The sequence below is a fragment of the Tripterygium wilfordii genome, chromosome 21, assembly GCF_013401445.1.
Source record: "Tripterygium wilfordii isolate XIE 37 chromosome 21, ASM1340144v1, whole genome shotgun sequence".
Taxonomy (NCBI): Eukaryota; Viridiplantae; Streptophyta; class Magnoliopsida; order Celastrales; family Celastraceae; genus Tripterygium; species Tripterygium wilfordii.
Window position 1 is genome coordinate 1,321,153 of NC_052252.1, and position 66,429 is coordinate 1,387,581.

Sequence of the window (66,429 nt, forward strand, 5' to 3'; positions counted from 1 at the left end):
GTACACTTCAATATGTTACTTCACGCGGTTAAGTATTTGTCCGTTGCAGTGTGTATTGACTTCGTCTCCCAGATGGTAGAGAAACTACCAGCTTTGCATGACTAGCTTTGTCCTTTGCTAGAGAGATCTAAAAAAACATAGTGTCATTGTGTGACAGAGTAAATGTTAGTCTAATGTTACTATTTCAAAACAATAACATTATATTAATATTAGTATAATATTACCAACAATATGATTGTGTCATTACATGTGTGTATAATGCTAATATTTTCTATTCTTCAAAACAGTAACATTATTATGGAGGTTTACTTCTTCAAAACAGTAACGTTAGTAGTAATACCCTTGTCATATTTGGATAGGAGCTCTTAGTTTTAATCTGCAGATATGGTTTTGGAATGTTTTTTTTTTCTTTTTGAGTTTTTGCCTTTTGTGTCCACTGAATTTGACATTCCCAAGCTTAATTTGGAAATTCAGAAATTACGTACAATCCGAACCCTTACTGGCATTGCTCAAGCACCACGGAACTCAAGCACCACTTTAGAGCCCGTAAAATATGAGCCAACAAGAATATGTCTAGGGAGGATGGGGCCGAAGTATCCACGGAACTCACAGCAAAGACTCCACCCCCAACCAAAAACAAGTAACCCGAGATCTCCCATGACTTGAAAAAACAAAGTGATGAAACCAAAAACAAGTGACTGACCACAATTAGGTCCAAAGGTGACACTCATGTGGAAAACGAGTGCTTATGTGGAACAAAAGAAGTTTAGGTGGATTTATTTATCCAATATTTATCAAATGGGTACTAATATGACATTTTCTATTAAGTAATCGAATTCAATACACTAGAGGGATAGTTGAAATGGCACAAATCAAATGTAAGGCAACGTATATGTACGAGCAAAAAATGGCGCCTTTTTGACATTTTAAACTCGAAAAAGTTAACGGTAATGAAGCTATATATATACTATCTTATCTACTTTAGATTGATTAAATATTACATTATTGTTTTTTTGTTTTGTTAGTTGAAAATGAGAGTGTAAAAAAGAGAAACCTTAAAGTACCATTATAAAGTGTCCTTTGGATACTTAGAAGCTTGTAGTATCATATATATCACTAGATTTGATTATGCAATGAAAGTCAAAGTGAAGTACAAAATTTACTTTCTTCTCTCTTATTTTTTATTTTGTGATCATTTATAGTTAATTTCTTTATCAATTTCTTGATTGTCATAAACAGAAAAGGCTAAAACAAGGTTTTGTAAATTTGTAATTCTAAAAATCATTTTTTTTTAATATTAGATTCATTTTGTTTTATTAATTTATTTGATAGAACTGTATTTTATTTTATTTTCATGTAAAATTACATATTTGTAATTCAAAATTCAATTCACAAACAAGATAAATTTATTGTTACAATTAAGGATATCATAAAAGGTAGGTAGATACCATATACCAACAAGGGTTTGCTCGCTTCACAATCAGATGGGTTAGGCTTATATGTGTCCATAATTAGATTTCAGTTATAAATATATTTCTGTGTGGTATTTAAAAAAATAGATACTATATGGGTATTTAATTTTATGCAAAAAATATATAGGAAAAAGAATCCCTCTCCAAGAAACTAAAAAGGAAATAAATTTAATTAAAAAAGGAAAGGAAGTAAGGAGTTGGCACAGAGACAAACCGAAGGCGAAGTGGAGGGAGTGCAAAAAACATGATATACGCTCACATGGAGATGGAGGTACAGAGATAGAGTGATTTTGAGAAGTTGATGCCATCTGTTGCAGAATAAAGAGAAATTCGGGCTTCCCAAAGCTGCTTCTCTCTGTGGGTTTTGGTCATTTCTGAAACTGACGAGAGAGACCAGCCAAACAAAGCACGTTTTACTTGTGCTCTCTCTCAATTTTCTTCTCCAGAAAAAACCCCATTGATCCTCTTCCGCATCTGTATCGGAAATTCGAATTCTTGCTCCTGGTGAAATGGGTGTGGCTTGATCAACATGCATTACAATGGTGAGTTCTTCCTTTTTTAAAATTTGATTTTTTTATTTGAGAATTTGGACGAATGTGGGTTTTACAGGTTATTGACGTCGAGTTTTTTGTAATTGAATTTTGTTTGGTTTTGATCAGCTTAGAATTGGGTTTGGGGTTGTTTTGATTTCTCAGTTTCTGGTTATGGGTTAATTGAATTGTGGACATCATATGTCTATTCATGGTTTCTCTGTTTCTTTTTTGTGTCTTGTGGATTTATGCTGATTTTTTGATAAACGCAATAATGTATGTAATACAAGGCCATTGAGTTGTGGGGGTTGTGCAATTAGTGGTTATAATAGAGTTTTATATATATATATACATATATCTGGCACCAGCACAACTGCACAATGTGATGCATGGCTGAGTTTGAAAATTGTTGCTTTAATGAAGGCATCATTTGTTTCATAGGGAATTTATGCCTTAGATCGACTGTTTGAGACTATTTTGAATGGATACATGGGTATGACTGGTGACCTCATGTGTTTTCATAATTCTGACTTGGTAAACATTTCAGTGCAGTGTTTTACATGAACTGTGTTTTTAGATTCTGACGTTCAATGGCTGGCAAACAATCTTTTGAGGTCTTCTTAGAAACTTCCAGATTAAATGGTTGGATAATGGATAGTTTTCAAAAAGCAGGTGGTTTTGTTGTTGTACAGTAGATTAATAAATTTTTCGCTGCTGGGGGTAGTGTAATTGAACCTGAAGTTATTGTTAGACTTAGACTCAACAAGTATATTGAGAACACTAGAACAGATTTCAGTACACGATCAAAGAAACTACTAGATTGTATTCTCTGCAAGTCACAATACAGAGTAACAACAACAGCAAGTTCTATCTAGAACTTTTACAAAACGGAACATGATAAAACCCTAAAAGAAGACAAAGACAGAAATACCCTTATAATAAAAGACCAAAACATACATAGCAAAATAACGAAAAGACACATATGCAATTCATTCAACACTCCCCCTGAATTGCATCCTGGATACCATCCCTAACTTGCTCCTGAGAAAACAGAACCTATCCCTTGGAAGTGGCTTTGTGAAAATGTCAGCAAGTTGTTCTTCAGGATGCAAGGCCCAGTCACAAAAGTGGTCAGATGATGGAGGCCCGCACTTATCACCTTTCCATGGAGACTAGGGTAAACAAAGCCCAGCCCATGTGTGAGGGGGAGTGTTGGAGTCCCACATCGGCTGGGAATGGTCTTGGTGACTTGTTTAAATGAGGGCATCTCCCCACCCTCTATTAGACCTTTTAGGGGGTGGACAATGGGGGCCCAAAACTTAACAGTTATTACATTTCTTTTTGGGAAATAATACATGAAGATAGGTCATGCAGAGCTCGAATAACCTGACATGCACATATTGAGTGGCAGGGGTGAGGAAGCTCCAGAGTTATAACTTTCTTATGTGGAGCATTTTTTAGCATTGCTTGAATTTTCGTGGACCTGACCTACCTCTTGCATATTTATAATGAGATTGGCCAATCAGGACAGTGATGAAGCTAATGGAGTGTTACCTTTTATGCGGTTCTTTTATGCTAACATCAAACAGTTGGAAAAATGGAAAAAAAAGCCTGACATTAGCAGTGCAACTAGATCTCCTATATAAATGTAATGGAATTTCTTTGTTGTCATTTTATTCAATATAGTTCTGAATATCTACTTACTGATGTATTTGTTGAGTGTTGTATTTTCATATTTTTATAATTACCTTGGAAGAGTTGTCTTGCTAATTTGAGTTTTTGCTTGTTGTCCTCACATATTCCCTAATTTCTCGAATCCCATGATTATGATGATAAGGAAAACCTTTTTTTCTTTGTTTTTCTCTAATGGCAAATGAGAATTTACTGAAAGAAAAGATAAACCAAGAAGGTGTCAATTTATAGTTGGCATACAAGCCAAGGTACCAACAGTGTCCATCACTAATTTATCATTTATGATATTGAGTTCAATAACAAAATTGCAAGTGTATACCCTAGTTGTCAATGATATGTTGTCAATAAATTAGGGAATGAAATCCCTTATTTACAGCAATAAATCATGATGATATAAATATATAATGACAGCATATCATCAACACTAGTATCTGTCAACAAAAAGATCTGACCCTCTTTCCAAATAACCCGAAAAATCACCAAGGGGATGGTTGCTGGACTCCTCTTTTGCTATCTTTGCTGTGTTACTCCGAGCATGTAGCTCATCAACCACTGACCCAGCTTCCAACCAAGTAAGACCGATTGTTTGAAGGACGTTTTCCCCCAGAAAGGAAGCCCATTTGCAATAAGGAGTGGTTTGGCAATAGGTTCTTCCTTCTCATTGCCCAAGTTAAATCTATTCACAAGAGATTTCGTGCCTTTGATGGTTGTAACAAGTTAGGATTTTCTCCCAAGTTGCTACTTGCTTCCCAAGCAAACAATGCCACTATTGTTGGGGTTTCAATGAGGCTTTCCGAGGGAAAGGTTTCCTACGTTAAGTATCAAGAGACCTAGAAAGCATCTTGTAGTAGTCTTTTACTCTAAACTTTCTACCCCTCCATTTCAAAAGTCTTCTGTACTAATCAAGATGGGGCTTTTTTTCTTGTTCGTCAAGCTTTTGAGCAGCTTGCTTTCAAGTGCTGCTTAATCAAACAATGCCACTATTGTTGGAGTTTCAATGAAACTTTCTGAGGGAAAGTTTCCTACCTTGAGTATCAATAGACCTAGAAAGCATCTTGTAGTAGTCTTTTACTCTAAACTTCCTACCTCTCCATGTCAAAAAGCCTTTTGAGCAACTCGCTTTCAAGTGCTACCTAATCTCTCAAAACGCTCAAGAACTGAGAGCTGCCTGCCCGAGGATTCCCTCTTTTATATTGATTTTAAACATGATCTCATATATTTCTATTTACATGGTCAAAAGCTTTCTCATATCTACCTTGTTAAGAATGCTATTGACTTCCTCTTTTATGCTGGCCTACAATCCTACACTTAACTCTTTTGCATTTAAAGAGGTGGTAAAATTTTTCATGTCTCGAGGAATATGTGTTATGAAGAATTTACTGCTTCGCACAACATATTCAATTTTCTCTTTCTTATGACGGCATACACTCAAACATTTGCAACTAAAGACGAATCTAAAATTTGTGCTCCCTCAACGCATGAGTGTTGGGAAGGGCTTACAACTTTGTTCACCATCTACTTTCTTTCCTCTAAAGGCATCAAACAATTTTCTTCCATCAACGATTGTGTGTTAGGAAGGGCTTAAGATTTTGATAACTTTCTTCAATCTAGGAGCCAACACTATCGAGAAGAGCTTGTATACACTTCCCACCGAGCTAATAGTCTTGAAGATTCACGAATTTTTTGGATTTAAGGCAATTTTGGGAGTTCATTGAATTAAAAAATCTTCATTATCATGGAAACCACTGAAAACTTTGAGTGTGGCTTCTTTCCCAATATGCTTTAAGAAAGCCTCCTTTACAATCATCTAAAGCTGTTCTAATCTCCTCTTTTTCTATAAGATCTTCGAACCATTGAGCTTCGTGGTCCTCAATTTTGTCAAAATCATTAGCATCTTCCTTTGGCCTCCGATCATGAGGTTCTTCAAATAAGCCTTTGTAGAAATTGCAAATTCCTCTTTCTTTTTTAGCTCCATCTTCAATGTTTTTTTGCCCAACCTTGAATTTATTAATTTGTTGCTTTTTTTATTGAGTGTTCTAGATGGATGGTACCTTGCAATAAAGCGTTATGTCATGCTCGTGTACAATATAAGTTCTCAATATTGCAATTTAATTTTGTGGCATAACCGCATAAATCATTGCTTCTTGTTTTGAGATAAAAAAAAATAAGCGCAAAAGTCTCTCTCACTCTCCAATTGTGTGTGTCTCTTTCTCTTTATCGCATTCTCCCTAGAAAAAGAAAATTAAATAGTTCCGGTAATAACTAGCAGTTTTAGGAGTACACACCAAAAAGAGAGATTTCGATATGAAGAATGGACCAAAATGTTATTAGCTCCTTGTAGTGTAAGATAAGAGAAGCATAGCCTTTTTTTTTGTGGGGGTGGGCAGGGGAAAGGAAGTTTCTTCTTTCTATCATGCAAAAAGGGGGGAGAGAGAGAGAGAGAGTTAGGTGACTCATATCTTTTGGTTGAAGGAATATAAATTATTTTCCAACGTAGTATTGCACTAAAATTTCACTTTGCTGATATACCTATAAAAGAATGATATTTAATTTTTTCTTCGTAGTTTTTTTGTATTTATATAAAGTTGATTTACTCTTCTTTCTGATTTGAGAGAACAAAATACAGCGAAATTGAGACGTAGATGGTCTTAAACTTTTAACAAAACCTTGAAGACAGAATTGGCATTTACTTTATGCAAGTGGTATATTTTCTCTATCTAGACTTTAAGGGTGCAAACTGCACAAAAGTGAAGAGTTATTGGGTATTGCCATTTTGGCTCTTCATATCTGTATGATAAATGTAACTTACAAAATGCTGAGTAGTAGGTTTGCTTCTTTTGAATTCCTAAGTTTTGTTCTGTTGTAGATTTTATGTTAATTAATTACTGGATGGTGTGAGTTAATGCAGCTGTGGTAAAAATGTAAACTAGTGGCATCGCATTTAAATGACTGATATAATTCATGTTGCATCTTCCTAGTTCCTGTTTTTCTTTTTTTCTTTTGAAGTTCTCTATTGTAATTTTGGAATGCTTTAACTGAAAGTCTTGCAACAATGAAGTTTTTTATTCTTTTTTTTTTTCCCTTTCAGTTCATCGATTTGTGATGGCAAGTCTTTTTTTGTCCTTTTCAAATCACTGAAGAGATTTTATTCACATTCTGGTCGGCCTGCTGTGTGGTGGTAGTTTCTTGAAGCCAAGTGTTGAGACTGTTGATGTAGCAGGAGTACAAATGTCAGTCAACACATATGTTGAGGATTTACAAGATGATGCTTTTGGGGGATCGCATGATGAGCGCCATATTTTTGCGGAGGTTTTCTTTGGAAATGATGAAGGTGGCACGAGTAAGAGGTGTCTTGTTTCTGATGCGATTGATTTTGAATATGAGCAGAAAAAGAACATAGGGTCTTTGTTACGTTCCAACAGTGAATATTCAGTGGTAACTACTCATTCTTCCCCTAACAATTTGCTTGTGGAGAAATCTATTATCGTCGATAAAACTACTAGAATGCCTTTTGCATCAGGAATTTCTCGAGAAGTATTTCTGTTGGGAGATAGGGATGACCAAAAGTTGAATGGTAAGCCTATGAAATTTCCATCTGTGCAACCACAAGAACTTGTTAGTGGGATGTGTTGTCCATTCAAGGACTTGCTGTGCCAACCTGTCCCATTCTCCTTAGTTGATTCATCTTGTAAGGGCATCACATCTAGTAATTTGGTAAAGCAACATGATGCAGGTGGTGATGTGCATAATAAAGATGTTATGAAGATAATTTTTCCAAGTTTAGATGGGAATGATGGTAAGCAATTGACTGTAGGTCAAGCTGTTGCATCACCAGTTTCTCAGGAGAGCATTGCAAACAGGATTTTGATTGCAAGTCCGAAGGCTGGATGTCCTCCATGCCCCGTGGAAATGCCAAAGGGGTTTCCGCTACCAGCACTAGATTCATCTTGTGTTTCCTTGAAGACAGATTGTGGGAAGGATCCCCGCCCTCGTCTCCAGAACCATATTATGCACTTTCTCATGTCAGCTGGCTGGAGTGTTGAGAGGAGTAAAAGACCCAGCAGGAAATACATGGACACAATCTACCGATCACCTACAGGGAGATTATATCATGAATTCCCTAAAGCTTGGAGATTCTGTGGTCAGCTTCTATCAGGTGACGGCAACAGTTTGGTTAGGGAAGATAATGGTAAAAAATGGACTGACATCTCTCAATTCTTCTCCGATTTATTGGATACTTTGATGAATATCGAGAAAGAAAATAATCAGTCTGATCTTGCTGCTGCATTGGCTCATCAGTGGATGCTTTTGGACCCCTTTGTGTCTCTGGTCTACATTCAAAGAAATTCTCTGCAGCAATCTCTAGATAACTGTCCAAACAACAATGGGGATATTCAGGTTCATTCCCATGAGTTCACTGGTGGTGATTTGAGAAAAAGTTCTTGCAGAAATTCCAGAAAGATATCTGAAACGAAGAAAAGCATTGTGGACAATAGCAACTCCGTAGTTTCAGTTCCTAATAACACAGCTTCGCAAGACGTTGATGGGACTAGGCCACAGTGGAAAGAAGCGGAGTTTTTTCCCAACACCTGTGCAAAAGTTTGGGAAAATCATAAAATGTCATCTAATCTCAGCTTTAGCCAGCTGGATATTAAAAAGAAGGGCTCAAACTCTAAGAAGCTTCACCACAAGGATGATGATTATAAAAATGGACAAAAGAAGCCAAGAAGATGTCAAATTAAAGATGATGACCTGTTGGTCTCAGCCATAATAAAGAAGAAAGATTTCAGGTTGAGTGTTTCTAAATCTACCTCTAGAATGGCCTCCAAGTCAAGAGCTCGCAGAAAGATTAAGAGTCGAAAAGCTACTTGCTGGTTGTGTCCTGAAAATCTGGCTAATGGCAAGCGGTCAACCTTGAGGCCGAGAACAATTTTGTCATGGCTAATCGAAGGTGGGTTCATAACTCTGAATGAAGTGATTCAGTACCGGAACCCAAAGGATGATTCTGTAATTAAGGATGGCCTGGTTACCCGGGATGGAATCATCTGCAAATGTTGCAGCGAGGTATTTTCAGTTTCTGGCTTCAAGAGTCATGCAGGATTCAAGCAGAGTCCTCCGTGTTTGAATATATTCATGGAATGTGGTAAACCTTTCCCATTATGTTTGTTGCAAGCTTGGTCAGAGGAGTACAAGACAAGGAAAAATGGCACTTTAATACTGCAAGATGATGACAATGATCAAAATGATGATTTGTGCGGAATCTGCGGTTATGGGGGTGAGTTGATATGCTGTGATAACTGCCCCTCAGCTTATCATCAGGCTTGCTTGTTTACTCAGGTTTGTCTTTTCATTGATTCACATATTGTAAGCTTGTTTGGTTTTCTTGGTTCTCACTTTTTCGTCCTAAATTTCGTGCTATGCTTATACTAACCTTACAAAGACTATGCGATTCTTCATTTGTTAACTTCGTGCAAATATTGTGCATTAGTCTCACTTGGATGTGTCAGTAATATATATCTTTGTGAACTTATTTCGAGTTATGTACGGAATGATTGTCCTAGCAGTCCATTGGGGACAAATTTCTTTATTTGCCAAGAAGTCTTACAAGTTTTAAGCTATTGATCAAAATACCTTCTTTTTTTTTTTTGTATGAATAGTATTGATTAGTGTGTGGGAGGATTCGAACTGTGAACTAGATCAAAATACATTATAAGACTTTCTGAATTGCATTTTTATCCCCATATCTACCAATCTTTGAAAAAGGATAAACAATAGAAGTCAGGTTAAAATTTAAAATAAAAAAAGCAGGTTGAATGATTTGGCACTTCTCCTTATATAACCTCTATGGAAAATATGATAAAGAAGCGGTACAATTATAAGTTTCCTTGTCAGGAGTGCTCTTTTACAAGAAATAAGTATGGCACCGTTGTACCTAACTCGACCTTGATGCAGGTCAATGTGATTTGACGCTTACACACATATTTTCTATTAAATACAAATCCATCATGCATTTCAATTGCTGGTACATCAAAGGTGTATGCTTTTATTATGAGTCTTAAGGTTGCATAATACTACTGCGCACAGTCTGTACGGGCTTTGGGTTGTTGGAATTTGATATTCCTGGTTAAATTATTTTTCGTCTTTCAACTTCCTAAAATCCATTTAATTTTTTGGGTGAAGACCATAACAGGCACCTACAATTGATTATGTGGAAAGTTTTGTTACTGACCAGCTGCTCGTCTGCTCCCATGTAATATTTGCATTGTGCCTTTGACAGCTCTTTCATCTACTACTTTCTCTCCCCTTTAAAGGTGACAAATTTAACAAGTTCTTAATTTTCCATGTCTCCAGTCCTGACTGTTCTTTGTGTTATTGGAATTATCATTTATATTAAATGATGACAACATTTGTGGTTTGTTCTTTAAATAAATGTGCTTCTTGCCTTTATGAGGAATCCTTGCTGCTTGTGGTATATATAATGAAGCTTTAAAATATTGGTTACTTCCTTTAGCTTTTCAGCAAATAATTTTTAATGAAGGTTTAGAATTACTCAGTTCTTATGATACAAAGATGGAACTGATTTCTTTTCGAATGTTCGACTTCAAGAGATTCTTTCCTAAGATATGACGATGGATTTAGTATTATCTTTTAATGTTTTATTTCAGGACCTCCCTGAACACAGCTGGTACTGCGGTAACTGCACCTGCCAAATATGTGGCAATCTGATTAATGGTGCCGAGGCTTCATATGATGATGCATTGAAATGTTCGCAATGCGAGTGCAAATGTAATTCATACCCCCTATTTGTTGCTTGATTTGTTGGTTTGAAGCTAATATTGTCTTCATGGCCTTTGGATGCCTTACAATTTATCATGCAGGATATAGCAATGATTTGGATCTTAATTTCAAGTTAAAATGCCAAGCTGGCACCTCATATTTTTTTGTTGGAAAAAGTTAATCCTTTTTTCTGTTTATTTATCTTTTTTTAGTGGGAAATCTTCCCGCAGAATGTGTGGCAAGTATTTAGGTGCAATTTGCTGCATAAATGAGGCTAAAGTTACAAGTTTGACTTTGTTCTGTTTAGTGAGGAACTGTTTCTATTGTTATCCGTTTTATTCGTTTTCTAAAAGGGTAAGAAATGCAAACTAATGTCATTGTTTAATTGTTTGCCCATGATAGCACTGTGGGCAAGTTATGTACATATTAATTCATGGTATATTTTTTTCTTGTGATATGGTTGGTGTGTTTACATGATTCTAAAATGTTTATATACAGATCACAAGGCATGCCTGAAAGGCGAGAAAATGTATGGCCAAGCAGTTTCTCTTACGGGGTTTTGTGGTGGAAGTTGTCTAGAGGTACTTTCGATCAACCTTCCATGAAATTCTGTTGGATGCAAAAACAAAGATATCGAACCTTTGTAGGATCTGTTTCTTCTTCTTCTTTTATCCTCCCTTTTGTATTTTGTTATCTGGTTCACCGAGAGGTGATGCTTTTTTGTTACTTCGTGATTTTACTGCAGTTCCTTTTGCGCTCTTAATTGTTATGCTACTCTATCACTGATGATTTAATCCTTCCAATGCCAATGCTGGTTTAGATTGTAAAAAGAACTAGGAACTGAAACACATGTTTCTCCATTTTTTTCATATTAACATTGTTTTTTTGGGTTGGAAAAACTGTTTCTCCCCCTAGTTGTCAGATTATAAATTGTACATTTTTAATTTGACATTAATTTTCGTTACGTTTTGCTTGACCTGAAAGATGTGCGCACTTGCATTGGATAATGTTGATTCACTTGTTAAGTTTGTATACCTATTAGTGTTCTCAGTCATATTCTTGCATTGTTGGTAGCCATCTTGGAGAAATTGAGGCTCTTGCATAAGCCTTGGGATACATACGGTTCACATAGATGTGGTTTTTTTATTTGAAAAAAAGAATAGTTTTTTGCGAAAACTAGGAATAGCTATTGACTTACTTCACCTTTATAATTAACATGGCAACCTCATTTTATCAAATGAAAAAGAATTCTCTGTCTTCCATATACCGCTAGAACTTGGTATTAAAGGAATGGTTTTGAAACTGGTGATTTTAAAGTGGACTGCTGGTTCATGGTTTTGATAAATAATTTTTGGTTCACTACTTTGTCCAGGTTTACTCAGGTCTTCGATCTCGTAGTGGGATTATGAATCATATCAATGATGGTTTTTCCTGGACACTTCTAAGATGCATTCATGAAGACCAAAAGGTAAATACTATGCGCCATTTTGCTTTGAAGGCTGAATGCAACACAAAGTTGGCTGTTGCTCGTACTATCATGGAGGAATGTTTTCAGTCCATGGTAGATCCGCGAACAAGCATTAACATGATACCTCATCTTTTATACAACCGGGGGTAAATGCCTCGTCTTTCTTGTGAAATAATATTCCAGTAATACTTTGTCTATGTTTTATTACATCTACATTTAATATTATTCACCATGCCTGCCACATCACTCAACTTCCTATGCTGATGCTGAAAATTCTTCGTGGTTTCTCGTGACTACATTGTTTGTGATTTTGCTCTGATAATTCTTCACGGATATCCCACTATTTTGATTTTATGTATTATATTAATATGGGCAGTTCTGGTAGTGCAGTTCTTAAATTTTAACCAAAAATATATAGCATTTATATCAAAAGAAAGCGAAAGCATGATAAAACCTAGATATCTTTTGTTTATTGGCAAGCAATGTCCGTTTTACTAATGATTTCTTCCATGTTTGTCTTTGTGAGTGTGTTTACGTGCTTGCTTGTATATAGGAAAGTTTAAACATACTCTCTCTCAAACGAAAAACAATAAAACTGGATTCATATTCTATTCTAGAAAGTGTTGCTATATTTCTTTTGCACGGGCTTAGATATTCCACAGGATAAGGTGCCAAGTTTTTATTTCTTATTGTTTTTGCAGGAAGAGGTTAACAAAAGAGTTAGTTTTGTTTGTGTATAATGAAAAAAACTTATAATTTGGCTAGGATGGGGATTTTTGTTATTCCAGGTGAAAGCATAGATAAGAATGCTTTAATGTTAGTTAATTTGTTGATTTAACTGTAAGATTGGGTCTGCCAGCGTGTAAATTAAATTTTGTAAAGTTTTCGTTTAATAAGGATGGTATAGTGACACATCTTTGATGTATGACAAACTCGATGGTAATGTAATTAATCAGTCACTTTTTTGACCTGATCTTTAGGTCCGAATTTGCTCGACTGAACTTCAGTGGGTTCTACACAGCGGTATTAGAGAAAGACGATGTGTTGATGGCTGTGGCATCCATCAGGTAGTATCACCATTTAACTCATGCTCTTTTCATCATTGTCCATACCGTACTCTCGTATACAACTCACACTTCTCATTTGACATGTACTTGTGTTTCAGGGTGCATGGAACTACTCTTGCAGAGATGCCCCTCATCGCAACTTGCATTGACCATCGTCGTCAGGGAATGTGCCGTCGCCTCATGACTGTCATTGAGGAGGTATAAATTGGCAGTAAAATGATGCAATTGAATACGATTTGAGTCGGTTGTCTATCTCACATATCTAATTCTGCTGTCTTACATTTTGATGAGAATCATTTCTGTTCCTTAATCCCCACGACTTTTCAGTTGTTCTGATAGTAAGCCTCTTTTTCCCCCTTCTATGGTGGTTGCAGCTGCTGATATCACTCAGGGTGGAAAAGTTGGTGATATCTGCCATTCCAGATTTGGTGGAGACGTGGACGGAGGGCTTCGGGTTCAAACCTGTGAACGATGATGAAAAGAGGATTCTAAGCAAGATCAACTTGATGGTCTTTCCCGGGGCCGTATCGCTTGAGAAGACTCTGCATAAAAATGAAAGAGGAACAGCTTCAAGGGGAAGGCAAAGTCAGGAGGATGTCGTGGTTGGTGGAGTACAAAATGTGGTTAGTGTTGAGACAGATCTCTCTGTGGAGGGAGAGAAACAAAAGTGTAAGGTTGATAAGAGATAAAGAGATTATTTTTATTATATTTTGTAGAAAATGAATTTTGTCTGGAATATAAATATGAAAAAATCCAAGAGTAGTATAGAGAAATCGTCCATATAGATAATCCAGTTAAAACCCCATTGACCCTTGGATACAGCATTCCGATCACTGGGGCTTGGTGGACAAGACAATAAGTGATTTGAGGGCAGACGAATCATGGGACACCACGCGCTGCTGAGATGAGTTCTTGGGTTTCTTTAAGCTTCCTCTTCTTCACCGGAGAGTCATCTTCACCAGCACCACCCAGTGACCCTTTAGCCATTCATGTAAAAGTCACAATTTTGACGGTAACCCAAAAACCCCAGCAGTCAATGATGCCGGAAAAAAAGATGGAAAAGGATTAATTTCTTGAGTGTTAGAAGAACCTCAATTCTATGGAACTAGGGTTTTTGTTTGGTGTGATTTACGAATAAGACAGTAGAATTACTCTGTTTTCAGTTTTTGTGTTAATTTTATTATATAGTTTGTGATCGCAAAAGAGGCCGAGAGACGTTACGATGACATAAGATTACAGACAAGGAATCGACCTTCTTTGTATTAATTGTATCAGGCTGGAACAGTTCCAACAAAACGGCCATGGGCGTTGCTTGATAAGGATAGCGAGTAGTATTCTAAGGCCTTTTTTGTATTGTTGGGCTTGCTGTAATGGGCATCTATTGGGCCATATTTGGATTAGGCCCAACTGAACAAAGCCCTCAAAATTAATCTAATTTTTCTGTTCTTTCTTTGCAAGGCAAATAATTCATTAATCATACAAGACCAAATATAACAGCCACAAGATTAGAATACCAAGAGCAGAAATCTCAAATACAATCACCATCCTAGTTAAAATCTAATCTAAGCCCAACACACAACAACCAGGGAATGTAACTCACGAGAAGTGTGGCCCTTTAACCTGATAGCATGCCACCCCATATAGGGTTCAAAAATATCAATGGAAATTTTCTACACGTTAAACAACTCTCGTGTACAAAATTTCTAATCGCAAACATGTGGCGCTGATATTTTTCTAGAATTTCATTTTTCTTATAGTTCATATGTAGATTGGGATATATAAGCAACTTCTATGATGTTGTTCCATGATGTTGATGAATCATCAATATTCAAAGTGGTTGTTGGAAATATTAGGGAAGGGGTCAATGGCATATATATGTGCTCACTTGTTGGAATTTCATGGTTATGACAAATAAGGACAATTTGTTTGATCAAACAACACAATTTGCATTCAAAAGAAAAGGATTGCATTGATGGCACCATCCAATTTCGACATCAAACGTCCTAAAAAAGGAAGACATTTTACCCTTGAAAAATGAAAACTTTGGATCACTTGTCAATCTTATAGCACAAAAATTATTCAAATTAGGGCGAAAAAAAAGGTTCTACGATTATTGATACATTGCGTAGAAGCATGAATATTTCTATGAAGGTTCGAGTCTCGTCTCACGTAAATTCCTATGAAAAGTTGAAAGGAAAGATATGAAAAAGTTAATCATTGGTGTCAAACCGTGTGAACTCGGGAGATCCTGAGTTCAATTTTGACTAAGAGCAATACCCTTGTAGTCATACATACACTACCACGACACAGACGTCCCCGCCAGAAAAAACCCATATCATTGCTCAAAAAAGCTAAATTTGAACGAGAGATGGAGGACACCACAAGATCTGAGGGCAAAACCATCAGATATGTGAAGGAAAACATCAAATCTGAGTAGAAAACCATCAGATATATGAAAAGAAAAACAGCAAAGAAATGACAAAAGTGATTTGGTTATTTTATCGGGACGTATGTCTTACCCATAGAATTCCAAACTCGCCCAAACCGTTAAGGCAACCTATTTTTGGTGTTCGATTTTTAAAAAAAATTATAAATGTGTAATTTTTTTGAAAAAATAAATGTTTAAATATTTAGTATGACAAATCAAACAATATAGTTTTTTGGTTGAAATAAAAATTAATTTCCTCGTGATCGTGTACGACAATTCTAGATTGTTAGATATTAACTCAAAACATTTGTTGTTTCGATTGCGATGAATTCGATTTTTGTGTTGAACAAAAAAAATATCGTTGGATTCATTATACTAAGTACTACATATTGATAACTTTTCAAAAAAAATTGATGCAGGGGTCATATTGCACCTAAGTTCTCCCTCGGATCCTCTATAAATGGTGGCAATGCATGACAATATACTAGAGACTGCTAGAGAGGGCAGAAAGATATGGAGCCTCCTTTACTTGTCTTTTGTTGTTTGGATTTATACGGTCTTTTCTTGTCTAATTTAGTCTCAACTCTCAATGTCTTGGATCACCAGCCTGCAGAGAAGCTTGAAGAAGAAGGACAAGTCTCAAGGATAATAATATCAGCTTTTCACAGCCTTAATTGTTGCACTTTATGTCTAGTTACAAGAGAAAGGTAGATATATATTGTTATGGTCTCGAGTTGGATAAAGCCAAAGCATTATTCAAAAATCTTATCATTATTTTTACTCATAATTTAACCATTTATCTTGTTAAAAAAAAACTTTTTAATTACAAAGTAAAGACCATATATTTTTTAGAATTTATCAATTTTAATTTCACAATTTTATTATTTATTTTTTTAAAAGAAAATAATGCATTAATCATCAAATGTGATGTACAAATGTTATAAGTTTATAAACCACGAAAGAGTCACAAAATTACCTAGCACTAGTCTGATTGATTATCTGATCTCCGGATTTAGAGGACGTAAAGAATCTTACGTGAAGTCAAGAGTTCGATTCCAAATTGACAACTATTTCTAATTGGTTTGTGTTGGATCTCGATCCAAGTAATCTGTTGATCAAGTGCAACCCGGACCCTTGACCTGATGACAAATCTTTCTATATTGGGTTTAACAAGATAGATGGAAGGAGATCTAGCATATATATATATATATATCCGCCATTGAATGATACGGAATGATTTTTGGTGTCTAACCCATCAATTTTATCAATTCAAATTCATTTGTTTATTCATGTCGATATACCTAATATAAATCATTATTGCTCATTCTATGGACCATATTGAAAAGGATCAATCTAATTATATTATATATATATTCTAGGAAGTCAAGTAGAATGACATCAAGAAAATGAGTAAAATCTTAATATAATCTTTTTCCTATTGTCCCCCACAATAATAATCAGTTTCTGTTGGAAATCATGTTTTTAATTTAAATTTGTAAAGTTCCACTTGATGAAACAACTTTTATATATATATATAATAAAGTTCCATGAAAACAAAGTGTCATGAATTCACTTGTTCAAAACACATGAATATAGTGAACGAAAATTAACTACAAAGTGAGAGATCAATTTTATCTTGGGAGACTATTGTTCATACAACTACAAAGCAAATCCGTGCGCAACGAATTTAATCTTATGAAAGTAGCGTGCAACGCTAGACTTGATCATCGGTTTTAATTAGAATTTTATCTCTGCAAATAGATTTCGTTTTGCTTTCATTATTTCATCTTTCATTTTGTACGTATTAGATTATATGTTTACATATTGTATAGGGAATAAAACTTTATTATTGGTTTTTTATATATATGATTTGGTCACATAGCATTAAAGGGAAATATTCTCGAAAGGATTTAATAGTCTAAGAAAAAATAAAAAGGTTAATGTCAAAAACTTGTTCCTTTTAATATAAAAATGTCTTCTTGATTAGAAAGCACAAATAATAATGCATAGATTCTTATATCATATTTATAGATAGATTCAATACTCTCTTATAAATATTGATTATTGAAAATTCCAAAGTTTCACAATCAGAAAAAGATACGTATATATTTAAGGATATGATATAGAATATTTAGTGCTCAATTTAATTAAATTTTCTAATGAGAAATAATTGCAAGTTTTATATAATTTTCCTACAATGGCATATACTTATGAGAGATGTCATTGATTCACTTATTGATAGATTTAGACATTTATATTAAAAATAATAATGTGATATAATCTCATCTTTAGTCCCATCGTGGATTGTCTTTATTCCTAGGAAGAATAATTTTGAAAGCAAAGTTATTCGACTACATTTGAGTGTATGTGTGTGTATATATATATATATACACATATATGATTTGTACTCCAATAATTGCCATATATTAAACCCTTGTTGAATGTCATCTTCTAACAGACAACTTGTGTATAAACCCTACTCTCCAAGCTTGTGTAATTTTGAGAATAAATGGACTTTTTTTTAGTCATGGAAAAAACTGCATAGACATATAAATATAAAATATATATTATATATGTACATATTTCATGATGTTAATATTCGACCGCAACAAGTCTTTAATTTTAACCGAAAACAACCTCGTACAAGTTTGTCATTTTGGCATCCGATATATGTCGAAACAGGCTGTCAGGCCCGTGTGCATAAAAAGTTTTCACCAATGTGTCCCAATATACTTACATAATTTACATGCATGTGTGTATATATATAATAAGAATTCTCCTATGCACATTTAATTTACCCACTTAAAATACGCACATATGTTTGATTTAAAACGTGTGGAACCCAAAGTAGTGGGTCTCACTTATCATTTCATTTATCCACCCCTTAAAAAATGATACGTGCATAAATTAGGTGCATAGGATAATTTATATATATAGGTCATGACATATATAGTTAAAAAGTGTTTGGAAACCCTAGCCATAGTTGCACCTTTTTTTTTTGTGTGCATGGCTACATGATGAGCTTCAGTTGGCTCCAAGACTCTAGAGTGAGATTTACACACATATATATACCTACTCAATCTTAACGGTCATATATATACACTCCTAGTGAATCTTTTTACAATGTTGACGTACGACCAAACAAAACATAATTAATCCACCAATTATGAGACCATTTAATAATCATATATGTTTTGATTATCAAATTAAATTGGCCTCTCTACAATAAACTATGCTTAAAAACTTGACCTCAAATATTATGTGAAAAAGACAATCTTGTCTAGCATTATTTCTTGTCTTGTTGGATATCCGACCAAAGGTATTGTTTTGTTCATTAATTTTTTTTCTTTTTATTTTTTAAAAAAATATATATTTTGAGAAAGTTTTTGTCATCCTCAATAAAATAAAAGATTGCAATTTGGTTATTTAAATAGAGACGTAGATACATAAATCACCAATGACATTTTGTAGGACATGGTTTATTTTTTAAAAAACTCAAATAATTAATCCGTCACTTGATTATTGACTCTTCCAAATTATAGAGATTATGGGTTCAAGCTGAAGCAGGGGAGACGAGACTACTTCCTGAGATAAATAATTAATCTCGTCACTTGGGCATCCACGCACCCTTCCCAGACTCGCAACGCCCTATCTTTCTTTCCCAACGACGCTAAACGATGAGCGATCGAATCAGCTCCCTTTGTATAAACGATACTTTACAATCATTCAAGCTACATAAAAAATGTTTCATTTTTGACTTGAAACAAATGAATAATCTTCTAATTGAATATTTTAATAATAATGTCTTTACCAATTACCATGCCGCTAGGCCCTGATCACTTTCAGTGATTATCATTCATGACAATGAAAATGAAATCTCTCTGACGTAGGATTATTGTCACAATCATGTTGGATATATAAGATGGCAAGGTTGGAGCTTACCTTGAAACATATATAATAATTCATAATTAGAAGTATTTTAACCCACTAACACAACTCATCTAATAATCACCCATCTCCACTGTTTCATCCCAACTTTTGCCACTACAGAGGAGTCTGCGGTAGTTTATCCATGTTAGCTCATGAGAACCCCTAATTGTAGGGGTGCCCGAGATTTGCTGTAATAAAATTCATTGTGACTGGCTCCTTTCGGGTTCATATTAAAAAAAATAATCATAAATGTGTTTGGAAAAAAATCAAATTTATCGCGATTGAAACATTGAATGTTTTAATTTTATATCAAACGGTCTAAAATTATTGTCCTTTTAACGTTGAATTTGATTTTTATTTGAAACAAAAATATATATTATTGGATTCATTAGGCTGAATATTATACATTTATGATTTTTTCAAAAAATTATATTTTTAATCTCAAAACGCTACCTACTATATCAATCCCCCAACCACTTAATTGTTGGGCTCATAATATAATAATATTTGGAAAATATGTACTCATGAGTAATTAGTAATTACTAATGTGAGTAGTAACAAATTTACCAAAACAGGAAAATAAGACAAAGGTGACAGATTTGAACAACCCATCTGGTTGGCTAATCAAAGAATCTTGTTCTTTCCACTCTTGTAAGATTCAATGACAAATATCTTCCAACAAAAAGGGTTTAATATAATATTATTATTCTGTTTTTTTAAAAAATATCTTAATTCTTTTGACTACAAATCTAACCAAGTCAATGGGGAGAACTTGAATAGTTGAATGCATATCAAAAAAGGAAGCTTTTTTTTTATTTATTTATTTTTACAAATTTACAAAGGCAATAGGCCAATAAGATTACTTTGTCCTTTATTGTCTTTTCACCTAACATAATTTTTAAATACATAAACCTACAAACTGAATTGACTGATATCAATAAAAAAATCAAGAGGAGAAATGTGGTTCTTTAAACAAAATGATAGGTGTTGAAAAAACATTGGTCAATTATGATCTTATTATTCTCCAATTAAAAGGAGAAAACCCTTTAATAAGCACCAAAAACATTTGTGATTTGTTGCTCTAACCAGCTTAGAGTCAAGGTCAGCCCTTGCCAAAGCATTAAATTAGGGATTTGGACACCAGGCTAGCCTAGGGTATCACAATTTTTTATTATTTTTTAGACCTAATCGTTTAGTCAAGCGATTGAGCTCAAAATCAATCCAAAAGTCAGTCAAAAAAACCCTAACTAGTTCCCTCCTCTCTCCTCCCCTCTCCCAAGGCCCAACACTCATGGATACGACAAGTGAGTATCGTCTCATGAATTTTTTTTTTCCCTCTTGCAATAGAGCAACAGTTTACGGTGTTGCTTTGGACACCAAAGTGACTAAGGTCGGGGAGTAAATTTATATTTAGGGTTTTTTACTTTATATGAATTTGTTGTTTTACCCATAATACCTTATTTTGACATTAAAAAAAATTCCAATCATCTACAAACTAGAATATCACATGTTGCTCCCAATTTAACAATAATGATCATCATTACATATAAACTGAGCTAGAAAAAGGTGGGGGCAGGAGAATATGATAGGAGAGAAAGATGATGCTGTTTCTTTTAAGTGAAGCAATACAGAGACCAGAAGAAAGCTGGGCAAGGAAGTCACTCTCAAAAGGTGTGGTGGTGGCATATAAAGGTATCTATCTAATCTTACCCAGAGCATCCACACAACAGAACCCTTTCTTTATTTTACTTCTAGTAATAATAGGGATCTCGGTGCCTGAGTTATATGTATAAGATTTTATTTTATGTGCATCACGTGAGACATGTATAACTCATGAATTCATTTGAATTCTGTGCGTCTAACTCGGTAGTTGGAATAACTGATATCCCAAGTGTCGGGATCTTTATCATTTCCGAACTGCTTCTGCCTGGTGTAAAAAATGGAAAAGAACAAAATGGTAGAAGAGACATAGAGATGGTTAAAAATTCTGGTTTAATTTGAAAGCTTGAAAGTGCACTGTACTGGTTGATCGAGAATGGAACTTTTTTTTATTTATTTATATTTTTTTGTGTTGCAGACTTGTAGTACTTATTACAAAGAAGAGCAGCAGGATAGATAGTGATGAGATCACAGAGAACTTTAATCTCTCTTCTGACCCAAACACTGCCACCCTTATCAGTGCCACCATCAAAGCCCTCCCCATAAAAGAAAAGAAACCCCTGCTCTTTCCCCTACGACCCACCTCTTTCTCTCTATCTATCTATCTGGAAAGTATGAAATTGTGTCTTTCTCTTTAGTTGCTATCTGGGTTTTCTTTGGTTCATTGAAATTGTACCCCACCCTTTATTTACTCCTGTTGTTAATTTGGTTTCACTGCAAAACTAGTACATTAAAAGCCTCAATCACCAAAAGCTGAAAAAGGAGAGATGGGTTAGTCTGCGAATGAAATGAGAGGTGTTGTAGGCTTCTGGGTTTCTGAAATTTTCAGTTTTATAGGTTTTGGTGTTTGGGGATGATAGAGATGGAAATACTGAATGGCAGAGACTCTTGGGAGAGGCAGTATCAGGTTTCAGAATTGTGCAGTACTACCACCATTAAAAAAGCTGGAACAACAAAAGCAGAAAAAGCTTAAGAGCTTGAGTCTGGATCCTCAAAGGAATTGTGAATATCAAAATCCTGTCTTCTTCAATTCAAGAAATGTAGAAGAAGAAGAACAGGGTTTTCGTGTCTATCAACAACAAGAAGATCAAATTTTCTTTGCAGGATTAGACCAAGCTCTGCAACAAAGTCCCAAGAAGCGAAATTACTTCTCATCTTCTTCAATTTTTTCTTTCGAGCAAGGTAGCATCGAATATGCGACAAAAATGGAGACCCATCACCGCCCGCGCCACCAACAACCAGCTGCGACGTCAAGATTGGGGATGAGGAACGGAGGCGGCGAGATCGTGAAGGTCCAGGGAGGTCACATTGTTCGCTCCACGGGAAGAAAAGACCGTCACAGCAAGGTTTGTACCGCGAAAGGACCCAGAGACCGCCGTGTGCGGCTCTCGGCGCACACTGCCATCCAATTCTACGATGTGCAGGACCGCCTGGGTTACGACCGACCCAGTAAGGCCGTCGATTGGTTGATTAATAAGGCCAAGGCAGCCATTAACGAGCTCGCCGAGCTCCCGGCATGGAAACCGAGTTCTGCATCGACGACGACCACCACCAACACCGCTGCAACGTTGGCCAGAGCAAGTACTAATCAACAACAGCGAGACCCAACTTGCGATGAATTAGATTTTGAGTTTCCAATCGAAGAAATTGGTATTTGCTCGACTCGTAATGGTGGTGGTGTACGGACTATTCAGGTGAACGAGAATTCGAGTTTCCTTCCACCATCGTTGGACTCGGATTCTATTGCTTACACAATCAAATCCTTCTTTCCTTTGGATGCATCGGCAGAGACAACATCGTCTCCGATACAGCTTCAGAGTTACCCTCCGGATTTGCTTTCTAGAACCAGCAGCCACAGCCAAGACTTACGGCTTTCGCTTCAGTCGTTTCGGGAGCCAATGCTTTTACAAACCCAGCAAGAACAATATAAGAATAATCAGAACGAAGAGCAATTATTGTTCTCCGGAACGAACCATCATGAGAATCATCACCATCAGCATCATTTGGGATTTGATGGGTATTCTGCAGGATGGGCAGAGCACCATCAGAACCATTCAGCAGATATTGACAGGTTCCAGAGAATGGTGGCTTGGAATGCTAGTGGTGCAGATACTGGGAGTGTTGACGGTGGTGTGGGATTTCTCTACAACCCAGCAGCACCACCTACGGTAGCTCCACAACTTCCGTTGCTCGGACAAAACCAGTTTTTTTCTCAGAGGGGACCCCTTCAGTCCAGTTACACGCCTTTGATTCGTGCTTGGATAGACCCGGTGATTACTGACAATCATGAATTCACACCAACAATTCATCACCAATATGCCTTTTCTGGCTTTGGTGGATCCTTCTCCGGGTACCACATTCCGGCACAAATTCAGGGCGAAGAGGAACACGACGACATAGCCAACATGCCGTCCTCTGCTTCCTCTGAATCTCACCATTGATTAGGACTAATTTCCAAAATCTTTAACCTCTAACAGGTACCACAGAAAACCCACCTATCAAATATTCAAATTCCATTCTTTCTTATGTTTCTCTTTTTTACTAGTGAATTATTTGTTCTGTAGCCTTCTTTGAGGAACCTATAAATGTCCATGAGCGAATTGATTCAAATCGAGCTGTGGGGATCCATTGAAGACTAGTTTGAAGCATTGGAGGGAAGATTTTGGGCAGTTCAATCAGTGGCAATTACCGTGGAAGGAGAAATCTGATTGGATTTTCAGGTTATTCGATCCTCGGATATTTTGCTTCTTTCAGTTAATCATGTTCTAGCTTTGTTTCTGCATTTGAGCGGACTAGTGGAGCTCAACTTTGTTTGATTTCTGCGTTTATTTTGCCAACACTTGTTTGTGTTTCATGGATGCTTGTTTATGTTCCATTTGTACTTTCTAATTTGACGCACAAGTTGTTTGTGTTTATGTATTTTCCATATATTTCCCAAAATGTGTTTTTCTGTCATAGTTTTGAATTTTCCAACGTAAAAGTTCCTGTTTTGACAAATTTAGAAAATTTGAAGTATGATCTGTTTTGTTGCCTATTTCAGTCCTGTGTTTGTGTTCTTTATGTTGCTTTCTGTGGAGCAAATGATATAGCTACTTGAGGTATTTTCTGGGCTTGGAATTGTCAATTTCTTATAAGGATGATAGAGAGATTTCTGTTTTTGATTCCTTTCTTGTTCCTCGACTGATGGTGTTGTTCATGCCTCAACAATTTTCTTGATCCTGCAAATAGAATTGATAAGATATATCTGATCTTCTACATCTCTATCATTGCTCGAATTCTCCGGAACATCGGATGATGATAGTCGTTGTCGAATAGCTTCCCATCTTGTTGGGAATTGTGTTTCTACAATGTCATTTACTCTATACTTCAACTCTTTAACAGCCTCCTGACTGCAAAGAAATGAGACCTAGATTGTCATGGAAAGGAAGCCATTACTTGAAATTCTGATCCTTACTATCTTGAAGTAGAATATCTATGAAAACCCACTTACCTAAATTAGTAGATTCTGAATTTGAACACTATTTTAAGGCCCTATTAGGAGGTGGATTTGAATGATTACTCTTGAATGCCTAACATTCTTGCATTAAGAGCTGGTTGTAGAGATCACATTCTCTAATCAATAACTGAAGTTTTAGCAGGTGAGACCAAGTGGGGTACATCTGCAGGAGAAGGGAATGGGTAGGACACACTGAAGCTCAATTATGGAGAAATAGATTTGAGGTATACAACCAAAATGAGGTACTTGCTTGGGCTGTCTCTGTATGGTCCCCAACCATTAATAAAAATCTCTCCAAGTCTAGCTGGAAATTTAAGCTTGTGGTTGTTGGTGCTTTCACTGCTCTATACTTCTATATGAGTACAATAGGCCTCATAAGTAACAATGCTCAAGATTTTGGGTTAACGATCTTCGGAATTGGAAAACCCACGTTAAGTACCCTTTATTAGGCGCGTTTATCTGTGCTCGTGAGAAGATTATGTTGATTAGTGAAGGTGCATGATCCTTTTTGGCCATAACTGTGAAGAATTTTGTTAATATATAATAATAAAATCAGTCCATGTGAATTCTGTTGTCTTATTTTTACACACACCAAATCCAGATGTAGAAAATGGGAATACAAACTTATAGAAAAATGGGTTTTTTTTTAACAAATGCCAGAGCATTGCTTTTGTTGGGAAGCTGGTTTCTTCAGCTGTTTAAGCCAATTCTTTTTGCTTTTTGGGTTGCCTTTCCATTTGACAAAGTTGGTTTAACTGAGACTGCCTTATTCATCTCTTCCTGGTTTGAGACATTCTCCAACTTGCTTTCCTGCCTTGAGAGACCTTTTTTAGGGTTAATTGGCTGAGCATAAACCCGAATCTCCCAAGGTCGTGCTGCAATCCATCTCTCCTTCCAGCTCCAGCCCCAATTCTCCTTGCTCCCAAGACTGTAATAAGCCTGACCCAGGTATTGACTAGAATTGGCCCTCCACTGAAAATCACATTGACTTAACTCATTCAGTCACCTCTAACAGAAAACAATCCTAAAACATAGTGTACCTGATGAGAAAAGGCGTATGCTAGGGCACGCTCGCGTTTAACTGCTGCTTCCTCCCTCTGTTGAATCTTAGAAAGGATTTCATCCATGGTTTCAGAGCCACCACACCATTCCACCTGTAGTGAAAGTTATTGTTAGATGATGCAAGCATGCAATGCTAGTTTGGAAGTGCTTTCACTGTTTCTTGCTGCAGATACAAAAAGCATTCCACATTGTATCATGTGGTGAAGAAAATATCACGCCCAGCAATTTTGAAGTAATTTTCTTGCATGCTTTGTGGAGTTAATTCTCTTTTGTAAGCTTCCACCTGGTCTTACCTGTTGCTAGCGTGGAGCAAGAGTCGTAGGATTGAAACATTGGCCAAGATAACACAACTGGTTCAATGAGGGTGACACAACACAGATTGAGATCTATTTCTATAGGTACAGTCTCCATCGGCCAGGCGTCCGGTGGGGGCTGGAGTCAGGTTAAAATTGAAACTCATTGAGGTTCCTTTTTGTGGTCCTCAAGACAGCCCCTGTGAAGATCATTGTCTATGAGCTGTGTGTGTTGGCTTGCTCGTCCTGGTACTGACGTCTCAGCAATAATTACCTTAAGACTGCGCTTGGCAGGTGCGTTCATGGGTTTTGTTTATAAATCTCTCTGTTGGGTTATAGCAGACTAATGTGAGATTTTTAGTCTAGACAAAAACCCTACCCTACCCTATAACCCAATAAGAGAGTAACTAAGAGACTGCAGTGATGGTACCATATATAATAGAGGTTAGACAATGAAATCTAAAATCCCATAGTAGGTGTGGGGGCAGTCTCTGTACCTCCAGATCATGAATTTTAGCCTCCACTTTTAACTGATTTTCCATTCTCTTTTGCTTAATCCGGCTTTCGGTAACCATATTGTAACGACGAGCTCGAATCTGAGCCTGTACATTGCTCCATGAATGTATGTAGGTCATTGCAGTTGATGCTTGTTTTCTAACACTCTGGTTCTGAATCAACACATTGAATCTAACTGACCCTTTCAGATGTCGTAGCGCCTTTCGTGCCTGCAGAAAGCGTAAACAGAGTAGATGACAGTGATAATGCCAAGTTAGGTTGACGTTCAGTTTGTGAAAAATGTGATCAAAACATACCATGAATGACCGAATAGCAGTTTGAATCCGAGTTGCAGCAACTTCTGCAACTAACACTCCAGTAACACCATGATTTCTACCTGAACCACCACCACCGTTGGACGAACTGCTGGATCCTTTATCAATATGCTGATTCTTACTCGATCCATTTGGTTTTCCGGTACCTGGGTTTTCCTTTGGGTGTTTGGATCTATCGACCTTTCCTTTTCTCAGACTGATTATTGACCTGAACCAGTATCCTGAACCCATTTCTTTGTATGGAAAAGGGATATTTTTCTTTAGCATTCAAGAAAACCATGTGGTCTACAAAATTTAATAGGGTATAGAAGTGCAATGCAAGAAAAGCAATTGAGTGATGAGAAGAAAAAAACTTCAATCTCAAACCCACTTTGGTGACATTACAACTAAACTGAAGCTGGTGTTTGATCTTTCAGAAGTTCACTTGCCAACTGCATCACTCACAGAACCTCAAAAAAAAAAAAAAATAAAATAAAATAAATAAATCGTTGTGCATGGTTATTGGTTAAAGATAATGTTTAAGTGGGCTTATGCTTGGGCCAATGGGCCCATAATTGAAATTTATCTAATTCCTTTTATTTTGAAAAGAAATGTGAACTATTCATTATAGTTGAAAACATACATTAACAACTGCAACTACTGTTCACAACTTATTCACTCGAATGGCCACTGGTTTTTCCTTAGAAACTATTAAGACTTAGAATACCACATCGGTCGGTTGGGAATGTCCCAACTGAGTGGTTAAAAATAAAAGTTCACCCCTTCACAAACTAAGAAGACCTTTTCCTAAGCCAAGTGAATTGGGTTTTGACCCATTGAGTTAGGTTTCGGCCTATCGTAATTGGGATAAGGAGGAACAAAGCTGCGCGGGTCCAATGTATCCATGGAAGCCGGGTGACCCAAAATGAATAATATTGTTGACGTGTACGGGGGTGTGAATTTTTGATACGATCCGTTTCTTCCTGCTCAGGATGAAAATCGTTGTTCATCTTTAAAATCAGCCTAATCTCATCAGAAGTCTTGTCCTTAAGCATGTCTGCCACAGTCTGGCAAGTCAGATCAACCAAGTCCATGATGTCGAGATAGTTCGCAGCCAACATCATATCGAACAGCGTGGGCTGGTCCACTCTCACGAACTCCGCCTCCCAAGCCTTCAGATCATCGTCCTTGGAGGACGACTCCACGCGTTTCTTGCAATACTCGATTATCTTCGCCAAAATCACGCTCCTCACATTCGGAATAGGGATTCCACCCTCCACGCAATTGTCTTCAATCATGCGCTTCACCGTCTGTGACTGCAGCGCTACCACCTCCTCCACCTCGAATCGCTCTCCTTCACAGCTGATTAGAGTAATTTTTGTTGAAGACGCCATCGTAAAATCTATTGAATTCTATATAAAAACTAATAGCACTAGTATTTTATAGTTTTTGTTGGCCCAATGTGGGCCTCCTTTTCACTCAAATCACATTTAAGATTATATTTCCATGTTAATTCATTATTACTATAACAAGTCACCAACTCCTCACCAACAAAAAATCTCTAGAATCCATATAGATACTATACAATTATTGTCCATCAAAACATAAAGGAAGATCATAGTGATAAAGAAAAGTGATCCTTTCATGGATTTTATGTGACCTAATTAGCAATTACAGATTATTCTTCCTCGTGTCAAGACTATAAATACATTAATACTAAAATCCGCACCCTGGTGACCCAGAATATCTCTACTAAAACCTTCCCAAACTTAACTGAAATTTTACTCCATTCCTCCTTGATAATTCGCTTGAGTTTGCTTTTACTAAAATGATGAACCTCTGGTAGTGTCAATACTTAAATTTCACATTAGTCTTTGCATAATTTTAGTCGAATGATTTATAAGCAAAACCCAATTCCTCACACATCAACTATGTCAATGTCTTTTCTGGATTTTAAGTACCATTGGTTTAGATACACAAAGCTATGCAGGTCTGATATATCAATAGTGTGAATTAATAAATCCAAAGCAGAAGATATTGTCGGAGTGTTTGGGTTGGGAATTTCGACAGGTAAATATTACGGGCGAGATATAAGTTTGTTAATTATTCTATTTTACACTATTTACAAAAGTATTAATTCCCTTTCCTTATAACAGTCAAACATGGAGTCCCACACACTACCACACTCACAATCCATATCGGAATAGGGAGTTAGGAAAGTTGCACTATAAATACAACGATTCGGCGTTTAATTCTCTCACAATTTCAGAAGATTTGGTTTCAGAGAGCAATTCAGTATTTTATAAAAAGCGATGGCGTCTTCAAAGAAAATCACTCTGATCAGTTTCGAAGGAGATCGATTCGAGGTGGAGGAGACGGTGGTGCTGCAGTCGCAGACCGTGAAGCACATGATTGAAGACGATTGCACCGACGGCGGCGTTCCTACACCGAACGTGACGAGTAAGATTCTGACGAAGGTAATCGAGTTCTTGAAGAAGCACGCGGAGTCTTCCAAAGAGGAAGATCTCAATGCCTGGGATGCGGAGTTCATTAGAGTGGACCAATCCGTGCTGTTTGATTTGATTATGGCTGCGAATTATTTGAATATCAAGGGCTTACTTGATCTGACTTGCCGAACTGTGGCGGACATGATTAAGGGCAAGACTCCTGAAGAGATCAGGAAGAATCTTAACATCAGGAATGATTTTACTCCTGAAGAGGAAGAAGAGGTTCGTAGGGAGAACCAGTGGGCATTCGATTAATTGAGTTGTTTGGATTATAGTCGTTAAATAAATTGAATTGAATTGAATGAATGAATCATAATCGTGAATGAATTATGGTCGTTAAATAAGCAATGGCGTAATATTAAATATTTACATACTTATATGATTTTTTGAGGATTTTTTTTACTTGTTAATTGTTAATATCATTAATGAATTAGTTTTAATTTTTTTTTATTGAGAATAATATCATATAAGTTTGAATTGAATGAACTATGGTTGATAACCGATGCAACAAGGATGCAGGGAATAATATTAAATATTTACATCCTCACATGATTTTTTAAAAAAATTCACAAACTTTGTTTTTCACCAATAATATATCTCATGCGACAATTATATATATATTTTTAATATAATGCACTTAAGAAGAACATCAACCCATCATAACTAAACCAAATCTATGATTTTTGAATTGTCAATACAAGCGAGCGAGAGAAGAAGACATATCTAGGGTTCCTCAAGATCATTTGAGAAGTTCTAGTTCAACCGTGTTTTAAGTTCCTCAACCATTCTATTTCTGGGGACAGTAGATTCATCACTGGTCTTGATATTCTTCAACTTTACGACTCCATCTTTCAGCTCCTGCTCACCCACAAGAACCATATATGGAATCCCTGAGTCAACGGCACGCTTGATGTGGTTCATTATTCTTTTATTCACTATGTACTCTGCCTTCAACTTGGCATTCCAAATCTCATTAACCAGCTCTCTGGCAAAAATGCAGTAGTCTTCGCCGCCCAAAACACTCACTAGAACTTGAGTGTCAGTGGCTCGGATTGTCTGCAAAAATCATAAGAACACAATGCTATCAGTGCCTTGACACAATACAAAAGTTGCTCAACATTTTTTGCAGAACAGAAAGGAATATTATCAATGGCAAAATAAAACGACATTTTCTCCATAGGATGCTCCACGCCTAAATAGCAGGCTTCGCCATTCTTCCCTATCAAGGAGAGGGAGGGAGGCAGGGGTGGGGAACTTGGAGACTAAAATGGGAATGCCATCAAGCTGGGTCAAGGCTAGCAACTCATTATCTGGAGCAAGGGTCCCTGTAGCCAGCGACAGATAGGCCCGTCCTAAACCTCCAGATTTTACTAAAAAAGTACGAAGTTCAAACTCAATCAAGCTTAACAAGGCTTTTCAAAGAGAACTCCCGGTGCAAAGACTCAATGCACGTTATTGTTTAGTGTTAGCATGGCATTGCTATTCGAACGTATAGAAAACAAATCAAATGCTGCTATAACCTGGTTCTGTTCTTTCTGACGCTGCTCCATTATAACAAACACTCGTTCTATTCCGAGACTCAGTCCAACTGCTGGAATCTGTTTTGTTCCATACATTCCAATGAGATTGTCATAACGACCTCCAGCGACAATTGAACCAACCTGAAGACACAATTTATTTAAATAGCATTAGAATTAGGACAAACAAATTCATTTTGACAATGGAAACTACATGAACTATGACATACATTATCAACAAGTAACTGAGAGAACACAAGAGGGAAAGAGGTTTGGGTAAACTTTATTCATTATATATACTATCTCAGCTGTACTACATACTGAACAAGGCAAGGAACAGTGAAACAGGGCATGGCTCAAATTTCCAACCAGTTGCGCCTAGTTCACAGGATTTTCTTCTAGCATTCTAGCAACCAAATCTACAATTTGGTGATAGAAGGACAACGGTATTGTAATTATGATACCATTCTGTCCACGGAACAAGCTCAAGGTTACTAACATAAATGATCCAAATTACAAAAATGTTTTTTCCAACCGCTCAGGGCTACTGTTGAATCTTGGTGCAAAATTCAAGGTGGAAAATTCCCCAAGAATTTAACAAGCAGAAACTGTTTTTCACGTCTCTCATTTTTTAAATTTATGTACAATGTTTCTTAGTTAATTTTTTGGATTTTATACCAATGTTACATGGTGTAGCTTAAAAAAAGAAGAAGAAGAAAAAGGACCACATATTGGCAGCCTATATCTAAAATAGTCTCAAGAGGGTGAAAGACCACTTATCTAAAATGCTTATACACTGTCCTACAGGTGCACTGTGCACAAGCAGGAAAAGTACGTTCAAACAGAATCCAAGGGAGTAAATAAATGTTTACCTGTGTGGACCCTTTAAATACAGCTTCATATACGACTCCAGTATAATAATCTAGACCTCGGGCAAGACTCAGATCAAAAGTCACTTTGTCGATACACTTGCAGCTTTCTAGAGATTTAAACAAGCTTTCCAAGTCTTTCATTGCAGAAATAGAAGAGCTGTTTTCTAGAAATTTGCTTCCCTCCTCTCCAAGCTTTGACAGTAATTCCATGGGGGGTCCCCTGTACTTCACAAAGGTACCAATTTTGTCTGCTACCTCAACACTCAATCCTTTCTCCTCCACCTGGAGACATCGTAAAAATTATCATCAAAGAGAATAGAACGCATCATATTACAAGTAAACAAAAGCATTGGAAGTTGATCATTCTGAAAACTGAGTAAGATCAATCTCAGCAATAGTAGCAGGATGGCATTAGTTTTGAACTGGTAAGTTGCTCAAAAACTACCATAAAAATCAAGCTCAATGCGGCCACTAGTGCATCGCTGATTCTAGGGCATTATGTCAAAAAGGCCAGTCGGTTTGGGTTGTCGACACAAAGGTAAATTGAAGACAGAAAAATGCACAAATATGGCTTCGAATTACACTGCACAACTGAATTATTTTGTGTGCTGCACTCTGTAGATTAGGCCTGTGCAGATCACAGTTGATATGCATCATTCAAAATTTCTTGAGATAAAAATGATTTGTTCACAGTTCACTAGGAGAAAACTGTTCAACCAGTGTTTATTTACTGAAGGGATACATATGTCAAACTAACAGAATACTCCCATACAATGTGAACAACAATTGCATAATGCTCCTTACCATTTCTTTTTTGATCTGTTCAAATGGTTGCTTGTCAAGCTTGTCTACACTAGAACAGATAGTTCTAAATTTTTCAGGTGGAACTCCACATATTTCCAACATTGCGTCCAGCAACATTCGATGATTTAATTTTATCTGTCGACAAAATAAAGAAGAAGTCAGAAAAAAACAATTAACAATTTCAAAATCAATTCAAGCATGTCTTCAATAGCATTATACAATGGAGGATGCCAAATTAGATAGTGGGAATTGATGGCTCTCGGAGCAGTGAGCACGTGCATATTAGACTTCAAATATACAGTAAGAATTTTTGAGACACTAATTAGGTGAAGCATTATGACAAGTTAAGTACCTAATCAGAATGATCCACAACTCTGATATGTTTTTATTCTAGGAATACATTCCTTGAACCCTGTGCTTGGTTCAACAAAAAACTAATGATGCACACAAGTAGTTGCAGGAACCATTTTGGATGCACGTAATACTGTGATAGTATGATACCCATCAGTCTGCATCACTTTGACTCAATATCATGAACTTTTTTACACTAACATAATTAGAATTACCTCATAATCACCAATATCTAGTTCATCGAGCAGTTCCGTCAAGATTTTAATGACCTCGAAGTCTGGCCCCATTTTGTCATACTGGCCAGCAATGTCAAAGTCACATTGATAGAATTCACGGTATCTTCCTTTGGCTGGGTTATCCCTCCTGTACACTTTAGCAATTTGGTAGCGTTTAAATGATGTGATACCATTCATAGCCACATACCTGGCAAATGGAACAGTTAAGTCATATCGCAAAGAACATAGCTCTCCACCCTGTAATGAGTTGGAAACACTTAATATTAAAGTCTTTCAAAAAGAAAGAACAAAATCAGTATCATTCACAATAATGGAATACAATAAATGTATGAAGTAAGTTCGCACAAAAACCCAAAGTCAGATTCTGATCATCATTAATAACTTTTGCGTTCAAAAACTAATTTAATCAATGTTAAATACTTGTGCAGCAGGGGTTCACATGAATAAATGAAAATTCAAGGGTAAGAACCTTAAAAAAGAAAGGTCACCAGAAAATGACAACTCATATGCTAATAATAATATGACAACGATAACTGGAACACTATTTGAATCAAATAAACATGTATTTACCTGGTCAGCAAGATCATAGATCAACTTTGAATCTTCTCCATATTTCCCTGTAAGAGTCTCCCTCAATTCAAATACAGGAGTATCGAGGGCCACAGCACCGTGCCTCTTGAAAACGTCTGTAATAATTGAAAATGCTTTCTCTCGTATCACCATCTGTTCTTTTGAAAAATCTCGAGTGCCCTGATATTGAACAGAATATGCACAACGTAAGAATGCCAAATACTACATCCAAATAGAATAATAATAATAATAATAAGGCGATAAAGAAAATAAAGCAACCCAAATATTAACAAGAACTAAGCTACGAAGTGTACACAGTTCAGGAACTATGCAAATGCACACCACATACTTTAGTTTTGATGAGCAGTACTCCAATATTTAATCAAAGTTGAAGTGCCCATGTGACTCGAACGTGTCAGTTCTCGCAAATTAGTTGACAGAAGGTGCTTTATTGAAGTTTTATGGAACTTTAAGGGTATTAGATTTTAAATTCAAAGCAAAGGGATGTCTCTTTGGAGTTGCCCCAAAGTAAAACGGCGCCTTTGCATATTTGATATTTCCCATTCACTAATAACTTGTATCAACCTCAAAGGTAGAGATGATATATATTCACATCATAAACAGGGAAAAAAAAATGACCATAATCATGGAGGTTGTAGTTTCTTCCTCTGATATTTTTACTTTTTAAAAGAAAACTCTTCCTTTTTCCTTTGATTTGTTCCTGAATGATGTGGTCGAACTGTCGCAGACTTCTTGACGCAAGAAAGCACAACCTAATCTCATAAATTTGCACTTCAACCCTAAAAACAGGCATAAGCTAAAGAGTTTCAACATGAGTTAGATAATAGAAAAGACATATATCATTACCTTAGGTAGTTTCGGAAGCCTCCTAGTTTCGTTGCTTTCAACAATGTCTTTCACCATCTTCCACAATCCATCAAATTCTGGATCTTTCAGGTCAAAAATCAATAAAAGAACCTCAACCAATTTTTCCATTGACCCTGTATCATCACCATACACCCCTCCTCCACCATTCAACCTCTCATTAATCAAATCCACTATATCACGAGTCCCTTTCCCCAAAACCACCTTCTTTTTCTTCTGAGCCTTGATATCCACCTTCACATCCCCTCCATTTGCCTCAACACTAGCATTTGTACTGTTCAACTGACCACCTTCAAGTGCCACAAACGCTGTCACTGCCTCCCACACGATAATTTTCGAGACAATTCCCAATAACATATTCACTTCATGCACAAACCTCACATAATCCTTCTGGAAGATAAGGTCTAAAGGTAACCTGTAGCCATTGCTTAAACATTCCTCAGTTGGGCATCCCTTCTCAAACAAGTCCTGTAAACCCTTCCGTAAGCTAGCATCGCCAACAGAATCCAAATTCATTTTTGTACGAAGAAAACAATTCTCTCCCACAATGCGAAGGGCCAGCGCCAATGCCTCCACTGTCATCGCTACAACTTTCGCCACCCCATCAATTTTGATTTCTCCAGCTGAATTAAACTCCACCTTCGCTATCAAATGCACCGACTTCACCACTTCCCTCAATCTCCCATGAACATTAGGAATCTCCGCTATAGCCTCGCTCTTTACCTTCCCCACCCGCTTCGACCCGTTAAGAAGACCCTTCATACCCCTCGCAACCCCAGCCCCCTCCTTGTTCACGAATGCATCACCCGTATCAAACGCCGTCACGTCCGCTCTGGCTGCCTCACAAGACAGCGCTGCCACGGCGTCAACCATCGTAATCAACGCCGCCGATTTCTTGTCCAAAATCTCACACATCTCAAGCAAAGGAACCGACGATTTCCCCATCTCGTCTCCTTCGGCCATTGTCGGAGTTCAGAGTCAGAATGGCAGTGCAATAGTGGCTTTTTAGGGTTTTACCATGTGACGCTAATTATGTCGCGATATTAATATTTTTGATTTATATAAATATTAAAACAATAAATATATTTTAACATATTAACGGGTGGGTCCAATAGTCCGACCCGCACCCGGATTCGTTTACTATCTGTGAAGCGCTTTGAGGCTTTTTGAGCTGAGAACTGAAGAGAATTTGAAATTGGAACTTCACGACGAGCTCACACTCCTCTGCCCGACATTGCTAGAGATGGAAGGTGGAGTTGCGAGAGGCAAAGGTTCGTTGCCTCCGTCAAGTAAGCCGTCTAAGTTCTCCGTCTACCAGAACCCGGTGTTCTCCGCCGCTCTAACGACCAACAGCCTCCGCCCCTCTAAATCTACTCTTCTTTCTATCTTTTTCCTCTCTTCTGCTTCTGCCGTCGCTCTCGTCTCCATCTCTTCCAGGTATTAATTGCTCTCTGTATGTACGCTTATGTTGTTTCACTGTATGTATATTGACTCACTGTCAGATCAATTGGAGAGTGTAGGGTTTGTGATGGGATTTTGCTGTCTCGTTTGAAATTTTTTAATTGATTTTATGTAAGTCTTCGATTCTTAAGAACAACGGAGAAATGAAGTTCCAGGGATCATTATTTCAGAAACTTTTCAGGATTTCAAAAAATTTTGGAGCTTTTTTCTGCGGATATATAATTTGCTATGTACTATTGTTGCCTGACAATAATACTGATTTCTTTAGAGCTTCAGCTTCTCATATCTGTTTCAAATTATATGTTTGGCTACTGGGAGAATATCAGAATGTGGAAGAAACTGAAAAAAAAAATCGGGATTATTTTTCACTCCCACACTGTCATATGAAATTTATATGAGATACATGGAATATTAAGGATATTATATCCTACTGAGGTCCCAATACTTTTCAATCTCCTTATTTCACAAATTTTTTTTTATTTTTTATGTTTACATATTTTCTTGAAACAACCTTTCCACATATTATGTGAGGGTAAGATCTGTGTACATATTGCCTATCCCTGACCTTGCCCACTGCAGGAGCCTTGTGCATGCAATGGCGTCCCTGAGTTTAGAGGGGCCCTGGGCGACCTCTAGAAAAGGGCCCGTGTTTTCTTTTTTATTTATTTTAAAATCAAAAAATTTTCTTTTATTGATTTTTTAGTTGAAATATGTGGAGAATTGTTAGTTTTTAATTGGTTTTTTTGTGTTTGGATTAATATAAAATTAATAATTTTTTCAAAAATTTGGGGCCCTGGCGATTTGGGGCCCGGGCCGACCGCCAGTGTCACCCCACCCCAGGGCCGCCACTGTGTGCATGAGTGTTGTTTATTACCTAAAAAGCGAATTGAAGTGAAAATGGAAGTGTTTGGTGACTTCATAGTGCTTTAAGATGGCTATAAGTTTTGATGATGTGCATTGAAAGCCAGCAAACTTTGAGTGAAGAACCAACTGAATCAACTGTATTCTTCCTCCACACAATTTCTTTGCTAATGGAAATGTCATGTTTTAGTTTGTGCCCTAGTTACTTTTGGAGGTCTCTCACTGCATACAGATACTAGTTTCGTAAAGATTTACTCCTAAGCTAGTTTATTTTTGTGTAAAAAGAATGTCTCTTCAAAGATTTGTGTCTTTCTTTGCTCTTGGTTTCAGGATATTGCATGTAATATTAAGTTTTATTTAAGCAATTTTTCTTTTGTCTTTTGATTTGATGAAGGGAAAACAAAATAATCAACAAGTTGAGATTTCAAAGCTTTTCCAGAGAGGCAGCTTGTAAGTCATCTAGTGCAATTGGAATCTCTTTATTGTCTGAAAATGAAAATATGTTTATGTGGCTCTGGCCATTTATTAAATATTAATTATATGCTATTATGTCTTCAGATTTGTTTGCCAAGGCAATACAGATAACAGTGGGTTTAGTTTTTATTGGAGCTATGAGTGCCTTATTCAAAGCCATATCTTTGCGTAAGTCAGGAAATGTGGCTGGTGTTCCGGTTCTATCTCCCTCTAAAGAAAATAAGGATCAGCCTCACTTATCAAATCGTCAACTAGGGCTCTTGGGAATAAAGCCAAAGGTTGAACAAATTGTTACTGATTCTTCAAAGAAACCTCCGAAGTCCAAACCCTATTCAGCATCATCATCTCTGGACATCCTTTTTCCTCTACATCAGCCAATGATGGGTTCAAACATTAAGCCTAAAGTTGTCTCTGATGAATCTAACTCCAGCAGCGGGAAGAAGCTAAATTCGTACAGCACCCCATCCAAATCACAGGGCTCTCCTTCTTCTTTATATCTTGTCCCTGCAGCCAGCTCACCACTACGTTCTGTTCAAACTTCACCGGTGCTAGACTCAGTCAGTTCAACACCTTGGTCAAGTAAACGAGGATCTGCCAAAGACATAACAACCGAAGAACAGCTTGAACGATTCTTGGCTGAAGTGGATGAAAAAATAACTGAATCAGCAGGGAAACTATCAACTCCCCCTCCCACCATCAGTGGATTTGGAATGAAAAGTCCAAATACCTTTACTAGTTCTGTTAATACATCTGGAACCACCACAAAGAGTACACCCTTGAGAACTGTCAGGATGTCACCTGGTTCCCAGAAATTTAGCACTCCCCCAAAGAAAGGAGAAAGTGAACTTCCTCCATCAATGACCTTGGAGGAGGCTATTGAATTTTTCAAGCATTTGGGTATCTATCCTCAAATTGAATTGTGGCGTGACCGCCTCAGACAATGGTTTTCTTCAGTTTTGGTTAATCCTCTGCTTAACAAGATTGAAACCAGTCATATTCAGGTCTGGCATCTTTGTCACCCCTCTTATATGTTATGGCATTCTGCTTTCGGAATTTCATTAGTTTCAAAATCTTGGTACTTTTGGTTACAATAAATTTTAATATTTGAGAATTATTCTTCAACGTTAGCTTACCAATCTTGAATAATTTGAGAAAATATTATTCAAATGTTGGTAGTTTATGGAAGGACATGTGATTGACTTGATATAGGATTGAAGGAGCATATGTATTAAAATTAAGACAGGCTTATTAAAATATCAGATGTGTAACAGGAAAGCCCAAAGGCTATTTTTATTATATTCAGGGAAGATGTCTACCATCTCTCCGACATTGATGTTTTTTTCTTTCTTGAATTTAAAGTTCTTTGTATTGACGTCATGTCATCATCTTCATATGTACTTCTGCAAAAAATCTTATTTGTAATGCCAGATTAATTTTGCTACTCGTGATTATAGGTAATGCAAGCAGCTGCAAAACTTGGTATTTCGATCACAATAAGTCAAGTGGGGAGTGAAATATCCCCTGGAGGAACTGCTGCTACTGTATCTTCAACTGATAGAACTAAGGAATGGCAGCCAGCAGTTAATTTTGACGAAGATGGAGTTCTCCATCAATTACGTGCAACTCTCAGCCAGGCTCTTGATGCTTCCATGTGTACGTTATTCAGTAACCTAAATTATTTATGGACTGAGGTTTTTAAACAAATCATTTCCGAGGACTTAATATGGCTCATATGATCTCATGCAGCAAATTTTCAACTGCCTAATCCGCAACAGTCCCTGCAGCAAAATCCTATGACTCCTGTTATACGGCAGTGTGTGGATGCCATTACTGAACACCAGAGACTTCAGGCATTGATGAAAGGTGAGTTGATCAAAGGTCTACTACCTCAGAGCAGCGTTCGGGCAGATTATATGGTACAAAGGATCCGAGGTATTTAAAATCATGTTCTTCACCCTATGATTTTTAACACTTTTGCTTTTCCAATATCATCTGACTTGATTTTATGGCAGCCATTTAGTGCATGTAATTATACTCTCCTGTAAAAATTCTACAGATCTTGCTGAAGGAACCTGCTTGAAGAATTATGAATATATTGGAAGTGGGGACATGTATGACAAAAAGAACAAGAAGTGGACTGCTGAACTTCCTTCTGATTCTCACTTGCTCTTATATCTATTTTGTGCTTTTCTAGAGCACCCAAAGTGGATGCTACATGTAGATCCAACATCTTATACTGGAGCACAGTCTAGCAAAAACCCTTTGTTCTTAGGGATCCTTCCTCCAAAAGAGAGCTTTCCTGAGAAATATATCGCTGTCATATCCGGTGTTCCCTCAGTTCTTCATCCAGGGTCTTGCATAGTGGTTGTTGGAAGACAAAGCCCTCCAATCTTTGCCTTGTACTGGGATAAGAAGTTACAATTCTCTTTTCAGGTATGGAGCTCATGACAAAAGTGAAAATATATGCATAGTTTGCTAGGCCAGCATGGACAGAGAGAGTTGAATGAAAACTTCGTAGCTGAGGGACAAAGTTACTTACAGTTAAGTAATGTGATGTAGTCATCACATGAATGGACAACTTCTTATTCCATAAGTCGTAGGGGAAGTAAAACTGCTTAGATGTGGATATAAACTCCGTATAAACAGAAACAGTGATTGCTCTGAGAGAGAGCCCATAACTCTATGCCTTATGTACGTACATTGAAGGATAAATTTTTGTATCAGTTAGATTTGAAACCATATTTTGGACTGGGTTAACTTCTTTCTAAACAGTTGCTCATGTTATTTATCTGGCACTCTACTTGATGCATATTTTTTTTGCATGACTGTCTTAAAATCACTGTACTTCTTCCACAATGCTTTTCTGGACTTGTCAATACATACTTGCTAATCTTTGTGGAATATTTGAGAGTGCATAGATAATTTGATATGTAGTTTTTCAGTGGCTTAAGTATAATGTTGTCTTGCTCACATCGTATCCATCATCTGTCTTGATATCAGGGAAGAACAGCAATCTGGGACTCCATCTTGATTTTGTGCCACGAAATTAAGGTTCGATATGGAGGTGTAGTTCGGGGAATGCATCTTGGTTCTTCAGCCTTGAGCATTCTTCCAATTGTTGAATCAGAAACTGAAGACTGATGATGAGGGAGGCCATGCTACTCCGTTGCATCAGATTTCTTATAACTGCAGAAGTGACGGGTGTACCAGCTGAGACTTGTTTGATTTTAGAAGAGCTGCTCAAAATTTTATCCCGGGTTATTTGCTAACGAAGATCATTCTCCAAACATTTCTCGTCATAGTTCCCTGCTAATCAGTCCCAAAAAAAGAGGGTCCCCAATAATGACCTCCTTAATCCTTGGTTACTTGGCAACTCTCGCAGTGATCCCATGAATGAAATTCATATATGAAAGATCTGGTGAGACTCAATCTTTTTCTTGCTTGATATCTCCAGGAAGAGATTGTAAGTCGTTAGACTGATAATTGTTGTGTTAAGAGAGACCATATTTTGGTTATGACACTGTCGGATTGCGTTGTGGAAGGGAAATTTTGGCCCTTTGAAATGTAATCATCAATTGCTCACACGACCTTATTCTGAGACTCAATTTTAAATTTTAGATAAAGAATTAGGGCTGTTAAAAAAACTGTCAAAATTTCAATTTTGGCATATTTCTCTACTAAAAATTGGATCATTTAGTTGGTTACATTTATCTCAAAAAAATCGAGAAAAACTGACCAACTGCGAACACTTCTAAGAAGAAGGATGATGCCTTATGCTAAGAGGTTCCACTTAGCCTTCAAACATTCATGCCCATAATCTTCATTTGTTGCTACAATATTTAGAAATGAATGAAACCAGTAGATTTAATCCTCAAAAAGTAAATGAAATCAATAGATTCAATCCTCAAAAAGTAAAACAAGCATCGTACACACAATCTCAGGTTCAAAGTACATGGAATTCATAAATCCCCAATTCAACAAAAACAGAGGACACAAAAGAAAAGCAAACAGAGATGATCAAAAAACAATGGAAGTTTCAATATCTCCATTAGTTTTTTGTTTAGAACATAAGCATCAAAACCCAGATTTGCCAAAGCAATAAAGATCCCCAAAAATTTATGCTAGAGAGTAAAGATCACTGCTTCAAATTTCTCAGAAAGCCAATATACCACCAACCATAGTTTGCCACTATAGTTTGAGGATTTCAGGTTTTCTTGTTAGTATTTTCCATTTGATTATTACATTAAAGTTATTGTCTCCATTATTATTATTTTATTCGAAATTAATTTTGTTCAAGTATTTACTTTGGCAATAATACCAACGTATAAAATTCAGGGTGGAAACAGAAAATCAGTTTTTGGGTTCTCTTTAGAGAACAGAGGAGTCACTCCATTAGAGCTGAGAGAGAGGGAATGATTCTCAGTCTCCCATTTGTTCTCTGGTTTCAGGTCCCCTTGTGTTTCAACTTCTACTCCAGGGGTCAAAGGTATTTGGGTTTAGTTCATTGTGAGATTTGTTCTTCTTTGCTCTCCTGCTTAATCTTGTCTATGTTATAAGTGTTGTTTTATTGCATTTATGTAATCTGACTGAATTGTGACTCTTTAAGCTCGTACTGTTGTTTGGTTCTATGTATAGAGTGGATTTTTTTTGAACTTTGTTGTTTGCGCTAAGAAGAGCCTACCAAGTGTTCGATAATTTGGTTGTGTGAAATCACTGAAATTGCTTCTCTTGATTTACATCCAATTTGGTGCTCGAACTTTATTTATCTGTTTGCATGAATCACCATGAGTGCTGGGCGCCCTACATCATATATGGTTTTCATGCCCCTTGTTATATGATACAAAGATGCCTTTTCAAGCAATGAACTACTTGGGTTCTTGCTACAAATCTAGCTTAGAAAACCAATGAACTTATAGTGATGATATGATTTTTCTGATGTCACTACTGAGCATCTTATTACTTTATTAATGTCATTTTTTTCCCTTACAGTGAAATGTTCTAATATCTACTCGAAGGCCACTTCCTTGATTGCTTGGTCGGCCAGGGGACTACTACTATAATCTGTGTATGTACCAACCTAGTTAATCACTTTGTTTTGTTGACCTGTTTGTGGGCCTCAATGATTTTTCTAGCTTCACTACAAAATTTTCAGAAGCTTGAGTTTCCATAAGCATTGCACCTTGTTTCATTGACCTATTTGTGGACCTCTTGAACTGATGATCCCATTGAAGATATTGTTTACCAAATTCACAAATGAAATTATCTTTAAAATTGATGAAATAAATAACTGTTACTTACAAAATTTAGAAGCCTCAAAGGCAGATTACAGGCACTATTTGAATACAGGGTAAATCCTGGGAAGTTGGATTGGTTCTCTCTCATTTAGAAGCCTTAAGAATGTAACCATGCATTTACTTTATTTTAGAAAAGATAGTGATATACAACTGAAGAGAGAAACCTGTTGCTTACCTCAACTCAAGACAATTGCCATTTTACGCTAGGCGTTTACAGAATTCAGTTAAATGAAAATTTTCAGTAATAAATATTGAATTTGACATTATCTTTCCTTCTTGAGTTATTAACATTTTATATCGGATCCTCCGAATTATAGATCCGTTTCTCAAAATATTGCCAATTGAGTAAAATATGTAATGATAAATTCTCTTTATGGCCCTTCCAAGTTATACAAAATGTCATATCGGATATGAATCTTTGTATCATAAATTTGGCCTCTTCAATACTCTTTATTTTTCTTATATATAGATCTCTACATCTTGTGCAAAATTGATAGAAACTTGTTTTTTATCCTCAGATTAGTAAAATATTCACCAAAATGAGTTGTTCTGCGAACAACAAGCCAATAGCTGCTCATCGGAAGGTCCTTCTGAAACCAAGAACGGGGAATAGGGGCAGGAGGAGGAGGAGGAGGAGGAGGAAAAAAAAGAAGCATAAGGCAACAGGCTTGTCAGCTGTGTTTCTAGGTTTGTGAGGATTACTGCAGGTATACTTAGATTTTTCATTAGATCTATAATACTAAGGTACTATATGTAGGAATTTGGCTCAATTGATATGTGCTGTACAGACAGGGCCAAGGGGCTGTCCGGAAAGCAAGTTTTGAACGTGGAGTCAAAGAACCCTTACCAGATGCATCCGCTCGAGGAAGCCTTTAGCTGTCCGGATAGGCCTGGGAGTTGTCCGGACAGCAGGCGCGAATCTGCAGTTTCGGGACGGCTTGTATAAATTGATTTTGTAGGGTTTTTTCATAAACCCAATTGAGAGAAGCGCCGTTTTTTGGAGAGAAAAATCCCTAGATAGTGAGAGAGAGCTTGAATCATTGTATTTGGTGGGTATATCCACTTGTACTCTTCTCCAAACATAGTGAATTGGTCTATGGTGCCCGTGGATGTAGGCTTACGCCGAACCACGTAAATCTCTTGTCTCCTTTACGTTTATTGCTTGTTATTCTCTGCATTACTAGCTTGGGTTATTGTTTTAGTCAATCAGTGTGGGTGAGTCTCTCAACTTGTAAATCTTCTCCAACATAGTGAACTGGATCTCTGTTGCCCGTGGACGTAGGCTTTACTGCTCTAATTGCTGGTTTCGTTAGTTTGTTTGCAGGCAAGGTTTGTGAAGCTCTTCACTAAGGCCTTTGGTGTTGATGATTCTGATTCTGTTTAGTGATATTTGAATGGTTGTTGCTTACTGCTATGTTTGCTGCCTTCGAGTGGCTGCTTCACTACTCTGATTGCTGGTTCCTTTGGGTGCTTTACGATTCTTTTTAGTGAATGATCAAATGGTTTTCGCTTTATTGTTCTAGTTACTTGTTTCAAGCGGTGGTTGTACTCTTGCGATTTCTGGTTTCTTTCGTTTGTCCAGTGACAACATTGGTGGAGACCTTGATAAGATCTTTGATGTGGTTCTCATATGTATTTGCGCTCATGAAATGGAGCTGGTCAAGTGTGGATGTGGGTGTTCAGGTGCATGTGGGTGTTCAGGTGCGCAAGCCAAACAATTCAGTAGATGTGGAGAGAAAACAATTGAGTTGAATAAGAATGTTGTGTTTTTGAGACTGGTTGATGAGGATAAAACAACTTTTATGAGTTTTGTAAGGTTGTTTTTATTTGTGAACCTCTCAACAATGTGGAGAAAAACAATTGTTTAAAGTCTCCAAGTCTTGTTATTGCTCTCTCATTCTACTGATGCTGTTGTTTTCATTGAGAGTGGATTTTTATTAGCTCTGCCTTGTTCAACTGCATTGATGCATGGTTTGATGCTTGAAGGCAATCCAGCTTCAATAGAATCATATTATCCTCTGTTGGCTTTAAGACATTTGGTCCTTCTGCTTTGAGTATATTTGGTCCATGGTGCTCTTTGCTCCATTGAAAGTTTTCTAGGATTTGATCTCCATTTGTTTGAAGTTCTCAGCTCTGATACAACAAACCCATCACCGCCACCCACTGTTTTCTGATTACAGGGGAAAGGGAGACTCATATTCGAGACTTTTATGAGATATCACATATAAATACCATATAAAATACTTGAGATCCTCATCACCACCAACCACTGTACCGCGTACACTTCACAAACTTACACGGATTAGAAGGAAATAGTACATAAACAAGCATTAGAACCTACTGAGATGAAAATAATACAGTGCCCAAATAAAATGTACAAATCATTAAGTCTGTACAAGTTTTGATAAATACACAGCCAACAAGAAGATTGAACGATGGGATCGTCAACCATTGGTCGCATGTTTGCTAGAGTACATTTACAAAAGATATATTATATCATCAACTTTGTGATAAACAATAAGAAAGAACAATGACTGGATTGATCAGTCCAACACTCCATCTCCTTTATTGATTTCTCTACACATTCCCTCTAAACTATTCATTCTCTATACATTCTGCCCTTCTGTTACCAATGCTTCGGATTTGCAAATGGGGCAGACATTCTTCACAAGCAGCCACTTCTTCAAGCAAACTGCATGGTATTCATGTCCACAATCAAGAGTTCCGATCTTTTCTTGCCTCTTGTAATCATCCTGCAATTGAAAGAAACCCCAACACCAATATGGTTAGAAGCCGAGCACAAAAGATAATGTTTTTGACTGACATATAATGCAAGAATCGGGAGTGAACCCTTAAAAGTAATTGAAGTACCATCCATGTACACAGAAATCTTATGGTACCTGGCATATAATGCAAGAATCGGGTTCCTGATCCACACAAGCTGTCTCCTCCAGATTGACAGACGTAGAAGATATATAAGTTCTTGTCTTCAAATTATGCATGATGATTTCTTCTGATAACCCAGTGCTTACATTGCCAATCTGTTCTCCCAGTTCAAGAAGCTCCTGGAATTGGATTCCAGTCTCGTGTTATTATATACTGATTCGAAAAACTTTGCACAAATCTAGTTGTAAATAGAGTAAAATTCATCCTCAATTGCTCAGGGGCTCATTAAGTTGCCTACGTGTGGTGAATCTCTCTAGAGCCAAACCATATGGACTCGGAAGGTTCTGAGAATCTGAGTTCGATTCCCACTTGTGACCATGCGCTGGGCTTTAGCCCAACTTACCATGTCGTTAGGTAGGAAACTTTTGCGCTTGATTTTAGACTTATATCGGATGTCCTAAGGGAAAACTTGTATATTGTCGTTCTCGGTTACCGACAAAAAAAAAAATTGCCTATGGGTTCAAGATCAGATACCACTAGGAACCTCCCATTTATTAAATGTCAAATGCTTTTGACAGGCACTTCCGCTTAGCTAATCCATAACACTAATATCAAGCCTTTCATGGTAATGACGTCAAGTAGTAATGAGGGAATCTCAACTTTACCTCATAAGACATGTCCTCTATATCCAAGCGCATGTCTCTGTGATGGTCAGTGTAACTGCCTATTTCATAGATGTCAGAAAGCTCTAGCATTGCAACCCCCTAAACAAAGCAATTGAAAAATATAAGCCTGTATGCAAACGGGAGAAAGAGATACTTAATTATAAAAATTTTAAAAAAAAACCACAAACATAATAAAATTAGAAGAATTACTTCAGTTGGCAGAAATCTCAGGTAAGGAAGGTTGTGGCGCCTTGAAGAAGTCTCAGGTACACTTCCCTCTCGATGAGGCTGGTAGATCCGAATACCCGTTGGTGGAACAGGTGCCGGATGCCTAAAAGAATTCTCAATGTCATCCTGAGGAAGATTCATACTGCTGTGTGAGGCATAATTTTGCGGAACTCTAGCTGCAGCAACTTGAGGGTGAAAACTGACATTCTGGCCCCTCAACGGTTGAACTGGTGATGGAGACAGATGGTGAAAATTGTTTTGCATGAGATCAGCTGGAGAAGATTGCAAGAAACCTGTGGAACCAGAACTTCCATTGATGGCTGTGTCATGATAGTGCGGTAGACCCATCCTCCCAGTCTCCAAAGAACCTCCACTTGCATTACTCCCTGCAAAAACAAAGGCAAATTATCATCCCCCCATGCCAAACCAATCAGTATTAAACATAATTCCATACCACAATGCTGCAGTTTTAACAACTAATGTTTCCCCAAGGTAATAAAAAATCTTTAATTCAGGTATAACATATTAAAACCTAAAAAGAGAATTCCAAAGCTATGAGTAAAAAAGAGAATTCCAATTGAAAAGAAAAGATGATGAATAGGAAAAAGTTTTCATCAAATATCAACTGAGATAGAAGGAATATTCTGCAATGAGAACATACCTTGCATGTATGTCATAAAAGGGGGCTGGTTCCATCGTGACGCACCTAGATCGCCACAATTATTGGTCAAGCGTTGATCCAACCAGGGAGAGCTAGATGGCTGGAAGGGCTGGCCCACATAGTTGCCCTGCATATAATGATTATGGTTGTGTGCTAGAACAGGATCCAACCCAGTAGCACCTGATCTGTTTCTCACACTTCTATGAGATCCAACTTCCCTGATGGGCTGGATGCCATTTCCCCTGAATTGAGGATGGACAAAAGATGCAGCATCCATAGCAGCAACCCCCTCAGGATGTCTTGTATTCAGAGGGGCTAAAGAGGAACTAGAGCTTGCTGAGGCATTAATGTGTTGAAAATTCCCAGGAATTCTTTCAGCAGTCTTTCTCTTGTATGAGGCTCTAATATTATCCATAAAGTGGTTATTTCTTCCATACTCATCCATAGGGACTCCCAGAACTCCATAATTGCTGGCAGATGGCAACTGATCAGAGGACCCATGATGTAACGGAATAACAGGTGAATTATTCAAGGAAGGAATATAGAAGTTAGATGCCATTGCAACACCATTTGCAGCAGGATGATGGTGCCCAACACCATAATGGGGCATCTGATAGAACATAGGACTGGCATAACAATCAGTAAAATGATGGGAATCAGGATTAGCCATGTTCTGTGAAGCTGGTACCATCCTAGGCATATCAGGCTGTGGGAAGCCTGTGATGGTACCCAAGACAATGCCAGGCTCAGGAAGCGGATAACCATGGTTTTGTTGATCCATTTCTAGATCAAGCATCTGATTGGTGCATAGAATATTTCTTTGACCCATGTTGAAAATACTTTTTGTCCCAAAAGATGCCTGCTACTAAACAAAGATGCACAAAAATTAGCAAATAAACCATGAATGAACCATAATATAATCAAAGTCCAAAACTTAAAAGAGAGAATTTTTTCTTCGTAATTATCCATAAGGTTATTCACTTTGCATTTATCAAGAAAATTGTACAAAAAGCACATCTTCCTTAAACGTGGAAACAAATATAACACAGATTTATGCACAGATTCAACAAGCAAAAACAGCAAGCATTAAAACTCAATACATGTGGCCATACATTGAAAAGGAAACTATACGAAAAATCATTCTTGAACTATGAATATCACCATCACTCAACTTTGCATAGAATCGCATATAATCATAGTTGTCAAAATGTGTATTGGAACACGAATCAGTCTAAAATTTTCATGAATTGTATTGTATTGTGCATTGTAAGTGTTTTCAGAATAATATAGTATTAAACTAACATATACAAAGACACAATGACACAACCCTCTTAGAAAAATACAATCATTAAAAGAGCCATCATGAAGTAAATCTGTTTATTATCATAATCTATATTATTCATAATTGGCATAAACCATAACAGTTATTTCCTTTTCTAATTCAAAAACAACTAATTATTTCGCCTTCATTATTGTCCTGCAAAGCTAGTCGTGTTTTAATAACGAAACGGTCTTATGTCAGCCAAGTGTATTCGTTAATCTTCAAGAATTAAGATATACTCTTGAACCCAGCTATACTTTTAATTCATCTATTTATTCTGCAAACTAATGCTTCTTTTATTGAGGGTAACGGGTAGACCTGGTGTTGTACAGTCTTGGTATCTCCTCATCTGTTTCGGTTTCTTCCCTTTGAAAAATTGATTTCTCTAAGACCATGTTGAAAAATCAGACGATTCACAACTGGGCACGAATCGTATCAAACCTATGTGTACTTTTCTTTTCTTTCTTAAGATCTCATTTGTTTTAGACAACTACGAATATAATGACCAATGAAATGACCTGAAAATAAATGCTCGAAGCATTAGGCACATGGTCCGCATAATTAAACGAGAGAGAGAGAGAGAGAGAGAGAGAGAGAGAGAGAGAGAGAGAGATACTTCCATAAGTTCACTTTGAAGTCAACTTGAGGCTCTAACTAGGTATGACAATAATGCAGTATCCCAAAGAAATGCTCCCTTTACTTATTTTAATTTTTTAAAAGTAATAGGTAACGATATTTTACAGATGGCACTCTCAAACTCCCAAAACCAAGGCATAATTTGCACAAAAGTCTGACTCTTTTCGCCATCTAAGTTGTAGATCTCCATGTCATTTTGAAGGGTGAAAACGACGTGCATAGCTTCTTTCACAAGTACGCTAAGAAGACAAAAGGGCAGGATTGCAATCTTGCAGCAAGAGTAGGACCCAATCAGCACCTTTATATTCTGCATTATTGTCCAGTACATAGACAAAACATACTATACAAAGAATGAACACCGACGTGAAACCTAATTCAACCTGTAGAAGAAGCAACACGTTCTTATAATAATAGACTGGTTTGGAGAATTGGGAGAAAAACATTGAGATGCATACGTCTGATATGCCAAATTATGACTTTCCACCATGGCCAATGCAAATAAAATGGAAAGCATTCTCTTAGTAGTCAAAAACTCCCAGAACCAAGAATCTGGTGAAAAAATGTTACGCGTTCCCACTGAGAAATATTTTCGAAGAGCTTTTTTGGAAAGACCAGCCAGCTGAGCGTAAAATATATATGATGCCCAAACAACTTCAAATTCCAAACACGCAAACAAAACAACAAGAATCAAAAAGCGCATAATTCATGCATAATTCAAAAAGGACATTGCTAAATGCATCTTGGTCCATAATGTTATTAAATTCTCAATTCAGGGTTACAAAATTCATAATAGTAATAGTTTACAACAGATAAGTAAAAATATGATCGGACATGACTTAGACAACAATCTCGTACCTTATAATCATGAAAATTCTGAAAGCTTCCAAAGCCACAGAAGAAATCAGGATATCAGCAACGGGAAAAGAAAAACTAAATAGCAAACTCGACTCTATCTCCAGAATGAAAAATCCCTGCAAAAAACAACCTAAAAAAATTGTTAACAAACACTGAAATCAAATTCCAAACATACCCAAAGAAAATTGAATCGAATTACGATAAATAAATAATGCAATCGATGAAAACCCTAGAATTCAGGATTCTAACCGTAAAAGCATAAAAATAAAAGTTTTTTGCTGCAGACTTTCTATAATTCCTGAATTGAAAATAGGATTCATCGTAAATTAAGAAAAAAACACTTAAAGAAAAAAAGACAAACCTGATTGGAAATCGATCGCTGCCTGAAAACGAGAGATCAGAACAGAGCACAAGGGGAGAGAGAGAGAGAGAGAGAGAGTCAGTCCCGTTGGGGTTGGGTGTGTATAGGGACTCCGTTTATTATTTTTATTTGGATGTTATTTTTCTTTTTCTTTTAACCGCGGTCTCTTAACGGTTAAAAAAAAGAAGAGTCCAACCAACCGTAGACCAAATAGAAAATCATTTATCATAATCTAATCAGGCTCCGTTTTGGATTCTATGTGGGATAGTATAATATTATTATCCAATGTATAATTTAATCATTCTATCAGTTGATGTATAATATTTGTGGTAATATGTTTGGATTACCCTCAATTAAAGTGAGAGTGAGTGTATTTTTTTTTCATTTGACATATTATTTCTTATACTAAGCACTCCGTATAAAATAAAAACGAGTTGGAGGTGATTTAATATTATACGACCGGCACCTTATAAAAACCATTTTTATATAAAGTTATACTATTTCGAAGATTTTAAAAATCATCCAAACATCCGATAATTTCATTAAATGATAGTTTTATACTACACGGAGTCTTATCCTCTTCTCCAAATGGAGCCTTAATTTTTTTTTTTAACAAAGTCATTGTAGTGTAAACTCATACCGTCAGAGACCGCGTGCATGAAAAATTTTCACATCCCAATAAGAATCGAACTCAGAATTTTTCAAATCTATACGATTCACCCAACATATCAAGCAATTTAAATATGATATTTGCTTTAAAAATTAAAATGATTTTTCAATATGTTTGTATTTTCATAAAAATAGACAAGAAGGAATTAAGACCAAAATATTGTTTGTTTTTTTTTTCTTTTTTTACTTCCCACGTTAGTGAAATTGTGAGGTTGGGCAGTTGTCGTGTGAGGACATATGTGGTTGTCGTTTTGCATAAAGGAAGGGGAGGGGAGGAGGTTTGATAGTTCATACGATAAAATCCCCTTTAAAAAGCATATTCGTAATGATAGAGGGTCCCACTGGCTTTTGGCCGAAAAGAACTGGATTGATGTGGATCCCACATTTCCAGTACACGTCAGCTTCAATACCCACACGTGATTTTATACATATATGACGACATGCATAAATTTCTCTATGTGCGGATCTGACATTCAGTTTTAACTCAATTGTTGTTACCGTAATGTGAAAATTTTCTATGCATACAAACCTGACAATCTAAGTTAAACCCATATTATATGTCTTAAATAAAAATTTGTATGGTATATTATATTAATTAAATTAGAGGTACCTTCCTTGTACAACTAGTTTAATTAGCTTAGATGGTAGGTCTGTTCCAGATTCTTTGACTATCTAAATACCTCATGTGGTGGCTTTCATAACAAAGCAATGATCAAGACAGTCAATAACAGCTTCCTCTCCTAATTATTTAATTATAAGTGGTGCAAATATGGATAATTATCTTCTGATGAGTTTGGTCCAACAATTATTCCACACACCATACAAATTATTTTAATTTGATTTGATAATGGCCTTTATCTTACTCCCAAATACATGAATATGCATATAATGGACCTGTTTTTAGGTGTGTAAACAATCTGAACCGCTCGTGAGTTAGGGTTCAGCTTGAGCTCGACCTGTTTAATAAAAAAGCCGAGCTTGAGCTTCTGGAAGCTTGGCTCGTATGTTTCAGGATCTAATTATCTATATACAATACTTAAATGTGTAACATTTAGAAATTCTGTGGGCGTCGACGCGAACAGCAAATGACAATAACAAGACAAGGAAAACAGTAGTTCACATAAGCAGCATCAGAGACCATAGATTCTCCAATTAAGGGGAAAACCCAGTTCACCAAATTTCCATAAAATGAGAGAAGAGAGCAAATACCAATTCTCTGGCACGCTTAGCCCGGCGTCGAATCGAGCGAAAGAGAAATACATTGATAGCTCCCGTGAGGAGCAAACTGGTGGCGACCTGCAACGGAGAAGGGTCGTCTGTGGTGGCGAATAAGTTGGAAGAAGACGACGGTAGCTCTATTGGACGCTCTTCCGCCGTGGTGTTGGTGGAGTGTTGGAGCTCGGCGAGCCATGTGTCCAACATCATTTGTTTGCGCAATTGTGGAGCTTTAAAAGCAAAGCAATTTGGGGTTCTTCTGTTTCTCTTTGGGTCAGTTCTTGTGGTTATCTTTTTGTGTGTATTGAGAATAATATAACCACTTTGGTGATCCCTACTTGGTGAATCTCTGTGTGTCAAACCATATGGACTTGGGAGGTTTTGAGTTTATCAGGTGAAAAAGATCATATCGGATGTGCAAAGAGCAAGCTTGTATGCTATTGTTGTATGTGTATTGAGAAAATTTTTGTTTTGTATGCTTGTATTTCCTTTTATGTATAAATTGGATTATCAAAGTGTGACATATATGGTCTTTTTGTTAGGTTTAGCCTGCTTTGTAAATCTGATTCCTTCTACTTATCTGCATTGTATGTTTCAGATTACCTGCCTTAACAGTTCCATTACCTGCTTTGTTTTTCTACTTGTTAACCCATTACTCAATATTCTTTTATCAGTTCTGACACTCAATAAGCCAGCTACTGCTAATTTTGGCAGCATCAGGAGCCCAATCCTGCATCATAATTAGAACATGTTCGGTGCTTTGAATCGTTTAGAAAATGGTATCGACGAGGCAGCCAATTCATACCAAATCGAATATATGTAGCTGCGATGAAATGTATGGAAGCTCTAGAAATCTGAAGGCATGATGTGCAGGTGAAATGTGTAAGTATTCACTGCTGTAATACTTGCTAAAGCTGTTGATCCTAATACCTAATATATATATTCACAGTAGTAATACACTCTGCACTGTGTCTTCTGCAACTAAGGAGATCATAAGATCTGCAGATTTCTACGTGCACGTCTGCTTCTATATCTCTAGAAAGTGATTTCTGAACATGAACTGTTAAATTCTGGTCTTACCCTTGGTAGGAAACTACATACATTACTGATATTACCTAAAATGTTGTGTTTGATTGATGTTCAGTTTCCATATGCAGACCTTCCTCACTTACTTCACTTCCAAGATTTGCAGGTTCTCATTTAAACCAGTTCCTCAAACCATGATTTTTTTCTTCTTCAATTAATCTGCTAGATTCATTAATTTATAGTAGCTGATCTCGTCCATTCCAAAAACATCACTCTAATAAACTGAATCGAAAGAAATTTTTTTTCCTGTTTATCGATCCTTCCAGCGATCATAAATGACTTGTTTGGTTCCCAGGATTCGCGCCAAGCCTTGCGCGGTAAACTTAAGCTAATGCAACTTATTTCGTGCCAAACCTTGCGTGGTAATGTAACTTATTTCGCGCCAAGGTTTCGCTTCTATTTGTGGGAAACAGTTAACAAATAATGCTGAAGCACAAAGGAAGAGAGAAGGATTTCAATTGGCATAACTTGTTTCATTGTTCTTGATTTCATTAAACTCAACAGTCCCAGAAATAGAATCTCCGGAATTGCAAAAAAATGATCTGCTTTAAGCATGATAACCAGTTTGTATGAATGTCGGTTTCTGTATATAGATTATTAGGAAAACTGCAGTCTTAACGCACATGAGATGCCACAGCTCGAGCCCAGAACTTGATTTGTTTCTTCACATCATCTGCTGATTTCTTTGGAATGCAGTTTGGAATTGGTGGAGGTGCAGGACTTTGCACAAACCATGCCTCAGAAAGGTAAGGCCTCCTCACATTGTTGTTTTGGTGTAAATGCTCTTTCTTCTTTTCTTTCAAACCAGGAACTAAATTAACAACACCTGGTGTCAAGTCTTCTCCGTCAAAATTGAACCCTAATTCCTTGAATCCTTCCACTTCCTCGATTTCGAGCTCAATTAGGCTCTTCCTTGTCTTCTTTTGATTCATCAAAAATCTATTCCTCATTTCATTTGCACCATTTGTACCACTCTGTGTCATGACCTGCAAAACAAAATGTTAATAACACAATAGGACTAATGAAGCATAAAAGCTTGAAACTTGAGCATATATTCATTGAGTTTTATGGATTACCTTCATCGTATTTCGACGGGGCAGTGCTTGTTGAATTAAATTGCTCATTCTGTATTCACTTTCATCGTCGTCTTCTTCTTCTTCAATCACATCAGTCCTTCCAACGTTGTGTGGCAGAGAAGGTGTCCTTAACAAACTATGTCGCGAGGATTCGCTCCTTCTAGCCTCACCCTTTTTGGCTTGATCAATAACTCTTTCTTTGGTCTTCACTTGATTTGTTGTTGTTGCTTGAAGTGATGCTTGCCTTATCAACTTCCTTCCTTTCTTCTCTTTAACTCCTCCTCCTTCTTCTCTCCCAACATTAGGCGGTAACGATGGTGCGCGGATCAAACCCTTAGGAGGTTCTGCACCACCATCTGGACATTTTGAGGAATTAGGACAAGAAGAAGGATCAGAATAGCACCTCAACATGACCTTCTTTTCTCTTGTTCTATTGAACAAGTTCTCAAAGAACCAATTCTGTTCAATCAACTCATCTAGAACAGCTTCTTGAGCCTTACCATCAATAGGAGAACTATTAACCTCCATTGTACTTGTTTCAGCAGCAGAGCTGCTTCTAATTCCCATCCAACCCAAAAGAAGCTCAAAGACCCACAACATGGGTTTTGATGTACTGGAGGAAACTGGAATTGGGTTCTGATTAGGGTGGTGGAGCCATGGGAGACACAATGTCACCATGTGCCATTTTTAGCCCACAAAAACATTACATAATCTTTGATAAAATTATGCAGAAAATAAGTAAGAGGGAGGCTGATGAATGATGACGATGAGGGCAAGAAATTCATTCCTAACAACTAAGAAATATAGAGATTGTTGTCATGACAACACATTACCCATGTGAAGGTTCTTTTTGTTTATGCACAAATAGAAGGTATAAAAAGAATATTTATTTTTTCTCTCTCTTAATTATGTGACAGCTAATATTATACAAAATCTCTCTCTCTATATATATAGTTTAATTTTTTTAAAAAATTTTTTTTTGGTTAGTAGTTGTGATGGTTATAAGGTGATAGAGGTTTTGTCATTGGGTGGGTGCAGCCTGACATTTTGGTTTGTCACATTCAAAATTTAAGACCCTATCTTGCCAAATACATGTGACTTGATCCTCCTCATGTGTATATACATGTGTGTTTGTTTTTGTTTTGTTGTGTAAATTGGGGGGGTTAGATGTGATCTGGTAATCCAAATCAAATTAGTAGACTTTTTGTCAGAATTGGCAGTTGAGGCCTAATGCAATGATTAGTAGAGATTTGACTCAACTTTTTGTATTGATTTAAATCAATTTGGTTTTATCTCACATATGGAAAAAATTATTACATACATTCGAATGCATTGTTAACTCGCGATATCTTTGACGATCGGTTGTTTTTATGGGATTGGAGGAGGACCCGTGCATATGATCGATTGTTTTTATGGGATTGGAGGAGGACACGTGCATACCGATGCACCATTTTGGTGCATTCATTGTTTTTTGAAAAAGTCATAAATGTATAGTATTTAGTATAATCAATCCAACGATATTTTTTTTTCCCGAAACAAAATCAAATTTATCAAAAAAATTTCAAAGCCATGAGAGGGTTGTCAAATGTATCTACAGCGGATTGGAACCTTAGAGACAATATTGTCATGTGAGATTGTCAATGCCTTTTCACTTTGGACCTAAGTATTGTTATGTGAGACGGTAATTCGAAGAGCTTCTTAATTTCGTGTTAGAAGCTCAATTAGAAGTTCACCAAAGCTTGGAAAATGCAGTATGGAGATGGGAAATTAACAGCACAAGTAATCTCCCCTGCAATCTTGAACCTCCTTTTGCATGGAAATGGTGGCTAATTGGCATACTACTGCTGTTTCGTAGTCACAAACGGCCAAGAGGCCCGTGAGCCAAAAACGACCCAGTTCGTTGATAAAAGTCTACCAGTTGTACTGGCCCAGCCCAGTAACCCTTAACGGGCTGGCTGAGATTTTCAGCCGGGCCGCCCCACCCATTTGGCGGGGACTCGAAATGGCCCGATACATGTCATATTGTGGTTTGCTACAATAAATTCTTAACCACTGTCTTTAGGACACACGTTATGGATAATCTTTTACTCCAGTGAATTGACTTCACGCACCGAGGTTGTACACAAATGTCACTTTGCATGTCACCAACAGTTTTAAGCGAAGCCACGTAACAGAGTACTTATTATTGCACAGAAAGAACTCAAGAAAAAAAACTACTTAACCGTTCATCAACTGCCACATTTCACAATATCAAGGGTCCGATCAAACATTGTGGACGACAAAAAGGGTCAGTTCCTTGTTTGACGGTCGTGATTCAATCCCCATAACCGGACTCCAAACTGCAACTCAGCAGCAGCAGTGAAGAACTCCCCGGCCTGCTGTGGGGTCAGCAACCCAACGACGCTCTTAACTGTTCTGAGCCGTAGATCATCAGCCTTCTGAACTATACACGCCAGCCGTCCGATCATCTCATCGAGATCCCCGCACACACCAATGAACTCACTCACGCCGTCTTGCCACTCTAACATCTCCTCAGTCAATGCATTCTCCTTGTCCACTGTCTCGCATTGCAGTTCACTCACCCGCCTGTGACACTATCATAAAGAGTTAAGCGGCCAAAGTAAAATTACATAAACAGTCCAAGGATCCCGCCGACAGTTGGTTTTCCAAATATCTCAACTGTTAAGTTGTGCGTACAAGATTTCACGAACAAGATTTCACGTGTATCATGTGGAGTTCATGAATTTAATTGGATCATGTGCGTTCAACCTCTGAATTAGAATAACTCTGAATTAGAATAACTGAGATATCAAACTACTCGGATCTTCATCATTTTTTGATGGGAGCTAGAGAATGGTCTGAATTGACAAGGGGAAAGATCACCGGACGGTCCGATGACCAGAAATCATAAAGATTTAAGCTATCAAAGTAAACAATCATGATAGGGATCCATCCATCAATTTGTATTCCAGTTATCCTTACTATTAAGTTGGTGTATACATGATTTCATGTATAAATCATGTGAGATATGTGGAGTCTACAAGTTCAATTGGATCATGTACGTCCAACATTTAAAATAACTGAAATACCAACTGCTGAGATATTTAACATTTTCGTTAAACAAAAGTTGATGAGAGCTAGAGAGTCTGGCCTGAATTGAGAAGGGGAAAGATCACCAAGATCTCCGTTCTGGTGGCCGCGAAGAATATCAAGGATGTGGGACTCGAACATAATGCTGGACTCAGTGTAGATAAGGTGAAAAACGGTGGTGGGCCGCCACCCGGCGATCCAATGGAGCGAGCGCTCAAGGGAGGAGGCCCACGGGGCGGCCATGACCCCAAGCACATCACGTTGGGCTGCCACGGACTTGACGCGATAGTACTCGGCATAGTGGCTCATGACCTTGCGGACCAAGTTGCCAAGGTGGCCTTGATCATCTCCGGTGGTCGGGGGTTTAGGGGCGGAGTTGAGGTGGTGCACCAGGTGTTGCAATTGGTCCAACCATGAATCGTAGAACCTGTTGAAACTGTTCATTTTTGTGTTCAATATCGATCGTTGATGAATTTCAGTTATTTGGACACAAAATTAAAGCCCACACAAACTTTATAAAGAAAAAGAGAGGACAGAGGTGGTTCTTTATATGCATGGAGAGGTGGACAAGTGGAAGGCTACGTGGAGGGTGACAAATTGACAATTACATGAGTGTTTTTTTTTTTCCTTAAAATATATAATATGCATATATTTCAATTTATTTGTGTTATTTTAAAATATACTGTATGATAAAGGACCTGATTATCAGTGACGGATCCAAAAATTTTAATCATATAGACATAAATTATATGCATCTTCCCAAAAAATATAAATCGAAGCATAAATTCAATCAAAAATTAGTTTCTCATTTTCCCCAAATCGAAACCCTTAAGTACTTTGAAATCAAGTATTAGACTCTTAGTGTCTTATCGAAATGAAGGCGTGAAAGCGTGAAGAAAGAGTTGTGAAGGTGTCATCGCCCGAGCCAAGAGCTTCAATTCAGACCGCGTGAAGTGAAGTGAAGAGAAGAGAAGAATTACAGAACTTCTTGTGTTTTTGTGTGGAGTAGAAGGTCAAAACAGCTCTGGTATTGATTTGTTTGGGGCTTGGCCTAAGTAATTGGACTATTGTGTTTATGCCTAATTATTTAGGGTTTTTTTTTTATTGATTTGTTATGGTCTAAGATGAAAGACAGTGTATTTTGTACATTGGGGATCTTAAAATAAAAAACTAGGGTCTACTATTTTTTCCCTTTACTAGTTGCCCAATACAATTACATTTTTTTTTTTCATGATTTCATCAAAAGTACTAATAGTATAACCTTTATTCATTTCATTATTGTTGGTTAAACAGTATGTTTACTCCTAGAGATTTATGGAAAATTTTCTTCCATCCAATTCTTTATCATGTGGAGTGCAACTTTTGGTCGATCCATAGGAACCATATGACCAGCTTTGAAAACCTAATGTACAATCAAATTCACCCTAAAGTTAATACCAGTCAATTAACCGTCACGACTCATATATTATCAAGAGAGACTAACTAACAAACCTTGAGAAGAGAAAGAGGTCCATAATTCTTGACCTTTCCTACTTTTTTACCATCAACAAAATAATTACTCATTGGAGTTTTTGCAAAATTTTCTTTGCCATACCACTTCATTTCATGCACCCACCTTTTATTTCCTGCACGAAAATGGAAAATAACAAGACATGTGTATATATATATATATAATTTGCATCGGCAAATTATGGTTGTCGATATGGGTAATCGAGAATGATACTATACAACTCGGACCGTCAGAACCCCAGTATCACATGAAATTAGAATTCACCACACAAATAAAACTTTGTTCATCGAACTATAATATTTTGAAGTATGAAATCCTTACCAACCCAGTTACATATGAGATCTTGCTCTCCTACATAAATAAGGACCCTGATGCCATCCTTAAGTAGGTCAGGTATTCCTACATCAAGATTCTCGAACCAATCCCCCAACATGGCCATGAATACTGTGGGGTTGCAGGCAGCAAATTGAACCCCAACATGCAAAGCCTCCTTCACTAATTGATCCTTTAAGAGTTTCTCCACGCTTGTGAAGTCGTAGCAATATTTACCCACACAGGTCTTTGCAATATTAAAAAACTGCAAATAATAAGGGCATTAAGGTCAAAGTATTACAAATTTTCCCTAGAAACACATATATACATATAGTAAAATTCTCAGGTGCGGACGTCCTCCACTTCTTCATAATTCTTCGAATAATACAGACGTCCGTATAAGGGCATTACACATACATATATATATATATATGTTGTTGACTTTTTCAGAGATATATAGAATTAAACGGACGTTCGCACCTGAGAATTATCATATATGTGGGTATGCATATAGGATGACGATTATATATGTTTTGATTTCTTACATTTATATTGCCAGCGATTTCAAGAATCTTATGGACTACGCCCCCACAATTAATAATTATTTTGAAGCAATTACTCTTATCTCCAGACAACGAGCCTATTAGGAGCAAAAAAAAATATTAAATCCTACTTTATGATTAAACCTCAGCTTAATCTAGTTTAGAGGTCAAAAGTAAGTATACCCACCACATTTTTCTATTGATGATTTACATTTTTGAATCATTTCCCAAATTTTATGTTGTTCTTTTTTCTCAATTAAGGTCTTGTCCAAAGCATACTCTATGGTAGCTGGTAATTGAATGTCGAGATTTGTAAATCCATTACCGATAGCAAATCCCTGTCAAACTAGAGAGTTATACAACTAAGAAAGTACGAAAGCAACAATTCCAGACGGAGTGAAAATGGTACCTTTAGGTTTATATGAATTCCCTCGTTCGCTTTGTTTCCTTGGTGAATTCGGGAAGCAAGAGCAGGAATATAGTGTCCGCCATAAGATTCTCCGGTAATAAAGAACTCATTTTCCTTGAGCGTAGGATGTTCGTCAAAGAATTTCTATGATTACAAGGGAAAATGGAGTAATCAACCTTGAAATTCCTATGAATCAGTCAAGAATCTTGAAACAATATGTTTATTGCTTCTTCAATAAAAAATTTAAGTGTAAGAGGAGAAATAAACCTGCAAAAAGTTGTATAAATCATTGCTAACACCAGTTTCGTTATGACGAATATCCCTCACATCTGGACTAGAGCTAAAACCTGTTCCGGTAGGCTGATCAACAAATATAATATTTGATACCTGTCATATACAAAACAAAGGTTTTTGTCATTTTTTACGTCTATTGCATACATTATTTTCATTGAAGTTTGATTAGCATGAGAAAATCTAAAGAATTCAAACTCCAAAAGGTTAAACTTTATAAAGATATTCTTTAAATGATGCAATACTCAATGTTATGTTACAAAGCATTGTGAAAATTCATTGGTTTATAACATCATGAAAGCAATAGTATGTTTTTAACCGAGAAAAACTCAGTAGTAGATGTGTCCTTTGGACAGCCTACTAAGTCCAAACTCGTAGGATTAGTCACGCTCAAACCCATCCAACAGGTTAGTTGGACCGAGACCTAATGCAAACCACGTGAAAATTGTTGGGCCAGCTTAGAATCGAAATCCCGATCTCAGGTGAGATTCTTTACGACCTAAGTCTGGAGAGATAATCAATTAGACTATGGTTAAGTGATTAACAATGGTTAGATATCACGAAAACAATACCTTATTCCAACCAAAATGATTCCATTTAAGAGAGAGACCTTTTCCAACATGAAAAGGACCATTTCCATAAAACAATGACAAATCACTACTGCATCCAGGCCATCCACCCAACCATATTACAACTGGGTCATTTTTGTTTCCTCTTGATTCAAAGAAGAAGTAGAACATTCTGTGAAAGTCAATTAAAAAAGTAAAATTCCAGACAAATTGTTTGTAATTTGGGGAGGGGGAGGGGGGGTTGGAAAAAACATAAAGGTCACAAAATTACCTTGCACTTATAGAACTTTTAATCGGATAGGACCCAACATGGTTACCAAGGAATTCTATATAAGGACCTGAGCCAGCAGGAAGAGGAGACTTCTTCCCAACCCGCCTCGAATCATTAATATTAATGGATGAGCTTCCTTTGAAGATGTTAACATCATCTTTTCGATAAAAGTCGATCAATCTTTCGAGCCTTTCGGCTTGCTCTTCGCTGCTTAAGTCAGTCTCTGAAGAACCAAAATGGTGGTCAGGAAACCCTAATGATGAAGTGAAGAATAGATCAAGAAGAAAAAGATAGAGGAAGAGGAGAGAACAAATTGATGACATTGTTGTTAAGAGATTGTTTTTGCCAGCGCAATGTAAGTTTTGCATTTGTAGGTATTTACGAGGTTACAAAGACACAATGTTTTTGTCATATATGAATTGTATACGGAGTAGCCAAGACAGAAAATATCAAGAAATATCGTGACACATTTTTTATGCTATAAACATGTCATTCATAACAAGGAAGCTAAGAGAAGTCATTTTAGATTGTTTTCAATTTTCATAGTTGATTAATAAATCGGGAGCGCTACGTATCTCTAACAAATTCAGTCATAATTAAAATAAGGAAGCTAAGAGAAGTCATTTTTAATTGTTTTCGATTTTCATAGTTGATTAATAAATCGGGAGCGCTATGTATCTCTAACAAATTCAGTCATAACTAAAACAAGGAAGCTAAGAGAAGTCATTTTTAATTGTTTTCAATTTTCATAGTTGATTAATAAATCGGGAGCGCTATGTATCCCTAACAAATTCAGTCATAATCAGCCATAACATGTAATTAGACAATTAAATAACAAAAGTCAATGTAATTAGACAGCATAATAACGAAAATCAATGTAATTAGATAACGTAATACTGTTATGACCGGTTATGAACGAAAATGTTAAGGATATAAATCATTTTCGTTAATAAATTCATTCATACAAATTATCATCGTCATCTAAGCCTTTTATGCTCGGCATATATAAATATCTAAGAATTCTCCAGTAAGGACGACTTTATTGGACTTCTTCCGCTAATAATAACAAAAATAAAAAGAACATGACTTGTGAAAAAAAAAAAAAACCTACATTCCCACCAGGATTAAGGAAGCTCAACAGTGTTGTTATGATTACTAAACTATTACAATATCATAATGTGTCGATCATCACTAGGTCACCCAGTATCAATGGAAGGACAGGAATTTTTGAACACAAGTATCAAATCAATTTTCTGTAACAAGAAATGCAGGCTAATCAGTAATCACTCGTTGTTGTATGCGGATACCGGCTTCTGAAAGGAAATGGCCTTTTTCACCTCTAGATAATTGGCTCACATGTCAGATATCGTGTTAGAAAAAAAAAAAGGAACGAATCTGAATATGTAATGTGTTGTCATCTTCCTGATAACATATATAACTATACATCCTGCACAATTGTGCAGCCATCCATCTGCAAGTACGTTGACGAGCAAGGTCGTTCCGTTGGGTTGATTGTGAATGCTTATGCCACACTAATGAGGCCAACATATCTTTCAGCCAAAATGAAAACCAGATGACTTGAAAGAATTGCTCGACAGATTGGGCAGCTTGAGGGTTGCAATAACACCAGCTGCAAATGCACTGAAGGAAGCCAAAACAAAGGCCGGTATATTTCCTCCACCAAATAAAGCATCCCATGGACCCGCACCAAGGGACACAATCATCTAAAAAGTAACAAAACACATGGCATCAGCTTAATGTGAATTAATGACAAACATAAGAAATCACTTTGACAGTGCTGTTAAAGTCTGCCTTCAACCAAAGCAGCAGGAAGTATCAGAAATACTCTGTATACCTGAGGAACAACAATCGCAAGATTCAGAACACCAATAGCCAATCCTGCATGGAAATGCTAACAAATTTTCAAAATTATGTTTTTAATCTAGAAACCATGCATAGTCAAAAGAGTTGCTGGATATATAAATGCCACAGACCTTGGCCACCGCCTGAGTCAGCAGTCAATTCTGCTGTGACAGAAAAGGGGACACTATAAGTAATCTGCAAGACAAAAAATACATGACTGTGTATCTTGAAGGCGGAAGCAAATGTATTCAGATTATTAGAACCAAAAAGTATGATACATACAGCAAGAGGAAAACCGAGAAGAGCGAAAACAACCAAGGAAGCAATCTTGATTGCTTGATTCCCTTCAATTACATGTTCAATCTTCTCAGAATAATCATTCACAGAAATCAAACTAATGATTGCGGTTCCTGCCATACAAGCAAAAACTACAAAATTGCTCATCGCCCATACGAGTCTTGAACCAATCCGTTGACACATGGGCTCAATGAAAAAAGAGCTAATGCCAAGAACAACCTATTGCAGAGAGAGAGAGAAAATGAACCAAGAATCCAAATTAATGAAGTAATATCAACAATTTGAATCAAGAATGTCAGACATGTAGAGAAGAAAAAAAACTGATTCTTAATTTTCAATGAGCTCTTACTGAATTCAACAGCAAACCAAATGCACCTTCTCTAACTCCCTGATTGTACAAATCTTCTTGATAGCTATCCCCCTTTGGATCCCCATGATAAACTTCTCGTCCCATCCAATCAGTATCAAATAGAAAGAAGGGGAACCAGGACAACTGCCAGTAAAAAACATTGTAAAATTGAAGATTTGATTAGAATAATAAAGAGAAAAAAAGGATCACAGCTGCATTCAAAAAAAGAGAGAATCAGCGACAAAAAAAATGTCAATAAATGCTGTATCCTGTCAATCAACAAACGAACAAAGTCGCATTGAGAGAATCCATTAAAGGAAGAGAAATTGTGATGGATGATCGCTTACCCAAGTAAGAGCCATAACGATGAGCACCGAGTGCATTGCAGGTGGTAAGTGCCTTAAACTGGTCAAAAAATTTACCAATACGGCTCCAGGACCGTCGTTGAAACCTTCATTTTTGTTGGGCTCAGTTTTTGGATTTATGTGCTTTGAATTAATATCCTGTTCATTGCCATCATCACTATTGTTTCCATTCACATTGGCAACGACTTGGCCGTTGGGCTTTAATGTTGAGAGTTCATTTTCTTGTGGACCACCCAATAAAGGAGCAGAATCCAATAGACGATTAGGCTGATTTACAGTTAGCGGAACCTCCTCAGCGAAATATATAGTCACAAGTGTGCAGAGTGCAAGGAATACCTGGAGACATAAACAAAAGAATTTTCAGACTCAGTCAATCACACGAATTGTTGAGATGAAGAGGAGACTGGCTAACTTCAGAAACCACAAGAAATTACGCACTGAACAAATAAAAATCAAGACAGAAGAAACCACATGCGGTAAAAAGATGTTGAAGATCAGTTACAAAATCTTCCAGAGTATATTTACGAACCACATCAACCAGTATGGATAAATAATAAAAATAAAGTAAGAGAAAAAGACAAAGAAGTACAAGGCAACTTTATCCAAAACCTAAGCAAATATAATCACACAGGAAAATTAGATTTTCTTGGCTCAGCAGTAAGTAGCCATAAATGTTAATTTAAAGTATGTTCAGCACCCTAACAGTTCCGTACAATTATAAGTGCACCAAGTGACCAGTATCAAGGCTCAAGCTGTGCGATTGAGAGTTTCAATAAAATAAAACAGAGCTATGTCAAAGACTAGAAGAAGAAAAGCCAACCACAGCAAGAAGAAAGGCTGCTTTTAGATTTCCGCAAGCTTCACAGCAAGCTCCGCTCTTCAGGAAAGGAAACCATCTGCTCAGATATTAAAGGCTAGGTAAGCAACCATCCAAAACTTATGCAAGCCATATAATGAAATTTCAATTAAATAAACTGCATCATTGCAACAGTTAGCCATGCAAGATGCTAGGTTTCTTTAGGTTCAGATGGCTTCATATCAATTAAGCAGACATGATAAGCTACGCAGAGGTGGACACATGAACACCATAATGCTTCCCAAGTATGTAGAGACCATGCCACAGAAAGCCACAAGGGAAAAGCTCACCTGTGCCAATTTCCACTGGCACCAGCAGAAAATCCAAGGATGTTTCCAACAGCCATCCATGAGCAAAAAACAGCATTTGCAGAATTCCGTTGATCTGGGCCTGAGAAATCATCAAGTTTTGCTTTGACATGGACGTAATATTAAAATGCAGTCAACAGAAAGCATAAATATTTACATTTCACATCCAGGCGACCTTGATGAGAACATTAATGTACAACCTCGAACATGTGAAAGAGAGTTGCAATAAATTCACCTGAAAGATCAGCCAGAAGAGCACGAGCTGGTCCCTAAAGACAAAATGTGTTGAATTGTTTACTTAAACTTTTGTATGGTGGTTATATCGATCAATTCCACGTATCAACAAAGAAATAGAGCATGACGAGATTATTAAACAAGTTCACCTGCACTGTATTGTTTGCAAGATCAAGCATCCAAAACCCAATAACAAATACAAATGCAGCCCTTGTTCGGGTACCTTTGAATTTGCTGCAGTTACAAAGACAAATTGGTTAGCCTTAAACCTGTGCAAATGAAATCAAAACAAAACAACATAGGGCAAGAAGAAACCTGCAATGCTCTTTTGTATCCCCTAATATGTATCCAATGTCTGCAGAAAATCCGATAATTATCACCTAAATTACAGCATTTAGTTCAGCTGTTACATGCAAGCAATACAGCTATCAGCTCAACAGATAAGTACAATAATAAGTAATGCTTACAGCCACTGAGATCATTAGAGATCCTGCAAGAATAAATGGCCGCCTCCTTCCATATTTCGAAGTGCATTTGTCACTCCAGATACCAACACATGGTTGGACCTAATAAGTGAGTAGCATTTTGTATCAGAATAATGAAGAAAAAGCACATCAATTTTGAAACTTAACGACCACCAAACAAACAATAAAGATTCAGAATTTTGAAGAAAAAATATTCAACAAACAAAGAAGTTAAATCTTTGTCTTTCTAATGGAAAAAATAATGTTTTTTTAAGAGCAGCCAAGGAGGAGCAGAAAGAAGATTTACAAAGAATCTGGATCTTACAAACCTATGAGAAAACAAACAGAACAATACTGGACCAAAAATAAACTGTCCAAAACTCACCTCCTCAGGCATGCAAGGTGTGAGTCCCAAGAACATAAACATAAAAACAAATACACTTGTATGCAAGTGTGCATAGGTATAGGTATAGGTGTCGAATGCAACTTGCCTTTCAAGAAAACAAGTCTAAGAACATCTCTGTG

At 37.0% G+C, this 66,429-nt stretch overlaps 12 protein-coding genes and 2 long non-coding RNA genes across 24 annotated transcripts in view; 6 read left to right on the plus strand and 8 right to left on the minus strand.

Annotated features, from left to right (window-relative positions):
* Window positions 1–1,677: 1,677 nt before the first annotated feature.
* On the plus strand, window positions 1,678–13,764 carry LOC119989968 (increased DNA methylation 1-like). Of its 2 annotated transcripts, none has more exons than XM_038835752.1 (8): window positions 1,678–2,014; window positions 6,783–9,031; window positions 10,360–10,480; window positions 10,970–11,052; window positions 11,844–12,085; window positions 12,920–13,006; window positions 13,105–13,204; window positions 13,381–13,764. In XM_038835752.1, the coding sequence occupies exons 2-8, from the start codon at window positions 6,923–6,925 to the stop codon at window positions 13,693–13,695; spliced, it is 3,057 nt and encodes a 1,018-aa protein (XP_038691680.1). In that variant the 5' UTR covers window positions 1,678–2,014; window positions 6,783–6,922; the 3' UTR covers window positions 13,696–13,764. The 2 variants fall into 2 exon arrangements, with proteins under 2 accessions (XP_038691680.1, XP_038691681.1); XM_038835753.1 differs by having other exon boundaries at window positions 6,835–9,031.
* Window positions 13,765–21,480: 7,716 nt separating this feature from the next.
* On the plus strand, window positions 21,481–23,942 carry LOC119988669 (transcription factor TCP4). The gene is made up of 2 exons (XM_038833792.1): window positions 21,481–23,500; window positions 23,588–23,942. Exon 1 carries the CDS (start codon window positions 21,899–21,901, stop codon window positions 23,462–23,464), a length of 1,566 nt encoding a protein of 521 aa, XP_038689720.1. The 5' UTR covers window positions 21,481–21,898; the 3' UTR covers window positions 23,465–23,500; window positions 23,588–23,942.
* A 1,098-nt stretch (window positions 23,943–25,040) lies between these two features.
* On the minus strand, window positions 25,041–27,079 carry LOC119990001 (protein IQ-DOMAIN 1-like). Its single transcript, XM_038835802.1, has 4 exons — window positions 26,687–27,079; window positions 26,372–26,599; window positions 25,560–25,673; window positions 25,041–25,491 (listed from the first exon to the last, which is right to left on the minus strand). The coding sequence occupies exons 1-4, from the start codon at window positions 26,969–26,971 to the stop codon at window positions 25,210–25,212; spliced, it is 909 nt and encodes a 302-aa protein (XP_038691730.1). The 5' UTR covers window positions 26,972–27,079; the 3' UTR covers window positions 25,041–25,209.
* Window positions 27,080–27,279: 200 nt separating this feature from the next.
* LOC119989905 (SKP1-like protein 1A) lies at window positions 27,280–28,077 on the minus strand. The gene has a single exon (XM_038835669.1). It carries the CDS (start codon window positions 28,075–28,077, stop codon window positions 27,475–27,477), a length of 603 nt encoding a protein of 200 aa, XP_038691597.1. The 3' UTR covers window positions 27,280–27,474.
* A 767-nt stretch (window positions 28,078–28,844) lies between these two features.
* On the plus strand, window positions 28,845–29,509 carry LOC119989694 (SKP1-like protein 1B). Its single transcript, XM_038835360.1, has one exon. It carries the CDS (start codon window positions 28,996–28,998, stop codon window positions 29,443–29,445), a length of 450 nt encoding a protein of 149 aa, XP_038691288.1. The 5' UTR covers window positions 28,845–28,995; the 3' UTR covers window positions 29,446–29,509.
* Window positions 29,510–29,804: 295 nt separating this feature from the next.
* On the minus strand, window positions 29,805–35,442 carry LOC119989686 (histidine--tRNA ligase, cytoplasmic-like). Its single transcript, XM_038835350.1, has 7 exons — window positions 34,408–35,442; window positions 33,541–33,720; window positions 32,950–33,207; window positions 32,384–32,518; window positions 31,580–31,861; window positions 30,711–30,851; window positions 29,805–30,246 (listed from the first exon to the last, which is right to left on the minus strand). Exons 1-7 carry the CDS (start codon window positions 35,386–35,388, stop codon window positions 29,944–29,946), a joined length of 2,280 nt encoding a protein of 759 aa, XP_038691278.1. The 5' UTR covers window positions 35,389–35,442; the 3' UTR covers window positions 29,805–29,943.
* Window positions 35,443–35,604: 162 nt separating this feature from the next.
* Window positions 35,605–40,806, plus strand: LOC119990203. Its single transcript, XM_038836076.1, has 7 exons — window positions 35,605–35,862; window positions 37,142–37,197; window positions 37,306–38,222; window positions 38,676–38,874; window positions 38,968–39,153; window positions 39,278–39,654; window positions 40,222–40,806. Exons 1-7 carry the CDS (start codon window positions 35,669–35,671, stop codon window positions 40,360–40,362), a joined length of 2,070 nt encoding a protein of 689 aa, XP_038692004.1. The 5' UTR covers window positions 35,605–35,668; the 3' UTR covers window positions 40,363–40,806.
* Window positions 40,807–41,531: 725 nt separating this feature from the next.
* LOC119987704 lies at window positions 41,532–43,651 on the plus strand. The gene is made up of 4 exons (XR_005465504.1): window positions 41,532–41,707; window positions 42,211–42,286; window positions 43,034–43,222; window positions 43,304–43,651. It is a non-coding gene; the product is annotated as an uncharacterized LOC119987704 (long non-coding RNA).
* Window positions 43,652–44,856: 1,205 nt separating this feature from the next.
* Window positions 44,857–50,227, minus strand: LOC119989629 (probable E3 ubiquitin-protein ligase ZFP1). 3 transcript variants are annotated; one of them, XM_038835276.1, is made up of 7 exons: window positions 50,129–50,227; window positions 49,768–49,883; window positions 46,956–47,814; window positions 46,277–46,680; window positions 46,067–46,165; window positions 45,416–45,580; window positions 44,857–45,268 (listed from the first exon to the last, which is right to left on the minus strand). In XM_038835276.1, the coding sequence occupies exons 3-7, from the start codon at window positions 47,782–47,784 to the stop codon at window positions 45,122–45,124; spliced, it is 1,644 nt and encodes a 547-aa protein (XP_038691204.1). In that variant the 5' UTR covers window positions 47,785–47,814; window positions 49,768–49,883; window positions 50,129–50,227; the 3' UTR covers window positions 44,857–45,121. The 3 variants fall into 3 exon arrangements, with proteins under 3 accessions (XP_038691204.1, XP_038691202.1, XP_038691203.1); XM_038835274.1 differs by having other exon boundaries at window positions 46,956–47,820; XM_038835275.1 differs by having other exon boundaries at window positions 46,956–47,820; window positions 49,768–49,897; window positions 50,129–50,201.
* A 1,613-nt stretch (window positions 50,228–51,840) lies between these two features.
* LOC119988576 lies at window positions 51,841–55,078 on the plus strand. 4 transcript variants are annotated; one of them, XR_005465629.1, is made up of 4 exons: window positions 51,841–52,406; window positions 52,727–52,894; window positions 53,795–53,844; window positions 54,906–55,078. It is a non-coding gene; the product is annotated as an uncharacterized LOC119988576 (long non-coding RNA). The 4 variants fall into 4 exon arrangements; XR_005465630.1 differs by lacking the exon at window positions 54,906–55,078 and adding an exon at window positions 54,717–54,840; XR_005465628.1 differs by lacking the exons at window positions 53,795–53,844; window positions 54,906–55,078 and having other exon boundaries at window positions 51,844–52,406; window positions 52,687–53,143.
* LOC119988574 lies at window positions 53,297–54,912 on the minus strand. Its single transcript, XM_038833658.1, has 2 exons — window positions 54,175–54,912; window positions 53,297–54,084 (listed from the first exon to the last, which is right to left on the minus strand). Exons 1-2 carry the CDS (start codon window positions 54,850–54,852, stop codon window positions 53,713–53,715), a joined length of 1,050 nt encoding a protein of 349 aa, XP_038689586.1. The 5' UTR covers window positions 54,853–54,912; the 3' UTR covers window positions 53,297–53,712.
* Window positions 55,079–56,425: 1,347 nt separating the features above from the next.
* Window positions 56,426–57,745, minus strand: LOC119988067 (protein DOG1-like 4). Its single transcript, XM_038832972.1, has 2 exons — window positions 57,313–57,745; window positions 56,426–56,768 (listed from the first exon to the last, which is right to left on the minus strand). The coding sequence occupies exons 1-2, from the start codon at window positions 57,706–57,708 to the stop codon at window positions 56,463–56,465; spliced, it is 702 nt and encodes a 233-aa protein (XP_038688900.1). The 5' UTR covers window positions 57,709–57,745; the 3' UTR covers window positions 56,426–56,462.
* An 831-nt stretch (window positions 57,746–58,576) lies between these two features.
* Window positions 58,577–61,491, minus strand: LOC119989636 (serine carboxypeptidase-like). The gene is made up of 9 exons (XM_038835287.1): window positions 61,169–61,491; window positions 60,901–61,069; window positions 60,305–60,424; window positions 60,038–60,181; window positions 59,819–59,966; window positions 59,632–59,726; window positions 59,096–59,351; window positions 58,756–58,889; window positions 58,577–58,666 (listed from the first exon to the last, which is right to left on the minus strand). Exons 1-9 carry the CDS (start codon window positions 61,489–61,491, stop codon window positions 58,577–58,579), a joined length of 1,479 nt encoding a protein of 492 aa, XP_038691215.1.
* Window positions 61,492–62,260: 769 nt separating this feature from the next.
* The window catches only part of LOC119989789 (sucrose transport protein SUC3-like), a 5,066-nt gene continuing 897 nt past the window's right edge, over window positions 62,261–66,429 (minus strand). For 2 of the 5 annotated variants that reach the window (XM_038835489.1, XM_038835488.1), the window contains 12 exons: window positions 65,908–66,006; window positions 65,756–65,820; window positions 65,590–65,674; window positions 65,442–65,475; window positions 65,189–65,288; window positions 64,863–64,938; window positions 64,025–64,378; window positions 63,678–63,821; window positions 63,314–63,547; window positions 63,163–63,226; window positions 63,024–63,067; window positions 62,261–62,892 (listed from right to left, as the gene is read on the minus strand). In XM_038835489.1, coding sequence (XP_038691417.1) covers window positions 62,722–62,892; window positions 63,024–63,067; window positions 63,163–63,226; window positions 63,314–63,547; window positions 63,678–63,821; window positions 64,025–64,378; window positions 64,863–64,938; window positions 65,189–65,288; window positions 65,442–65,475; window positions 65,590–65,674; window positions 65,756–65,820; window positions 65,908–66,006 — 1,470 coding nt within the window. In that variant the 3' untranslated portion in view covers window positions 62,261–62,721. Of the gene's footprint in view, window positions 62,893–63,023; window positions 63,068–63,162; window positions 63,548–63,677; window positions 63,822–64,024; window positions 64,379–64,862; window positions 64,939–65,188; window positions 65,289–65,441; window positions 65,476–65,589; window positions 65,675–65,755; window positions 65,821–65,907; window positions 66,007–66,429 lie in introns of all 5 variants that reach the window. The other 3 variants (XM_038835490.1, XM_038835491.1, XM_038835487.1) reach the window with 2 other exon arrangements.

Excerpts from the sequence above, each read along its gene's own strand:
- LOC119989629 (XM_038835276.1), bottom strand. The coding sequence starts at position 47,784 with ATGGGTCAAAGAAATATTCTATGCACCAATCAGATGCTTGATCTAGAA. Across the intron at positions 46,166-46,276 it reads TGAGATTTCTGCCAACTGAA|GGGGTTGCAATGCTAGAGCT; the intron begins GTAATTCTTCTA and ends TGCTTTGTTTAG. Across the intron at positions 45,581-46,066 it reads TAGAGGACATGTCTTATGAG|GAGCTTCTTGAACTGGGAGA; the intron begins GTAAAGTTGAGA and ends ATCCAATTCCAG.
- LOC119989694 (XM_038835360.1), top strand. The coding sequence starts at position 28,996 with ATGGCGTCTTCAAAGAAAATCACTCTGATCAGTTTCGAAGGAGATCGA.
- LOC119989905 (XM_038835669.1), bottom strand. The coding sequence starts at position 28,077 with ATGGCGTCTTCAACAAAAATTACTCTAATCAGCTGTGAAGGAGAGCGA.
- LOC119990001 (XM_038835802.1), bottom strand. The coding sequence starts at position 26,971 with ATGCTAAAGAAAAATATCCCTTTTCCATACAAAGAAATGGGTTCAGGA. Across the intron at positions 26,600-26,686 it reads CTGCTATTCGGTCATTCATG|GCACGAAAGGCGCTACGACA; the intron begins GTATGTTTTGAT and ends CGCTTTCTGCAG. Across the intron at positions 25,492-25,559 it reads CATACGCCTTTTCTCATCAG|TGGAGGGCCAATTCTAGTCA; the intron begins GTACACTATGTT and ends TGTGATTTTCAG.
- LOC119988669 (XM_038833792.1), top strand. The coding sequence starts at position 21,899 with ATGGCAGAGACTCTTGGGAGAGGCAGTATCAGGTTTCAGAATTGTGCA.
- LOC119989686 (XM_038835350.1), bottom strand. The coding sequence starts at position 35,388 with ATGGCCGAAGGAGACGAGATGGGGAAATCGTCGGTTCCTTTGCTTGAG. Across the intron at positions 30,852-31,579 it reads TATTTAAAGGGTCCACACAG|GTTGGTTCAATTGTCGCTGG; the intron begins GTAAACATTTAT and ends TTGTGTCTTCAG. Across the intron at positions 30,247-30,710 it reads GTCAGAAAGAACAGAACCAG|ACAATCCGAGCCACTGACAC; the intron begins GTTATAGCAGCA and ends TGATTTTTGCAG.
- LOC119989968 (XM_038835752.1), top strand. The coding sequence starts at position 6,923 with ATGTCAGTCAACACATATGTTGAGGATTTACAAGATGATGCTTTTGGG. Across the intron at positions 9,032-10,359 it reads AGGCTTGCTTGTTTACTCAG|GACCTCCCTGAACACAGCTG; the intron begins GTTTGTCTTTTC and ends GTTTTATTTCAG. Across the intron at positions 10,481-10,969 it reads TTCGCAATGCGAGTGCAAAT|ATCACAAGGCATGCCTGAAA; the intron begins GTAATTCATACC and ends GTTTATATACAG.
- LOC119989636 (XM_038835287.1), bottom strand. The coding sequence starts at position 61,491 with ATGTCATCAATTTGTTCTCTCCTCTTCCTCTATCTTTTTCTTCTTGAT. Across the intron at positions 60,182-60,304 it reads ATTTATACAACTTTTTGCAG|AAATTCTTTGACGAACATCC; the intron begins GTTTATTTCTCC and ends TTGTAATCATAG. Across the intron at positions 58,890-59,095 it reads TCTCATATGTAACTGGGTTG|GAAATAAAAGGTGGGTGCAT; the intron begins GTAAGGATTTCA and ends ATTTTCGTGCAG.
- LOC119988067 (XM_038832972.1), bottom strand. The coding sequence starts at position 57,708 with ATGAACAGTTTCAACAGGTTCTACGATTCATGGTTGGACCAATTGCAA. Across the intron at positions 56,769-57,312 it reads AATTCAGGCCAGACTCTCTA|TGTCACAGGCGGGTGAGTGA; the intron begins GCTCTCATCAAC and ends TCTTTATGATAG.
- LOC119988574 (XM_038833658.1), bottom strand. The coding sequence starts at position 54,852 with ATGGTGACATTGTGTCTCCCATGGCTCCACCACCCTAATCAGAACCCA. Across the intron at positions 54,085-54,174 it reads CCCGTCGAAATACGATGAAG|GTCATGACACAGAGTGGTAC; the intron begins GTAATCCATAAA and ends TTTGTTTTGCAG.
- LOC119990203 (XM_038836076.1), top strand. The coding sequence starts at position 35,669 with ATGGAAGGTGGAGTTGCGAGAGGCAAAGGTTCGTTGCCTCCGTCAAGT. Across the intron at positions 35,863-37,141 it reads CTCGTCTCCATCTCTTCCAG|GGAAAACAAAATAATCAACA; the intron begins GTATTAATTGCT and ends GATTTGATGAAG. Across the intron at positions 39,655-40,221 it reads AGTTACAATTCTCTTTTCAG|GGAAGAACAGCAATCTGGGA; the intron begins GTATGGAGCTCA and ends TCTTGATATCAG.